Here is a 60,948-nt window from a genome sequence, read left to right as displayed (position 1 = left end):
TCCCAACTGGAACCCAGGAGTTCTACGAGGAGCCAGAGACAGGCATCAGCTGCTTTGCAGAGCCAATCAACTGGACCTGAGCGGCTGGGGGAGGGGGTCAGAGAAGGATGAGGTTGTTTGTGGGAAATTTCCATTTGATGGGGAAACTGGTCCCTTAGTGGTTCCACATCCAAACTGGGTAGGGGGGTGACCTACCCAGCTTGGGGGTGACCCACTGGCTCTGCACACATGGAATTCAAGAAAGATGAAGGAAAAAGACAAAGTCCATTTATTCCAGAGCTCACAGTCTGGATAGGGAAAAAACTGGTTTTTTTCTATCCTGGCCACAGAACTCTGACCAACTGTCCTGGAAATTGAAGCCACCCAGCCAGAATTGTAGTTAGAGCTGGGGTGAGACAGAGACCCCCACCCCTGTCCTGCATGCCCCCAAGGCCCCTGAAGTAGCTTTCTGCAGCACCTTCTACCAGAGGTGTGTCTACTCCTGGGGGCTTGAGCTTGGGGGTGACCCACTGGCTCTGCTGGGAGGCTACTCGAGCAGGGTTGCTCTGATCAGACCTGGGGCCACTCCCCAGCCCCACAGGACCTCTGCAATGCACACAGGTCCCACCTTTCCCTCCCCACTGGGAGCTTTGGGAGCCTGGGAGACATTCCAGCGCTGGCTCTGACATAATTTGCTGCTCAGTGCATCAGGAGATGGGAGCTGACTCCTCTCCCTTTTCCCTCAGAGGTGTTGATAGTAACAGCAGCGACGAGCTGCCAAGTTGGCAGGAGAACAGAGCAGAGAGGCTGTGCACTGCGGATTGAGGGGGGCGGGGAGCAGCGAGCTGGCAGAGGGCTGGGCCAGAATGTCAGTTTGTTTATCCTGAAATTGAAAGGGTCCCTCTGGCCCTAGCAATCAATGTGCTGCATAAGGTGGGTGACTGCAGTGGTGGGGGTGGGGACAGAGCTAATGGTGTGAGGTGAGGCACCTGGGAGGCTCCCAGTTCTGGGTGTTGCTGGAGTCAGTGGGAGGGACCTTCTGGCTGGGGCTGGAGCCACCAGTCAGCCTGGCCCCAAGGGGCAAGCCAAGCCTTTGGGGCAAGATAAAGATCCACCTTTATTTCTGCTGTAGATAAAGAGGCTGTGGAGTTTCCAAACTGCAATGGCCCTGGGGTGGATAGCTATCCATGCTGAAGCTGCTTCCTCCTAAAGAAAGGGACCCTACAGGGCACTTAGGAGGACAATCAAAGGACACAGGAAACTTGGGCAAGTCATTCAGCTTCCTTTGGAGCTTTGTGGAGAATTCCACAAAATATTAATAGCAAAAACTTATCTACTGCTTGCTACATGGAGACACTGTGCTAAAAGCTTCATGTATGTGAATGCACTTGATCTTCAAATTATCAAATGGGTACTATTAGCATTCCCATTTTATTAATTTATTTATTAAGTAACTCACTGAAGGTCACAGAGTTAGTGAATAGCAAAGTTGGGGACTTGAATACAGTTGGGTGTTGCTTAGGCCAATGATCCCAGTCCCTGCATAAATGTCCTTCATAGTATGATCTCTGAGCACAGCGCCTGGCACAGAATGAACATGTAGCAAATTCTAGCTCTACCATGATGCCCCCTGAAGAGTTCTAGACAGGGGACCCAGGCTCCTGACATCTACCCCAGGGACTCTGTGGGACCCCAAGTTGACCCCTTCCTTCTGTGGTCGGTACTACCTTATTCATCCGAGAAGCCCAAGAAGTCCCCCCTCTGGAGGAAGAGCCACTTGTCTCATCCCCTCCTCCCTTAGGCAGAACAGAGGAATTCTCAGCTTCCTCTAGTTACCCTCAGCCTGCAAAGAAAACATAGTCTGCTGTGTCTGCTGCCAGTTCCTCTCTGGTGACAGCCACAACCCATTTGCTCAGCGCCAGCCCTAGCCTGAGCTGCAGGCAGAGCCAGGAACCTGGGGCTGGACCTCAGTGCCCTGCAGGAAAGCGTGGGCTGGTACTTCCAGCCTGGGCCCCTCCCTTTGAACAGCCTGGCCCAGATAATTGCTTGAAGACCCTTTGGGTTGTAAGAGCTGAAAGTAAAGATTCCTGTGGCACATTTGGAGACTTTAATTTTTTTTTTTTAATTTATTTAGGTGTAGTTGGACACAATACCTTTAATTTATTTCTTTATTTTTATGTGGTGCTGAAGATTGAACCTAGGTCCTTGCACGTGCTAGGTGAGCATTCTACTGCTGAGCTACAACCCCAGCCCACATTTGGAGACATTTTTTAGGGTAGGAAATCCATGGTATTGACATGTTTCCCTATTTGGTGGTGGGAGGGGGACTGAGGAAGGATCTGCTAAGGTAGTCTTGCAAATTAGTAACCAGTTTTATAATCCCACTGAATTGTGCTACTGGCCACTCCTGCATCTTGCAAGGTGCCAGGCAGAAAATTCTATGCCACTTTCTGGGAACTGGCCAAATCAGAGACAGGTGCCTGGATTACTGACCACTTCCTAGGCTGAGCCTCCTCTCTGGGACAATTTAAACCTCAATTAGTGCAGGGGGAAAGGAATTGCAGCCCAGGCATCTCAAACAACATGGTTGTGTTGGGCGTGGTGGCGCATGCCTGTAATCCCAGCGGTTCTGGAGGCTGAGGCAGGAGGAACATGAATTCAAAGCCAACCTCAGCAAAAGCGAGGTACTAAGCAATTCAGTGAGACCCTGCCTCTAAATAAAATATAAAATAGAGCTGGGGATGTGGCTCAGTAGTCAAGTGACCCTGAGTTCAATCCCCAGTTCTCAAGAAAAACAAAAATTAAAAAAAAACATGGTTGTGTTTACATGCACTGGGAAGCATTTTAGATGTGCTGGCTACAAATTCATCCTCCTGATCATTTCCTTCAGATGATGGGGCTGATGACAGGAGGTCAGCTGGGATTGAGACACTTGGGTTGAAGCCCTGCCATGGCTAACTCAGAAGGAAATGAAACATTCTAAATATTAGAGAACAGAGAAATTGGGGATATAGTATCTTCTAGTCAGAAACTTTTAATTAAGGGAATGTTCAGTTCAGGGACCAGATGAAGTATGACAATCAACAATTATGAACAAAGATGGCCACCACAGCCCAGCAACTCCTTTCTTTAAGCTTACTGCCAAAGCAGCACTTGAGACTCTGGCCCAGGCAGAGGGTACTCCCATGCCTAGAGTCTCAACTAAGGCACCAAAGAAGAGGAGAGGTCCTGAGGTGTTTCAGGGCACACTCTGAAGACAGTTGTCCATCACCATACAGGGATGACCGCCATCTTGATCTTTGGGGTTCAAAATATTCAACTGGGTTTGTTGGAGATTGACTCTTGTGTTGTAATAGAAGCCACGAGAGGAAGGAATTGCCTTCCAGATGACTTGTTGGCACACAACTTGCTGTTCTGTAAATCACATGGGTCTTTGTCTTTTCACCCAGAAATACATTTTCTCAGTCAGACCTTGGGGAGCTCATTTATAATCAATGACAAGGTATCCTGGAGGAGGCATCGTGGGGAGACTGCAGAGGAGTGGGGAGCCACTGCCTTGTTCCCGCTGTTGATACTCGTGTTTGGTACCAAGCAGTAGTCAGAAGAAAGGCATAAAATTTGGAGAGGAGAGAAGCAAAGGTGGAAGCTGAAAGAAAAGGGCAGAATGTACCAGGAGCAAGAGAATAAAGGGAGGGAATGACAGCCACTCGCCTGCCTGAGGGAGCCCCGGGGGCCTGGGAGAAGGGAGGCTGCCAGGAGAGGGGGTCAGCCGGGGTGGGATGGCAGGAGAAGGCATACTCCCTAGCCCTGGATCTCCTCGGATAGGGCACATGGAGGTCAGCTGAGAGGCAGGGGAATACCCCAGATGACCTGTTAGAGTTCCTTTTCTCTGGCGGCCTCTGAAGAACCAGAATGGGCCGGCAGAAGTGGGTCGAGGTTTGATTTTCTTGAAGAAGCTTGAGCTGGAGACAGATGCATTGACTCTTTACTTATTTATGAGGCTATCGATTATAATGCAGCTTTTCCACAGGATCCTGAGGTCGCTTGAGTTGGGAAAAGAAAGGAAGTTAACATCCTTGCCCTGGAGATGTCAGGCACTCAGATAGACCCCCTGCCTCCCTATTTTCTCTCCTCCTCTCCCTGCCTCTTCTGCAGCCCTTCTGTGCACCCTCGGGGCCAGGGGCTGCGGATAGCTCCTCTAGATCCCCCTCTCAGGTCTGGCTGTTATGGGTTTCTTCCAACATTTAGAGCACATTCTAACATCCCAACCCTGATCCCAGGCAGTGCTTGAGTCCAGATGTCAGGACTCTAAGCTGTAGAAAGGCTCTCCTAGCAAAGCCCTTTCATCTAAGAAGGAAGAAGGCCAAGGGGAAGTGACTGCTCAGATTGTACAAAGTGAGCAGCAAGAACCGGGGCCTGCCGATTCTCCCAGGTGAGGACGCTTTCTGATTCATATCCTGTTCCTTAAAATGACCCCAGACCCTTAAGGCCACTCTTTCTCCTCAACCCAGGGCTGGGAGGTCCCTGAGTCAAGAATCACTCCCTGGACTCTTGCTGTCTTTCTTCTTCTCCCTGCAGGGCCCCTCAGCAGTATTTTTTGTGTTTAATGAAGTCTTTGCTTTTAGTCTGCCCCACTCCCAAATACGACTGAGGAGGTTCTGTCTAAACCCAGAGGAGAACAGAGGGTAATGACAATGACAATAGCCTGATCAGCCTGGGCTGGCCCCACTCTCTACTCCAGTCTCCCTCCCCACCTTTCCTGAGGTCTCTTCCAACCTGTGTGCCCTACCTCCAGCCTTTGGTGGGCAGAGGATGCCATGTCCACTAGTCCTTGAGAAAGGAATTGTCTCTTTTCCTTTGACCTCAGGGCAGGGGCTCAGTCTGTTGGGAGAGTGGGGAACAGGCTTTTCCAGATGGGCAGAATCTTACAACATAAGCCAACACTGCTATAAGCCCCAAGGGCCAGCTCTCCAACTTTGGAGACTCTGAAATTTGGCTTCTGTGTTTGTGGCTGTAAAGATAAGGGCCATACTTGGGGCTAGGTGTGCAGTCTGCTCTTTTAAGATTATCTATATCATTGTACCTCTTCTCAAGTGAATTTTGGCATTCAGTGACCCAAGGTTTAACTCCAACCCAATTTACTGGCCTTATCACCTCCTTCTTCTCTTCTCAGAGGCTCTGGAATAGCCAAAGGGAATTCCACACAAGCACTACATTTTTTTTCTATGCCCAAATTATTAGAATATCCTACCTTTCTGCTCCATACTGGCAGAAAAACTCATGTTATTTGTTATCTTTCCTTGTTATAGCAGGTGGCATTTATTGCACATCTACTATATGCCAGGCACTGCACTTTAATTTCACATTAATGTCAAAATTCTCCCCACTTCTCCCCAGGGTTACCCAGCCAATGAATGGCAAAGTCAGATTTTGAGATAGGGCCTCTCAACTACTATCTTAGCTTCTGTACTATCAAGAAACAACTGCCCTTGTAGACATTGTCTCTTACCTAGGATTTGATTGGCACTTTCCTTATCCTACATCACATTTCCATTTTTACTATAACTTTTAAATCACATCCTTAATTTACTAGAATAAGCTCTTCAAAAGTAGGAGTGGAGTCACATTCAATGTGTCCCCAGCAAGAGGCTAAGGCTAGCACAGGCAGGGGTCCATCCAGTGTTTTGAATGAAGGAATGAACACATGACCAAAGGGATCTGAATCATAGCAAGGCCTAAAGTCTCTCTACAGTGGAACAGGGAGTTGGAACTGGCTTTTCCGAAGAAGCTCAGCCTCATATTTCCTTTTCAAAGTCACCCTGGGAAAGGAAGGGGAGGGAAGCAGTTCACAGATGAGTGAGAACAGGAATGCAAAGCCTGCCCGTGTGAGCCTGCCTGTGCGTAATGGCAGAGCCTCTTCTGCTGGCAGCACCCTGAGGATGGTGTTTGCAGTTCTCCAGGCTGGCAACGGCAGGGACTACTGATTGCTTTGTGTGAGCTGACGTGGCTGTGAAAAGGGAAAAGAAGAGAATAATAAAATCTCTGAGCAGTGCAGGGCCTGGCCCAAGAACAAGGGCCTCCCGTGTGCATCCCGCTTCTGAGACCCATTTTTGGGACTGGAGATTTTGCTCAGTGGTAGTATTTAGCATGAATGGGGCCCTGGATTCAATCCCTAGTATCACCCCCACCATCCCTGCAACTCACTTTTGGTAGAACAGGGGGAATCTCACCACCTTGTCTGTGCTGGACCCTTTTGAGATCAGGGACTCCACTATGGAGCAGTCCATGTCAGGGTGGTCTCTGGCTAGGTTGAAGACAGTGTCTTTTTTGGGGGGAGGGTACTAGAGATTGAACCCAGGGGTACTTTACCACTTAGCTACATCCTCAGTTCTTTTCTAATTTTTTTTTGGAGACAGGGTCTTGCTAAGTTGCTTAGGGCCTTGGTGAGTTGCTGAGGCTGGCCTCAAACTTGCAATCTTCCTGTCTCAGCCTCCTGAGTCAAAGACAGTGTCTATCCACTGGGAGCCTTTCAAGTTGAGAAGGGGTAGTGGGTGCTCCAAGTTCTAAAGTGCAAGGTATTTGGCAGAGGACCTGAGTGTGGACCTCATCTGCAAAGGGTATGTATATGGGGGGATGGGGGTTGGCACTAAGAAGCAGTGGGAGTGGGGCACAAAATAGGACTGTGCTCTTCAGGGTGGGCTCACTTTTTTCAAGGCCTGTTTCAAACAGGCAGATCAGGCTTCTGGGCCAGGGCAGGAGGATGGTTTCTAGCTCTGCCTCCATGTAAACCCATCTTTGTTGAGAAAAGGTAGATTCTCATACCACCACTCCCAGCCTCCTTCCCAAACTGCATGTTCATCTCCTGCCAATCAAAACAGCCTAAAAATGTTTGCTTTCACAGCTGTTTTTACTCTAATACTTGTATTTTCAAAGCCCATTTACATCCTTTATATCCTTCCATTCTTTTTTTTTTTAAAGATAGAGTGAGAGAGGAGAGAGAGAGAGAGAGAATGTTTTAATATTTATTTTTTAGTTCTCGGCGGACACAACATCTTTGTTGGTATGTGGTGCTGAGGATCGAACCCGGGCTGTACGCATGCCAGGCGAGCGCGCTACCTCTTGAGCCACATCCCCAGCCCTATCCTTCCATTCTTAAACAACCCCTTCAGAGATGCAGAAAGCAGAGATCCTCCACACACCCCCACCCCTGGTATGGGGATTGAATTCAGGGGCACTCGACCACTGAGCCACATCTCCAGCCCTATTTTATATTTTATTTAGAGACAGGGTCTCACTGAGTTGCTTAACACTTTGCTGTTGCTGAGGCTGGCTTCAAACTCACGATCCTCCTGCCTCAGCATCCGAAGCCATTGGGATTACAGGTGTGCACCACCGTGCTCGGCTGAGATCCGTTTTGTTATAGATGAGAAACTGAGGCTCAGAGGGGTTAGATGACTTCTTTGGGGTCTTGAAGCAAGTTGGCAATGGTTACTGAGGGACGATCTCTCTGAGAGTTAGAAGTCATCATCTGGTCTAGCCCTATTTTCCTTTTTTTTTTTTTGTATTGGGAATGAAATCCAGATGCACTTAAACACTGAGCCACATCCCCAGCCCTTTTTAATATTTTATTTAGAGACAGGGTCTCCCTGAATTTCTTAGGGCCTCACTTAGTTGCTGAGGCTGGTTTTGAACTTGTGATCCTCCTGCCTCAGCCTCCTGAGCCGCTAGGATTACAGGTATGCACCATCACCCTCAAATGATCCTATTTTTCACCTGAAACTTACTTTGGTTTGTAAGTATCACTCATTGATTTATTCATTTATTCAATAAAAGCTATGGGTGACTATGAGCCAGCCTTTGCTACAGGTGCTACAGGGGACATAACAGTGAACCCAACAGGAAGATTCTCATCAGTCTGGAAGAAGGAGAGTTATTTGGGGGTGAGGTGGGGGTAGGGACAGGGTAGAGAAGTAATGGGGGCTTAGAGAAGTAGGCCTACTGGGGAAGAAACACATGTACGCTTGGAAAAATGAGAAAAACATTAAGCAGGCCAAAAAGGGGAAAGCCTATTCCAGGCATAGGGAATAGCACATAGAGAGGGCCCAGAGACTAAAGACCTCAGGTACATTGAAGGGCCTGAAAAAAGTGTAGTACTCTAGTGTAGAATGCAGGGGCAGGAGAGAGGAGTGGGTGAGAGATGAGGCTGAACTGGTTCATGGAAGGCATGCAAACCACATTGAGCAGAATGAACTTTAACCTAAAAACATAATAAGCCATGAAGGGTTTTAAGAAGATGTGTGATATGATCAGATTTGGGTCTTAGTAAAACATGTTTTTGGGGCTGGGGCTAGGGCTCAGTGGTAGAGTGTTTGCCTCACACATGTGAGGCACTGGCTTTGATCTTCAGCACCACGTAAAAAAATAAATAAATGAATAAATAAATAAAGATACTCTGTCCATCTGCAGCTAAAAAAATTTTTTTGAATTTTTTTAATATTTATTTTTTAGTTATTGGCGGACACAACATCTTTGTTTTGTATGTGGTGCTGAGGATCGAACCCGGGCCGCACCCATGCCAGGCGAGCACGCTACCATTTGAGCCACATCCCCAGCCCCTAAAAAAAATTTATAAAAAAGAAAAACATGTTTTGCTTTGGTGTGGAGTGGTGCTGTTCAATAGAAACATGAGAATCACAAATAGGAGTTATACATGCGTTTAAAAATTTCTAGTAACTTCATAAAAATGACTTAAAACAATTGTTTAACACAATATAAAATATTATTTTAACATATAATCAATATAGGGATAGTAATAAATTATTTTACTTTTTCATATTATCTTTTGAATTCTGGTGTATATTTTACACTTACAGTGCTTTTGTAATTGAATTATCTACCTTTAGAGTGCTCAGCAGCCACATGTGGTTAGGAGCTACCCATATTGAACAACGTGGATGTAAAGAATGCATTTGAGAGAGCAAAATGGAGGTAGGGGCACCAGAGATAAGGCTGTTGTAGTTGATCTGGAGAATGATACTGGATTGAAGAGAGAGACAAAGGGACAGATTTCAAAGAAAACAAGGATAAAAGAGGGTAGAGAGCCAGGCGTGGTGACACACACCTGAAATCCCAGTGGCTCAGGAGGCTGAGGAGGAGGATCACAAGTTCAAAGCCAGCCTCAGCAACTTAATGAGGCCCTAAGCAACTCAGCGAGACCCAGTCTCTAAATAAAATATAAAATAGGGCTGGGGATGTAGCTCAGTGGTTAAGTGCCCTGGGTTCAATCCCAGGTACTAAAACAAAACAAAAAAAGATGGTAGAGAGAAGCATATGAGCCCAAGCAGGAAATGGTAGAAAGCCAGGTCTGGCAGAAACAGTATTCTGTGAAAAGGAGCAGGTATGACAGAAGTAGAATATCTGAGAGATGTATCTACATCTCAGAGAGATGGCCCCTCAGTAACCGTTGCCAACTTGCTTCAAGTTGCCCACACTTCTGTCCTGGGCAACCAGTCAATTGTTTGGACCATTATGAGATGGAGAAGTCACAAAAAGAAGAGGGTGGGGTGAGTGGGTGCCGAAAGGCTGGAAATGATGAGTTTTGTTTTGCATGTCTTGCCTTTGAGTTGCTCATGGGGCATCCATGGAAGAACTGTTTTATATTTTTTCTTCTCTCTAATTGTTTGTACATATGGCCCCTCAGAGTAAAGACCCATACTGGTCAGTCTCCCTTGTGGCCATGTGTGCCCTCTAAGTTCTGGCCAGTAGGTGACTCCTGGGATAAGTCAAGGCATGCTGTCACTGCCTCCTAGCTCCTGTTGAAGTCGGAGCAGCCATTCTAGATCATGTGGTAAAAAGCTTGGGGTTGCGAGTGGCAGAATAACAGAAAGGTCTCAAGACCCTGATCCTATAGCATCATCACACCAGGCTTGGAGTAAACATCTCCTAAACTAAAAAGTTTTTTCTCAGCAAGAGAAACAATAAGAGAGGTAAATAGGGAGCCTACATCCTGGGAACAAATTTTTACTCCTCACACTTCAGATAGAGCCCTAATATCCAGAGTATACAAAGAACTCAAAAAATTAGACAATAAGATAACAAATAACCCAATCAACAAATGGGCCAAGGACCTGAACAGACACTTCTCAGAGGAGGATATACAATCAATCAACAAGTACATGAAAAAATGCTCACCATCTCTAGCAGTCAGAGAAATGCAAATCAAAACCACCCTAAGATACCATCTCACTCCAGTAAGATTGGCAGCCACTATGAAGTCAAACAACAACAAGTGCTGGCGAGGATGTGGAGAAAAGGGTACACTTGTACGTTGCTGGTGGGACTGCAAATTGGTGCGGCCAATTTGGAAAGCAGTCTGGAGATTCCTGGGAAAGATGGGAATGGAACCACCATTTGACCCTGCTATTGCCCTTCTCGGACTATTCCCTGAAGACCTTAAAAGAGCATGCTACAGGGATACTGCCACATCGATGTTCATAGCAGCACAATTCACAATAGCTAGACTGTGGAACCAACCCAGATGCCCTTCAATAGATGAATGGATAAAAAAAAATGTGGTATCTATACACAATGGAGTACTATGCAGCAATAAAAAATGACAAAATCATAGAATTTGCAGGGAAATGGATGGCACTGGAGCAGATTATGCTTAGTGAAGCTAGCCAATCCCTAAAAAACAAATACCAAATGTCTTCTTTGATATAATGAGAGCAACTATGAACAGAGCAGGGAGGAAGAGCAGGAAGAAAAGATTAACATTAAACAGAGACATGAGATGGGAGGGAAAGGGAGAGAAAAGGGAAATTGCATGGAAATGAAGGGAGACCCTCATTGCTATACAAAATTACATATAAGAGGTTGTGAGGGGAATGGGAAAATAAACAAGGAGAGAAATGAATTACAGTAGATGGGGTAGAGAGAGAAGATGGGAGGGGAGGGGAGGGGGGATAGTAGGGGATAGGAAAGGTAGCAGAATACAACAATTACTAATAGGGCATTATGTAAAATTGTGGATGTATAACCAACGTGATTCTGCAATCTGCATTTGGGGTAAAATTGGGGGTTCATAACCCACTTCATTCTAATGTATGAAATATGATATGTCAAGAGCTTTGTAATGTTGTGAACAACCAATAAAAAAAAAAAACAGAAATAAATGTCTTCCTGGTGGGCCTAGTGGTGCACACCTGTAATGCTATTGACTTATGAGGCTGTGGTAGGAGGATCACAAGTTCAAGGTCAGCCTCAGCAACTAAGCAATACACTCAACAACTTAGTGTGACCCTGTCTCAGAGTAAAAAAATAAAAAAGGACTGGGATTTAGCTCAGTGGTAAAGTGCCACTGGGTTCAATCTCTTAATATCCTCTCTTCAACCCCCTCCCCCCACACACAAAAAAGAAAGAAATGTCTTCCTTATTTGAGCCATTGAACATGGGCTTTTCCTTTACTCATAGCTGTACCTAATTCTAATGAATATAGAGATGTCCCATGGGCAGTTAGGTCTTATGGGTCTAAAGCAAAGGAGAGTAGTTGGGGCAGGCTGTGCGAGGATTTGGGAGTAACCTGTTCAGGTGTTGCCATGGCAACACCTGAGTTCTCCAGGGAAGAAGAGATAAGGATCTAGAACAGAACTCTGAGGAGCACCAACATTTAATGGATGGGCAGAGAAAGAGAAGCTGGCAGAAGAGACTGAAAGGAGTAGCCAGAGAGGCAGGAAGGAAGTCAGGGAAGTGCTGTGCCACCAACACATAGGAAGGAGCTTCCCACACAGGCAGTGATCAATGATGGAGAAGGCAGCTATCTCACCATGGAACCTGAAAAATCCAATTTAGGGTTCTGCTCTTGTCCCCAATCCCACTGCATTAGACAGCCCTCTATCGCTATGACCAGGTACCTATAATCAACTTATAAGGAGGAAAAGTTTATTTTGGCTCATGGTTTCAGTCTGTGATCATTTGTCCCCGTTGCTTTGGGCCTGTGGCAGCACAGTCTGTTATGAGCAGGAGCACATGGTGGAGGAGGCCTGTGCACCTAAAGGCACCCAGGAAGCAAAAGAAAGAGGAAGCAATTGGGCTGGGGTTCCAATAGCCCCTTCAAGGGCACATCCCCAAGGATCTCAGTTCCTTCTACATGGTCCCACCTCCTAAAGTCTCTTCCACCTCCCAATAGAACCAAGAGTTAGAGAACAAACCTTCAACACCTGGGTCTTTGGGGGACATTCAAGATCCCAACCATAGCACTAACAAAAGGCCCATCATGTCATTTTCCTATTCAGAGTTCTTCAGTGGATTTTTAGTAGTGGGTCCCTCTAAAATCTAGCTCTAGTTTCTCTGTCATACCTTTTCACAGAATACTGTTTCTGCCAGACCTGGCTTCCTACCATTTCCTGCTTGGGCTCATGTGTGCTTCTCTCTACACTCTTTTTTTTTTTTTTTTTTGGTACCTGGGATTGAACCCAGGGCGCTTAACCACTGAGACATATCCCCAGATCTATTTTACATTTTATTTAGAGACTGGGTCTCACTGGGTTGCTGCTGAGGCTGGCTTTAAACTTGTGATCCTCCTGCCTCAGTCTCCTCAGCCACTGGGATTACAGGAGTGTGCCACCACACCTGGCTCCCTCTACCCTCTTTTATCCTTGTTTTCTCAAAATACTATTCACTCTTCAAGACTTAACTCTTCAGTTCTCTGACACCTCCAGGCAGATTGACTGTCCCCACTCCATGATCCTAGAGCGTTTTGCTCATTCTTAGTTACATCCCTTGATGCAGTCTGACCTGTGTTAAAGTTGGTGTGTCTTTCTAACTACACTATAAGCTTGCAGAGGTCCAAGGCTGTTCTGGCTTAGGGAAGCTACCTTCCCTTGCTACCTTCCACAGGACTTGTGACAGATGTTCAAGACATGTTTGTAGATTTGATGGAAAATCTGTCCCTTTGTAACCACCAAATAATAGTTTGGTCTCTGTTATGTCACATTACTCCAGGGGTACAAGTGATGGGAAGATATGGAAACGGAACCCTGGTGAAGAGGAAAATAGACAAGATGTTGAGCTGGAATCTAGCTGCCCAAAGATATAGTCCCAGTCAGAGAGTCTCCTGATCCAAGCAGACTGCATCATCTGAACACTCAAGGTCACCTTATTAATAGAAAAGCACAGAACAAAAATCAATGAAAATAAAAGTCAGTTCTTTGAAGAGATGAATTAACATGACAAATCTTTAGCTGGCCTGATCAAGAACAAAGAAAGAAGACTCAAGTTACTAATTTTGGATATGGTTTAGTGGGAGACCTCTTGTCTGGCATGTGCAAGACCACGGGTTTGATTCCCAGCACTGAAAAAAAAAATCTGAATATATTTATAACAAGTAAAGAGATTATGTTGATAATTTCTGCCTTCACTACCGAATTTTACTAAATGTTTAGGAATTGGAACTAATCCTTCACACACATACACACACACACACTCACACACAAGAATAGAAAGGAATACTTTCCAATTCATTTCATGAGTCCAGAATTATCCAGATTCATCACAAGAAAATTATACATCAATATTGCTCATGCATATAGATGCAAAAATTCTTAGCAAAATCCAAGAAAACAAACTTAGAAGCACACCAAAAATTATACATCAGATTAATAGAATAAAGGACAACATCCACATGATCATCTCAATAGATGCAGAACAAAACCCAACACCGTTTCATGACAAAACACTCAAACAGTAAGAATAGAGGTGAATTTCCTCAACTTAATAATAGCACCTGCAAATTCCCCACATTTAGCATTGTAATTAATGATGAAAAACTAAAAAAACTTTTCCCCTAATATCAGGAACAAGACAAGAATGATTGTTCTCACCAATGCAACTCAACACTATGACTAAGGTTCTAGCCAATATATTTATACAGGAAAAGAGAAATGAAAGATACCCAGGTTGGAAAGGAAGAAGTAAAACTGTCTTTATTCATTAATGATCTTGTATATAAAAAATCTAAGAAACACACACACAGTGTTAGGAACTAATGAATGCTTTTAGCAAGGTCACAGGTTACAAGTGATAATACAATATGCAGAACTCAACTTCTTCTTTTTGGTTGTTGACCTTTATTTATTTTTATGTGGGTGCTGAGAATCAAACCCAGTGTGTCACTCATGCTAGGCAAGCACTCTACCACTGAGCCACAACTCCAGCCCTCAAATCCATTTTTATGCAGCTTAAACATGAAATTCAATTTACAATAGCACCAAAAAGGATTAAATACTGAGGAATTTATTTACAAAAAATGTAAACCAAGGGTTGGGGATGTGGCTCAAGCGGTAGCGCGCTCGCCTGGCATGCGTGCGGCCCGGGTTCGATCCTCAGCACCACATACCAACAGAGATGTTGTGTCCGCCGAGAACTAAAAAATAAATATTAAAAATTCTCTCTCTCTCTCTCTCTCTCTCTCTCTCTCTCTCTCTCCTCTCTCACTCTCTTTAAAAAAATAAAAAAAATGTAAACCAAAAATTATAACACATTATTGAAAGAAATTAAATAACACCTAAATAAATGGAAAGATATCCATGCTCATGGATTGGAAAATTTAATATTGTTAAGGTGGTAATACTCCCCAAATTGATCTGCAGATTCAAAACAATCCCTATTCAAACCCCAGCTAGATATGTGTGTATGCATGGTAGGGGTACATGGGCATGTGATTGAACAAATTAGAGCCATCAAGGGGAAAGGTAGCCTGACAGACCTTCTGAGATTGAGAGAGGAAAGTCTACCACTGAGCAACATCTCCAGTCCTTTTTATTTTTTATTTTGAGACAGAGTCTTGATAAATTGCTGAGGCTGGTCTCAAACTTGCCATCCTCCTGCCTCAGCTTCGAGAGCCACTGGGATTGTAGGTGTGCATTATCATGCCCAGCTGGGCAAAGAATTCACTGATACATTTCTCTAAAGAAGATCTACAAAGGAAAAATAAGCTCACAATCATAGCTACCAAAGAAAAACAAGTGAAAACAACACGACATACCACTTTACAGCCACTAAAATGTCTATACTCGAAAAGTCAGAAAATAAATGCTGACAAGGTTAGGAAGAAACTGGAACCCTCACACACTACTTGTAGAAATGTAAAATGGTACCGATGCTTTGAATAATGGTGGCCACTTCTCAAAAGGTTTAGCTTAGAGTTATCATAAAACCCAGCAATTCTACACCTTAGGCATACATGCAAGAGAAATATGCTTCCACACAAAAAAATGTTCCCCGTCACATTATCTGTAATAGCTAAAAAGTAAACACAACACAAATGTCCATCAACTGAAAAAAAAATGTGGCATCCCTATACAATAGAATATGAATTGGACATAAGAAACGAAGTATTGATTCATATTATAACAAGTGTAGGTCTTGAAAACATGCCAATGGAATGAGTCAGTCACCAAAGACCACATATCACATGATTCCATTTATATGAAATGTCCAGAATAGGCAAATTCATAGAGACAGAAAGGAGATTAGTGGGGATTGGAAGGAAATGGGAGATTGACTACCAATGGTATGGGGTTTCTTGTTGGGGAGATGAAATGTCTTAACATCTTGGTGATGGTTGCAAAACTTTATGAATATACTAGAAGCCACAGGATTGTATGCATAAAAAGGTGAATTTTATGATGTGTTAATTATAACTCAATAAAGCTATTTTATATATTAAAAAAACCCAGAGCTACCTTATTGTATCAAATCATAAAGTGGGGGCTCCATTTTCCTAGTGAGATACCTAGTTTTTTTCTTGACTTAAATAAACCACAATATGCCCAACAAGGCAAAGCTTTATTTATTTTTTTCCTCTTCTTCTTTTTTCAAAATTATTCTCCAAAAAAACAGCTGGGTACTTTAAGTGCACAGCCTGTAATCCCAGAGACTTAGGAGGCTGAGGCAGGACAGCAAGTTCAAAGCCAACCTAAGCAACTTAGCAAGGACAGGTCTCAAAGCAAAAAATAAATAATTAAAAAGGGCCTGGGATGTAGCTCAGTGGTAAGGCAAGCCTGATTCAATCCCCAGCACAAATAATAAAATAAATAAAATAAAAAACTCAAAAAGGAAGTTGCACGGATCTCATTTTTTTTTTAAGACTCCTTCTCCCACCTTCCACCTTATTCTAAGAGAATGAGGGTAGGAAAGGAGAACATTTATACTGTAAATTTTTATGAAAGTGGGGTCTCCCGCATACAGGACATTGCCTCCTGTTTTGAGGTTTTTAAAGAGTAAATATCTGTGGCTTCTGCCTGCATTTCTCCTTCTCTTGCTGCTTCTCCTCCTCCTCTTCCTTTTTCTTTTTTTTTTTAGAAAATTTGAGACAGGTCTTGCTAAATTGCTTAGGGCCTCAATAAATTAGAGTATAGCCTAGAGCTTTCGATCTTCCTGCCTCAGCCTCCTGAGTTGCTGGGAATTACAGGCAGGCACCCCCATGCAGGCTTCCTCTCTTACTTCTAAGCACATGTGGATTTTCCTTCTGTAATCTTTCCTCTCTCAATCTCAGAAGGTCTGTCAGGCTACCTTTCCCCTTGATGGCTCTAATTTGTTCAATCACATGCCCTTCACTGGGATTTTGAATTGGGACTGATTCCTCAAGGGATCACAGCTTGGGAGAACTATTCTGGTCCTGTTTTTGTTTGTTTGTTTGTTTAATTTTTTATTTTTGTTTTCCTTTTTCTTCAGGTATTTCTTGAATTTAAGAACCCTAACTTGGTCACTTCATATATTCAAGGACTAACAAATTCCATATCATTGTCTTGATTCTCCCATGGCAGGGACAGAATTTGTCAGGGGTGTCTGGACAAGGAAGGAGGAGGACTCTGAAGTTATGAGTAGTCATGATCTGAACACCTGTTCAGTGTTTAATGTTTTAATTGAAGCTCTAAATGATTCATTGACTTTTAACTGGATCAAGGTACGTTGTCTCTTGGGCCAATACAAAGACTCTCAAGAAATTCATTTGGTATGGATTCTGATTGAGCCGAAGAGAAAGAAGGATTAGAAAAAGAGGGCATTTAAACTTGACTAGAGGCAGAAGCTCCCAGCCTGAGATCTTTCTCTGACCCCTAAGAAAAGTATCCTTTGTGGTAAGTGTCGAAGACTTTGGGGCTGACAGGGACATTCTAGACCATCCAGTCCCACATTTTCTAGACAAAGGAATTCACATTCTGGGAGGTGAAATGATAGCGTAAACTGGGGTTGGGTTTGCTCTGAATCCCTGTCCCAGGGCTTATTTCCCTTGTTGGCAGCCACATGGTTGAATTTACTGGCTCTTCCAGGTTTCAGAGTTTGGTGAGAAAGTCAGACAATATTTTGGATTTGGAAAATAGTTGCTGATGGAAACTTGCAAGGCCTCGCAAGAAGTCAGCAAAGAATTGGAGCAGTTTCTAGCAGCTCTAGTCCTCTTGCTTACTTCCTAGGTGTGGGGACTGGCAGCAGGGTTTGCATTGAAATGGGAGTGTTAGTGTAAGCACTTCCCACCCCTCTTCAATTTTCCAGAGCCCTTGAAAACAGGTTAACCACTAAAAGGTTGGCAAAATTACTTCTGTCTCTTTCCTCTGCATGACCCAGTCAGCTGGAACTGGATTGTATTTACCTAGAAGGATTTCAGTCAAATATCCAGAAGAGAGTGTGAGGAGGAGGTCAGTTCAGAAATCAGGGCTGGACTTTCCCCAGGGATGGTAATGATTTATCTGGCAATTTGTTCTGGGCAGGGAGAGCAATAGCATGCCTTGCTGTTTCTGACAGAGGCAGAAGAGTCTGGACACCATTCTCTGAGTGAAGGCAGAGAAGGAAATAGTTGTGTTTTTCAGCTACTAGTGGGCATGACCAGTTGAACTCATGCTTAGAGAACTTCCCAAGTTTCAGGAACTGTTCAAGGTCTGGCAGCCCACTCATAAATAAGATGTGATCCCTGCATGCAAAGAACTGTAGACAGACAGAAGACTGAAAATTTTAACACAAAGTGGGCAGTGATAAGCCCTGGAAGTTACAGAGTACAGAAGAGGAATGTGCAATCTCCTGGGGTTCAGGAAGTTTTCATAGATGACACCCAAACAAAGAAGTAGGCCAAGAAAGAAAGCCACAAGCCTCACAGGGGAAAGAACCACATGAACAAAGGTGTGGAATCTGGGTGCGGGGGAAACATAGGCGGGTGGCCGTGGTGTTACTAGAGCAGGAGGGGTGAGATGGGAAGTGTGGGGAGTTAAGGCAGTAAGGCAGGTGCATGCCGGGGCGGGGAGTAAGTTGTGGGAAAAGCATAGACTTTATTATAACCAGCAAAGAGGAAACTTCCCAAGGAGGTCCATATTTTCAATAGATTGCTGCAGTGTAGACTTGGGGTGGAGGAGACAAGCATGGAGTCAGGGAACAATGTGTAAGAGATGATGGGTGCCTGATACAAGGTGTTCTTAATGAGACTAAAAGGCAAGGATGGGAAAAACAGCCACGGAGTAGATGCTGGCGGAAACTTGGTGCGTAAGAGAGAAAAATCCAGGGAGGCTCTCAGGTTTCTGGCTTGTGCACGGGTGAATCATGGCACCGTAAACTCAGATAAGAAATACCGGAAAGGGGCTGGGGATGTGGCTCAAGCGGTAGCGCGCTCGCCTGGCATGCGTGCGGCCCGGGTTCGAACCTCAGCACCACATACCAACAAAGATGTTGTGTCCGCCGAGAACTAAAAAATAATAAATATTAAAAAATTCTCTCTCTCTCTCTCTCTCCTCTTTCACTCTCTCTTTAAAAAAAAAAAAAAAAAAAAAGAAATACCGGAAAGGGAGAGTGATGTTGATGATGGCTAGCAGTTATTAATCACTTATATGGACCAGGCACTGTACCAAGGGTTTTCATGCATTTTTTCTTAACTCTATGAAGTAGACATGAATAATGAGGATGAGGAAAATGAAACTTTGAGATGTTGAATTAGCTTGGCCAGATCCACACAACTGGTGAGTAGTGGGAAATGTTTAGAATCAAGGCAGCCTGGCTCTACCAACAATGCCGTTAAGCACCAGGCATGCGTGTAAGGGAAGAGCCTGGTGGGACCCGCAGTGGAGCGGTCTGGGCACAAGAGCATCCCTAGGGTCCAGATCATGACAAAACCCAGAAATGTGGGTGAACTTCTGAACAGTGACCAAAGTGCAGTGCACGGGGAACCCTGAAATTGAAGTAGACAGACTGTAAGGGGCACAAATGAGACCAAAACAGGCCTCTCTGAATTTTAAAACCAATCTGCTATCTGGGCAACAGAAAACTGGGCAATCACAAAGAGCCACATCAAATAGAAATGTCCAAGGTAAGCTGACATCACTTATATAGTTACTATGTTGCATAGTATTAATCCTAGTCAGGGAGCATTTTACTTAAATAGTAATAATACTATGGCACAGTTTCCCAAATTATATCTTGTGGATAGTAGTACCTGGAGATGTTAATGTTTGGGTAAAACATGGTTTTGGAATCAGATAAGTTTAATAAGTGCAGGAATGATTTAGATAAAGAGCCAAATCCCTGGTTTTCACTTTTCTATTTGTCAGAGGTGGTACAGTGTCATGACTAAGATTGTAAGCACTGGAAACAAGACATCTTGGGTGTGAATCCTCCACTGGGTCCTAACTGATGTTAGTTTCACTTCAAATGATAGTTTCACTCTATTGCACTGATTTTGAAACACTTAGAATACAGCCTGGCAAAGAGTGAGCTTCCTTAAAGGTTAATTAATATTATCTATAAACCACACTATTATTAACAAATCTCCCTGATATTCTATATAGAGTTTACTTCCCTATATACATACACTGAGAGTCACGTTTCTGAAAAGTCAAGTCTTGGCTCTGACTCCTGTTAGCTGAATTTCTTTGTTCCCTGACTTCTATCCCACTACAAGCCTTACTGGGCATAACTGAGCTCTTTCCCTGCTCTACTCCAGAGAAGGAGAATAGGGAAGAGAAGGATTTATGCCCTGGCAGCCTGGCATCTGAAGGACAATTGCTGGCTCATAATCACCTTTGTCAAAAAAGTCTTTGAAAAAAGTCATCTTCTGGATGGACAACGGCCTGTACCAGAGCATACAGTTTAGCAAGTGGAATGTAGGCTGTATCTTAGTCCTCACTTGCTTCCTTGGTTGAATGCCCTTGTGTAGTGAACAGACTGCATAACCATACACAGCAGTTTTGACCTTCAAGACTTGGAAAGGGCTGGAAGCTAAGGACTACTGGGGAAAGAGGGTACTAGCCCTTTCTCCAAGCAGCCCATAAGATTTGTTCTGCAAAAGCCTACTTAGTATATAAATCATCCTTCCTCCTCTCCTCCCTTCCTTGGTATGCCCCGCCCCCCATTCATTAACACAGAAGCTGACATCAGAATACCCTTCCTGTGAGGGGAGACCACTCACTGGCTTTGCCTGGAATCCCTGATTGAAAGTAGAAGACAGAGCTATAGAAAGCAGAGGCAGGAAGGGATGATCTTCCAGGTTTCCCTTGACCCATAATGAACCCATAATTTACAATGTTCCCAATCAAAGCAGGCCAGGGCCAGAGCAAGTCTGACTTCCTGACAGTGGCTTGGAGCAGGAAGAGAAAAAGATGGGCATGAGAGCTATCCTTGGGAGCTTCCTAATCTCCACTGTCTTCTGGCCAAAATGCCTGGCTCCCAATAAAGACTATCATCCCTTTGGGTTTCCGGTATGAAATGGTCTGGAAAGGAAAAAGCAGACATTTCCTGGGAGTCTTTTCTGGGGGTGAGTGGGGTACAGTGGAGGGCAGAAACACTACCAATATGCATGAACAGCACAAACACGTACACATCTAGGCAGAGGGGCTTCTGCCTAGAATCACCACTTTTTGGTCTACTAGCCAAACTTAGCCTAACTAGCACGGATATGGCAAGGGCTCTACCCTTTCGGAACCTTCTCTAGAAAGTGAAGAATATGGATAGGCTGATAAATTTTAAGACTCCTCAACTGACAGGCTTTGGTCTACACCTCTAGGAGTCTCTGTTCAATTCCCCTCTAGTCCTGTCTAAATGGACCCGTGGGGACAGGCCGACAGGAGCACATGGTTTCCTCTTACCTCTATCCCCAAAGAAACCCAAGGCCACAAACCTGCAAGGACAGCATAGGCCTGTGTACCCAAGACAAAGCGGCCCATTCACAATTTTGCTTAGGGTCTGCCTCCATTGCCTTCAAAGATAAATACGGGCTGAGGCCCCAGCTGGGGAGTTAGGTCTGAAGGCCTTCAGGCTCAAGAACAAAGACTGAGCTGGAGAAGGGAAAGACCTTTTCAGAATGTGAGGAGAGGGAAGCCCCCGCCTGCTTATGCCTTTATTTTTCATAAGGCTGGCTGTTCCTCTCTTACCCACAGGTTTGGAGGGTTTAGGGGGCGGGGGTGTCCTCTCTTTTTGAGGCTGGTGCCTTCATCTCCTCCCCGTCTCTCCTAAGGTTGAGATCTGTGCTCCTTCCCATCTGCTCTCTGGGTCTGAAATCTCCATCCCCCTCTTCCTTTTTTTCTCCTTGGGATTGGGGTCTCTACGCCCCTCCCTTTTCTCCTTTCTTGGGCCTGGCCCCTTCAGCCCTTTTCGGGCCTGGCCTCTCCAGCCCCAGCAGAGGGGTCTGCATTCTTTTTTTCCCCTCTTCCTAAGGCCACAGTTCCCTGCCCCCACTCTCCCCAACTCCCCCTCCCTCCACCCCGAGGCATTGTGGGAGGAAACAAGATGTGGGGCGAGAGCGGCGCGGGGAGAAGCCCGCAGTGCGGGGCCGGGCGGGCGCAGCCAATAGGGATCGCGGACAGCAGCGCGCGCGGCGGGGGGGCGGGGGCGGGGCGCTATTTCAGCGGGGGCCGAGCGTCGGCCTCGCTCAGCGGCAGAGCGAAGCGGAGCGGCGAGGCCCCAGCACGTAGCAGGCGGGCGGGCCGGCGGCGCGAGGCGGAGCGCGGGCGGCCGGTGAAGCTCTAAAGGCGGACGGCGGCGCGAGAGCTCGGCCCCGGGCTGCGGGAGCCGGACATCGCGGCGGCGGCGGCTGCTGCAGGAGGAGCCCAGGGGACATCGCCCGTGCCCGCGCTCTGCCTCAGCCCATCGCTGCTCCCCCGGGGCCCGTGAGGACTCGTCTCGGTGAAGGTGAGGGGTGGGTGGGACCCTGGGCGCCGCGCCCGCGACCGTCGCGTGCGTGTTTTAGCTCGCCAGCCTTGGCCGCCAAGGCCCTGCGGCCTCCTCGCCCCAGGCCTCCTCGCCCTAGCCTGACCCCAAGGCCTGGAGCGCCGTGGCCCCGCCGCCTTCGGTGTACGGCTCAGCAACTCCGCTCACCCCCGGCGCCCTTCCCGGTCTGCGCAGCGCCGGCTTCGCCACTCTGTGCCCTGGCGACCCTCGTGGCACCACTGGAGGCCCCAGGCTGCGGCGTTGCCTCTCCCACACCCCCCGGGAGTGTCCCTGCGCTGCGTTGAGGCCTCTAGTGTCTGGGGCCAGGGAGAGGGCTTCGGCGTGACGCGGCTCCTCCTGCCGCCGCCACCCTCTGGGGCGTCCTTCCTGCAGCGAGGACGCCCAGTCACTCCGGCGCTGCTCCAGGCCGGGCGGGGGAGGGCGACTGACCGGCCGAGGCCTACAGACCTGGCTCGGCCGCGAGGGCCGGAGGTGGGTAGAACCAGTGCCTTCTCATTCCCAGGTGCTGCCCCTCGGGGCCCCGCTCTCTGGGAAACCGGATGGTGGAAGGTACAGCCCCCTTGGAAGATTTGAAGGAAGGAAATAGCGTTTTATGTGTGTTGGCGAGTGGGGAAGGGAAAAGCAATCCATGACGTTCGGACTTAGCCTTTTTTTTTGTTGTTGTTGTTTGTTTTTTGTTGTAAAACCGGGGATAGGATGGGAGCTGTCCAGGAGCGCCCCTTTCCTTTGCAAAGGAGCCCTCGATTCATGACTGAGGCTGCTGGTTTTGGGGCCTCTGGCCATCCCTTTCTCTGGAGGCCCAGGTCTCTCTCATTTTTCCTTCAGGAGAGAGTAGGCTGGGCATCTCCCTATCCTTTTCTCACTGGCACCTTGGACAGGGTTAGTTGGGGCTGGGCCTTACCTCTCAGTTGCCTGAGGGGCCAGGGGTGAAGAATCGAGGCATTGTAGTCACAAGATTAACATTATGTAACCGCAGGCTCTCTCCTGGGGAGTAAAGTGGCTTTTAATTACTGACAGAGTTGTTCCTTTGGACTTTGGGATGAGGCAGTGGAGCTGGTGAGCTTGCTGGCAAAATGGTGCCAGTTTCATACTTGATCTTCTACGTCTCTTAGCAGGCCCCACCCCCACCTCTGGATTTGTAAACAGTGCCCCCTTCTGAGTGGTAACCTGGAATAGGCCACCAGGTGACACTATATTTCTTGTAAGAAAAGCCTTCTAATATCAGAACCTTCTCCCAGTGCTGCTCTCATACTTTTGCTCAAAACCCATTGAGGTTACCCTATTTATCTCATTTTAGTCATTGGCTTTTGAATTGAAAATGTTTGTTTGCCCAAGGTCACTTGGCTAGTCAGGTCTTGAACAGGGTTTTCCTGACCTTTTCTTCAGTCTATGGTACTCACAGACTTCTTAAGGCTCTGACTTTCTCTCTCAAGTGTGGGGGTAGAAGGGGTGATCTACTAACTCTTTGCTCTGCCAGTGTCTGCTGAGGTGGAACCAGCCCTGCTTAGTTTGACTGGCCTAATCTGAGACTGCCACCCAAGTGCCAGACAAGTGTGCCTTGGATGAGGTCAGGGGCTTAAGGGCTTCTTGGCTGGCAGCTGGCATACATGCATTCTGTGCATTCTGTAGGCTGAATAATGGTTGACAGTTCTGTTTTCCCTTTCAGCCCATCCAGCCTACGGACTAGTGTGGACTCAGATCATAGTGGCCTATAATGATAACACAGGGATCTCTTCTTCAGCAGGCAAGCAGGCTGCTTTTGTAGCCTTGTATCATACAGGCCCAGACTGACAGCATTTTTATTCATTTGATTGGGCCAGAGACACTTTTAAGGGTGGGATGAGGGAAATTGTTTCTGTTCTGTGTGATGGGACTGTGGTCAAGGAGGGCAGAATTTTGCAGCTCATCCCTCCCTGTTCCTGCAAAGAACCTGGCATGCTATAGACTGCCATGCAACTCCTGGCCAGCCCTCTTGGGATTTCTCTCGTTCTGTGAAGGGTCTATGCAATGTCTGCCCTGAACTCTGGTTGCTACATGATGAATGTTATGGCCCAGTTAGCAGGGATATGAAACATGTCTGTTAAAATAACAACAGGTCTTCACCTTTCTTAGGTATTTGTTTTTTCCAATCCTCTATCTCCAGGTTTTTCCCAATCCTGTTTTATTTATTTTTTATTTTTTAATTTTTTTATGATCTTAAATGTTTTTTATTTATATATGACAGTGAATGCATTACGATTCTTATTACACATATATAACACAACTTTTCATATCTCTGGCTGTATACACAGTATATTCACACCAATTCATGTCTTCATACCTGTACTTTGGATAATAATGTTCATCACATTCTACCATCATTAATAACCCTATGCCCCCTCCTTCCCCTCCAGTCTCTCTGCCCTATCTAGAGTTTGTCTATTCCTCCCATGCTCGCCCCCTCCCTATCCCACTATGAATAAGCCTCCTTATAACAATGAAAACATTCATCATTTGTTTTTTGGGGGCCAATCCTATGTTTTAAATAGGGGAAAAGTCTCAGTATTCTCTAAGAGAAGATATTCTCTCCCTAACACAATACCTTTTACTTCACTTAGTAGGTAATATTTTTTGCATAAGTGAATAAATTTTACATAAGCAAGCAAAAATCTAAGGAAATGATGGATCATTTTAGAACTGGGTCTAAAATTCAAGGCTTTCAAAAATTGGTTTTTAAAAGAAAAATAACAAACCAGAAGAAAAAAATTGAGCTTTAAAAATTGAACATTACAGGGGAGAAGCAGAGAGAAGGATGGAATGAGTTGACTAGCCTAATCTGAGACTGCCACCCAGCTTCTCTACCTCTTGGTAGGGGGCATGTCAGCCCTAAGTATTTAAAAGATTATTGTTGTCTCTACTGCACTGGGCATTGGTGACCTATAATGTACTCCTTTTCATTTGTATAGAACAGGGGTTGGTATGTAATATATATATTTTGGTGAAGGGTCAGATAATAAATTTTGGGTCTTGCAGACCATACAGTCACTCAGAACTATTCAATTCTGCCATTGTAAGCATGTTCCTGTATCACTTATTATACAAAAACAGGTGGTGACTGAATGGATAGCTCCCTGTATAGACTCCTGTTATCAGATGCTCTTAATAAAACCTTAGTTAATTCTTATAACAGTTCCCACTATAGAGAGCTAACTTAATTGTTGAAATAGAAGTAATGATACAGAAAAGCTTGTCTAAGAATACAAGGGTTTAAAGTCAGGACTGTTGGTTTCTAGTCCATCTTTTTCCTTACTGTCCCCCCCCCCCCCCAGTGCTGGGGATTAACTCAGGGCCTTACATGCTAGGCAGAGGCTATACCCCACTGAGCCATATCCCCAGCCCTAGCCCCTCTTCTTTCTGCTATGATACTAATGATGTAATAATGGTCATTAGATCAAGATCTTATCCAGTGTTATGCCATCTGGCTTATCCTCAGGATAATCTGCAGTTCCCATTTTACAAAAAATGGCAATACAAAGATAAAGTAGCTTGCCAAGACACAGCTAAGTGATGTCAGTTTGGTTGTCAGTACTGTATAGAATACTAGAAATAGATGGCTGTTAGAATTAGAAAAACCTCATTTTATATAAGATAAAAATCATGGGTTGGGACTATGTTTCTGCTGTGTTTTCTGTATTCCCACTTTTGTACTTCTTTCTCACTGAAGCCCTCTACCCAGAAGCTCATGGTCATTGTTCACAGCATGGAGTTAACACCCTTACCTTTGCTGCTTCTTCTGCAGTGTCACGATGTCTGACCGGAAGGCAGTGATCAAGAACGCAGACATGTCTGAGGACATGCAACAAGATGCCGTTGACTGTGCCACACAGGCCATGGAGAAGTACAACATAGAGAAGGACATTGCTGCCTATATCAAGAAGGTATACCAGGAGAGCCAAGGGTTTGAAATGGCAACTGAGCTGGGCTCTACAGAGGGCTAGAGTTGAGGACATAGGAAAATAAGGATATTCAAAGCAAACAAAACCTAGGAACTTGTGAAGCAGACAAATTAGGGAGGGAATTGAATTGACAAAGCATTCACCTTAGGAAGGTTTTTTGTTTTATAAGTTCTTAGGGCCTCATTGTTTCCCAGGCTGCCCTTGAACTTGGGATCTTTTTGCCTTGGCCTCTTTAGTCTCTGGGATTATAGGCATGCACCACTGTGCCTGACTCTTGTTTTAATTAATTAATTAATTAATTTTAAATATTTTTTTTTTAGTTGTAATTGGACACAATACCTTTATTTTGTGTGGTGCTGAGGATCAAACCCAGTGTCTGGCTCATGCTAGGCGAGCACTCTACCGCTGAGCCACAATCCCAGCCCTTGTTTTATTTTTGAGATCAGGTTTTGCTACATATCTGAGCTGGCCTTGAACTTGAGGTCCTTCTGCCTCAGCTTCCCAAGTAGCTGGGATTATAGGCAGCAGCCACCACCATACCCAGCTCACACTAGGGAGTTCTTAACAGAAGCTCTACTAGGCATGTAGAGATAATTAGGTGACTAAGACATTGGGGAAGAATAAAACTATATAGAGAAGCTTCAGAATTAAGCATTACTGCCTTAATTTAGAACTATTCAAAATTAAGATTAAGAATATTTGAATGAATGATCATGAATAAATGTTCAGAGCTCTTCATCACTTAGAGTGGGTATTATAAAGCCAGACATGGTGGCACAAACCTGTAATCCCAGTGACTGAGGCAGGAGGATTAGAACTTTGAGGCCTAGCCTCAGTATCTTAATGAGATCCTAAGCAATCTAGCAGAGACCCTTCGCAAAATGAAAAACAAAGGGCTGCAGATGTGGCTCAGTGGCTAAACACCCTGGGTTCAGTCCCTGGCACACACACAACAAAAAAGTGGGTATTATAATCTCACAATGTAGGGAGTTTTCTTTCTCTCTTATTTTTATGTGTGCTGAGGATTGAACCCAGGTCCTCACATGTGCAAGGCAAGTGCTCTACCACTGAGCTACATCCCCAGCCCCACCCTCTAATAAGAATGGGCTTGATATGTAGTCATCCCTTAGTTTTGGTAGGAAATTTTATCCAGGACCCCTGTCAGATATCAAAATCCACACTTCATATAAAATGGTATAGTATTTGTGTATAATGTACACATATCTTAAATCATCTCTAGGTTACTTTAATAGCTAATATACAAGTAAATGCTATGTAAGTAGTTGTTCTTACTATATTGTTTAGTAGGAGATAATGACAAGAACAAAAACGTATACATGTTCAGGACAGATGTAATTTTTTTTTCTCTGAGTATTTTCCATCTGCGGTTTGTTGAATCCATGGATGCAGAATCCACAAATATGGAGGGATGACTGTATAATTTCTTAAATGGATGATTAGTATTGGAGTGATAGGTTTGGTCCCTGAAAACTTCTTAAATGAATGGGTGAAGGATATGGTTAACTCTGTGAGGAGGCACCAGCATTAAAAATAAGAAATGGCTAACTGGGTTCCCTGATTCCCAGCCAGAACATGTGTCCAGTGAAGGCATAGTCCTAATCTTTGATAATCTTAGCTCTGGCATCCCAAGAAAGTGGTAGCAGTCTGGTTCCTAACAGTAGGATATGGTCGGTCGGTAGGGTTTCCTTGAATTTTACAGAATCTATGGATTTCCTACTGATTTGGGTGGGATGAAAAGAGGAAACTCTGGATTGTGTGTATGGATCCTGAGCGGGTGCAGAACAAGATGGGGTTGCTGGTTCCTCGCTAACTAATGGCCTTTCCAGGGAGAGAAAACAGAATCCTAGAACTTTGTATCCAAAGTAATCCTTAGATTATCTGATCCAGCTTTCTTGTTTTGCTGATGATAAAAATGAGACCCAGAGAAGTAACTGACTTTCCCATATTACAGAGTTCAGGATTGAAGCTGGGTTTGATTTTCTCTTTTCCTTAGTACTTCTTGGAAAGTACCAAATCTATTCCCCAATGCTGATCATCCATTTAAAAAAATTATAGTCAGTCTTCTGTATCTTTGGGTTCTCTCTGTATTTAGTACTTCCTGTATGGTATGGAGGCTATGAAGAAGCCAAACGGGTTATATGTTGAGCACCCTGTGTGATGAAGAGCCCCAAGGTTAGCAGCGTTGATCCTTTCATGATAGAAGGCTACTGCCCTTTCACAGCCATGTCAGGGTACATCTAGGCAGACAGCCGCAGGGTAGAGAGAGGGCTGCTTCTGATTAGCTTAGGGATTTCCTGGGTGGTTTTGTGCTCCTTGATAGAAATGAGGAAATCACCTTGATCTAATGGCTGAGGTCTTTTTTTTGGTGTACAAGCCTGCACGGTTGCTTGGCATACAGGATTGCCTTTAATGTTGATTTTATAAAACTGCTTCCTAGTACTCCTGACCTTCAGTCCGCATTTGCTCTAATATCTTGGTTTATGGCATTTGGAAAGCTGGTTTAGTAACGTGTGAGGCAGTGGGCAGCCAGTCTTCATTTTCCATGCTGTATTTCACTGGAGTGGTCCTTCATTCCACTAGCCTCTGATCATTTTATTGAAGAATCATAGGGTGGGCTTGGAGTGGTGTGAAGGGTGTAGGATAACTAGGAGGAGAGATGATCAGAGTGTAAAGTGCTAGAAGGCTCTATAGGGAGGAATAGTGGAGCCTTTGTGATGTTCCATTATTGATGAGAGGAGGAGTGTCCTGGCCAACCTTAGAACCTGAGCTCCTGAGGTTCAGGAGCTGAGGCTGGGGGTGGGGAGGTGGTAACAACTAAATGTATGGGTACTAGAGTTGCAGGGAGAGACTTCCATTCTGATTTCTCATCGTCCAACTACCTTAATCACCTTTCTTCTCTTCCCCTTTTATTCTTTTTTTTTTTTTTTTTTTTTTTAGGAATTTGACAAGAAATATAATCCTACCTGGCACTGTATCGTGGGCCGAAATTTTGGCAGCTACGTCACACATGAGACAAAGCACTTCATCTATTTTTACTTGGGTCAAGTTGCAATCCTCCTCTTCAAGTCAGGCTAGGTGGCCGTGGTGAAGGTGTCAGTGGCGGCGGCAGCGATGGCAAGCAGGCAGCATTGCTGGGACTGTTTTGCACTGGGGCCAGCATCAGGATGTCCTCTCCAATGGCTGTGCTACTGCATGGACTGTATACTCGATTTCATGTGTATGTCGCAGTAAACAAAACCAAACTTCCTTCTGTTTAGTTGCCTGGGGAAGAAGGCTGCTTTATGTTTATTTTTCAAGACTTTAATTTTTTTTTTTTTTTTTTTTTTTGGTTGTATTGCACTAGGAAATCTCTCCCATCCCTCCTTATTCTCTTTCTCTCCCTATATAAAAATACAAATCCCAAAAGATGAGGAGGGCTGAGGAAAGAAATAGGTCTCTGGAGGTGGAACTAAAACTGTGCAGCTGCCTCTTCCTGGTGGTGGGTACTTCTTTGAGAGGACCAGGGAGGCTGCAGGAAGACAGTGTTAGAATTGGCAAGGAGAAAGGAAAGGGATAGGAAGGAGGGTGGGGGGATTGATCTAGTACCAGGGAGACTATTCCACTGAACTGTGATTTTTTTTTTTTTTTCTGGCTTGGGGCAGAGGGTGGGGTGGGGATGGGTTCTTTTAGGGGCCCTGTGATGTGTCTGTGGTGTGTGGGAGTGGGGAGCAGACTTGTCTTGCTGTCTTTGTCAGGATTTCTAAGTAAGGGCTGTGTCTTTGTGGATTACCTTATTTTATTCTTCTTGCCAGAGATCATACTAGGAGGATGTTGTGGGTAGGATTAGCTTGAATTTCTTTTTTTCTTTATGTTCTTTCCTGTCTGCTCCCTGCGTAGCCCTCAGTTTACTCATTCCTCTGGAGTTCTCTTAGAGCAGCCTGTTAGTTGGCTGGTAAGGGAATTTCTGGTGACTGTAGTTCTTTAGTTAGGTCTTAGCAATCAAACCAAATCAATGTCTCCCTTGATTCTCGTTTGTGTATGTGTGTATGCTTGTATGTATGTATGTGTGTGTGTGTGTGTGTGTATGTATGGGATTGGGGTAGAGGGGAGGGAGGAGGGACAGGACAGATGGAATCTCTAGGGTGTATAAGTAGGAGGCACAGTTCTAAGTGGGCCTTTATGTTAAAAACCTCTGGAGTGTCTGTTGTGGGGTTGAAGACAGGTGTCATCTAGCCCAGAGACTGCTTGCCTTATGGCTGTCTGCTCCTTGAGAAAGAAGGCTTTGGGAGGATCACCTAGGGCAAGATAGCCATACTGCCATCTGCCCTGGAGCTGGGTCTCAGTGGAGGGGGAAAGTGACTTTGTGGATGGTTGCAGCTTCTTGTGGGAGGTGGGAATGAAAGTAATAAAAGGCTGAGAGGGCTTCATTGGAACTTAAAGACTTGCAGTCATGAAGCCCCATATATCAGGAGGTAAACTAAGGCCTGTGAGTAGGAGGAGATTCCAGGAAGGATGTAGGGAAATCTTGTATTGATGACATAGGAGTGGGGTAGGGGTGGGGTGGTCATTGCTGATCAAGCTGCTGATTCTCATGAATCATTCAAAACTCTCATGTGTAGGGTTGACACTGTGGGGGGTTGGGGAAATCCAACTCATTCTTTTTTGTTTGCAGTCAATTCTTGGGGCTAGTGGGGGGCAGACTTCCCTAAGCCCTAGTGTGCCGAGCTTTCTTTTTAATGTTGGCAAGGGAGGGTGGGAACTGGGGTGGTGCCTGAGTTCCCTATATCTCTTCAGTTTTGATATAAAATTGTTTGCTTTTAATTTTTTTTTTTTAAATGAATGTCCAAATCTGTTTTCCCCTGCCCTCCCAGACTTTGTGTGGCCAGTTGGAACTGTCTGGTTTGTGTTCATCTCTCCCTCATTTCTGGAGCAGGGGCTAAAACCCTGCCACATCTCCTATGCTCTGCATCCACGCCTCTTTTGGACATTAAAGGTCGATTGATGCACCTCTGAGCTGTTTGGGTTTCTTTTTCTTTCTTTCTTTCTTTTTTTAATGCTGGGGATCCAGCCCGGGGCCTTGCATCTGCTAGGCAAGCACTCTACCACTGAGCTGCATCTCCAGCCCCTTTGTTTGGGTTTCTTTAGGGGCGGTGGGGTAGGGGTGGGGGGTGTTGACCTGTAGGCAGTGGTACCACATGGGGTAGGGCAGGGTAGAGTACCTAGAGTGTACTGGAATGAAACTGAAGAGAACACAAGCAACAAATTCTGATTGGCTTGAAGCAGGACTTATTTGTTGAGTGGGGAGAACTAGCCAGCAGCACTCACCCATAGAGGTTCCTAGTGCCTAGCTGTGGGTTGGCCAGGGAAGCCACATTGTTCATCCTTGATACAATAGTTGCTGCCTTCCCGTCAGCTGTCCTGCAGCCTGCCTCAGCATGGCTGCTTAGGAATCTTTGGTTTAAGCCCAGTCCTTTAACTCCTAGGTTCCCTGAGCCTGGACACTGCCAACTTATGCTGTTCACTTAAAATGGGAAAGCTGGGGATCCTCAAAAAGAGTCTTGGTGGGACCAGAGTGATTCTCTGAGTTATCCCAGGTGCTCCACCTGGGGTTTCCTGCCTCAATACCTACTCACCTCAATACCTGGAGAAGTGAGTAGTGCCAAGACTTCTGAGTGTACCCACCCTTGATCCTAAGGTATCACTGTAGGCTTACTGGTCACAATCTTTTGGAGTTGTTTGTGAAACCTGATGTATTTTGTACTGTTATTTATTCACTCAAAAGCATTTTCTGAGCTCTTGAACACTTGGCTCTACAATGCTGTTCACTCATGAAAATGAGGAAAGTTCCATGCTTCTTTGGAATGTGCATTCTAGTGAGTAGAACAGACGTACACATTGATAAAACTTTCTGTTAGTGATGTTATCATGGAAATACACTGGGCAATGAACTTTTGAATATTGGAGGTAAGTAGATTGCCTTCAGATAGAAGTTGCTTGACTGGATCCTGGGGAGAATGCTTTATCTCTGAGGCAGTGAGGTCCTAAGGGATTAAGACAAGGGATTATAGAACCCCAACTTTTGTTATTACCTTTGCTAGTATGAGTAATTTGATAGCCAGGACCTTCTGGAGGTTTCATCTGTGATGATTGGTGTCTCTAGGACCAAAACTCATCAATTTCCTGCTGTAATCAAACAGGCAAATCCATGCCATCTGTGGACAGCGTACATTTCTGCACCTGTAGATTCATGGTGCTTGTCTGGAAGGCTAATCCTGCAGGGCTTCCTGGAGGAGACGCCTCCAAACCCATGGGGCCCTGCAGGGGAAATATGCTGTGGAATTCCTGAAGAACACTGCCTGTCAGAATTGTGGTCGTGCAGAGAGAAAGTGAGAGCATCAATATTTCTACTTACTTCATTTTCCAGTTTTTTTGGGGCTTCCATTTGGCTGAACTCTACCAAAAGGCAGATGACAGGGTTGATGCAGGGAAAGTCTGTAAGGATCAGTCTCCCTGTCAGGGAAGAGGATGGAGAATGAAATTTTAAAAAGTAGGGCAAATGGAGACTAATTAGGAGTGGGGAGGGGTTATATGTGTTGTCAGTCTCTGTCCCCTAAACCCTGGTGGCCTCTACCCTAGACCTGAGGTGTGAGGTACCTTAATCCCTCACTTTCTTGAGGTCTTAAGCATGTTTTTATCTGAGGGGCCTTTTGACATCCTGTATGAAACAGTACCTTCCACCATCACCATTAATCTTGCCTGTTTTATTTTGCAGTGCTGTGACTTGAACCCAAGACCTTACACGTGCTAGACAAACACTGTGCCACTAAGCTCCATTCCCAGTTCTTTAAAAATTTTTATTTCTAGATAGGGTCTCTCTAAATTGATCTCAAATTTGTGATCCTCCTACCTCAGCCTCCCAAGTAGCTGAGATTACAGTTGTGCACCACTGTGCCTGGTTAACGTTATCCACTTCAGTTCCTCATAGCACCTGCTGACCATGCTTTTGATGTATCTGTTATTTATTTACTTTGTCTTCTATAACTAGAATATAAGCTCCATGAGATCATTTTTTCTTATCTGCTTTTTCTTAAACCACATACCAGCACTTCTAGGAAGTACTTGTATTGATTGATCAAATGAAAAGAGAAAAGTATAGGTGCAAGCCAGGGCATCATCTCCTTTGCCCTGCGGGTCTCAGCCTTTTCTAGAGACTTCTGCCCTTTGGCTTGGTCCCTCTTGTTGCCAAAGCCCTGGGTGTTTTGTGCTGCTTGGAAAGCAGTGAGAGGGTCACTCCCCAAGTGTGGTCAAGCATCAGCCCCTCTTGTTTGCCAGCTATGGAAGAATGAAATAGTGTGTTCATAAAATGCATTTCAGTTTATGTCACTGAACCCTCAAGAACATCTCGGGTGAACCTGGTCCTGCAGTCATTAGCCACATTTCAGGATAAGCAAATGGGGAAAGAGCTGGGAGTGACTTGCCAAAGTGCACATACCTGGTCCTGTTTCCAGAGCTCAGGACTGTTGTGACCCAGGAGGGTTAGCTGGTGTTGGATGCCAGGGTTCTTATACTCCTTAAGATTTAGGCTTAGCTCTTTGAGTCAAATTCTGAATCCTGGTTCCACTGATGTTCCCTCTTTTGGGGCCCTGCTTTAGCAAGGCTGGAGGGGAAAATCTGTCATCACTTCTCCCCTCTACCAAGGATCAAGGACCTGCTCCTCAGGCCTCATGAGAGGGATGAATCTTCTGGTTTTAGCAGACTTCCTGAATCCTGATCTACGTGAATGCTTATATCCACTCAGCTACTGTGCCAATATAAAGAGGTTCATAAGAAAAAATAAAAAAACAGGAGAACCCCAGGTTCCTGCTTGCCTCTCTTCCCTTACGTTTTTTCAAAGGTGTGCAGCATTTATGGTGAGGCAGCTAGACATTACTGTCTTGGGCTTTCTAGAGAGAGGCCAAACAAAAAATTAGTTTTGTGGGCAGAATATAGGACGTTGGACCTGAATACTTGGGGTTGAGTTCCAGCTCCAACACTTCCTGTTGTATGAACATGAACAAGTAGTTTGGCTTCTCTGAGCTTCCAATTCCATCATCTGTAAAATGGAGATAACACATCTTTCCTAAAAGGGTGGTTATGAGAAATAAATGATGTCATGTATATGAAGGGCTTTGAAATTGGAAAGGGATGAGGATGAGTAAAATGAAGATATTGAGCCAGGATTGGTAGCATATGCCTGTAATCCCAGTGATTTATTTTATATTATTTTTTTAAAGTTGAACTCTTTTTTTTTTAATTATTTTTTTTAATTTTTTTTTAAAGAGAGAGTGAGAGAGAGAGAATTTTTAATATTTATTTTTTAGTTCTCGGCGGACACAACATCTTTGTTGGTATGTGGTACTGAGGATCGAACCCGGGCCGCACGCATGCCAGGCGAGCGCGCTACCGCTTGAGCCACATCCCCAGCCCAATCCCAGTGATTTAGAGGCTGAAGCAGGAGGATTGGAAGTTTGAGGCCAACCTCAGCTATTTAGCAAGACTGTCTCAAAATAATAAAAAAGGGCTAGGGATTGTTTTAGTCTTTTATTTTTATTTTTTTTCCTGCTGTGACCAAAAATCTGGCAAGAACAATTTTAAGAAGGAAAAGTTTATTTGGTGGCTCACGGTTTCAGAGGTCTCAGTCCCTAGACAGCTGTTTTCATTCCTCAAGGCCTGGGGTGAGGTGGATCCCATGGTGGAAGAGTATAGCAGAGGAAAGCAGCTGGGAACATGGCTCCAGGAAGCAGAGAGGAGAGCGCGCTCCACTCTTTGGTGACAAAATATATGCCAAAGGCACATCCCCAAAGACCCACCTCCTCCAGCCCCACCTTACCTTTCAACAGTTGTCAACCAGTTAATCCCTATCACTCGATTAATGTACTGATTAGGTTAAGGCTTTCATAATCGTATCATTTTACCTCAAAACCCTCTTGCATTGTCTTGTACATGAGTGTTTGGGGGACACCTCATATCTAAACCACAATAGGGATGCAGCTTAGTGGTAAAGCAACCCTGGGTTCAATCCCCAGTACCAAATAAATAAATAAAGATGTTATTTATGAGGGTTTTTAATAAAGTTTGGGGAAAGAGTAAAGGATTCTGGGAAGTCAAATACCCTAAATCTCCCCTCGAACCCACTTGGGCCAGCCTTTTCCCTTCCTGCCTAATTGTGCATGTTATAGGAAAGGGAATTAAAGACCAGACATGGAAACAAACTTAAGTTTACATGAATGTTTGGACAACTGGGATGTAGAACTCAGTCTTCTGACTCCCAGGCTAGGGTTCGATTCTGGTTGGAGATGGCAGAAGAGAACTGTCAGTAGGTTCTGTGCTCCCTATTGAACTCTGGAGGACCCTGTCCTTGGTGGTGTTGTACAATTGAGTAGATTCTAGCATACACACCAACTTGTGTAGCCATGCCCACTATCCAGTTCCAGACGTTTTTATTAGTGCTCCCCTCCCAAACAAACAAGAGATTCTGTGCCTATTGGTAGTCATTTCTCAATTCTTCTTTCCCCCTCAGCCTCTGGAAACGGTTAATCTACATTTTGTCTCTGAATTTGCTTATTATGACATTTCCATAAATAGAATCATACAATATGTGACCTTTGGTGTCTGGCTTCTTCTACTTAGCATGATGTTTCCAAGATTAATTTGTTGTAGCATCTATCAGTACTCCATTTTTTTTCTGGCCATTCCATTATATGGCTACAAATACATTTGGTTTATTCATCAGTTGAAGGACATTTTAGGCATTATTGTCAATAATGCTGCTATGAACACGCATGTGCACATTTTTGCGTAGACATATGTTTTCATATCTCGGGGCATCTTTTAAATGTCAATTTACTGCGCTGGGGTTGTAGCTCAGTGGTAGAGTGCTTGCCTAGCATGTGGGAGCCACTAAGTTTGATCCTCAGCACCACATGTAATTAAAATAAATAAATAAAAGTTCATTAACAACAACAACAAAGTGTCAATTTACTTTTAAAAAGTCTACCCTGAGGGGCTGGAGGTGTGGCTCAAGCGGTAGCGCGCTTGCCTGGCCCGGGTTCGATCCTCAGCACCACATACCAACAAAGATGTTGTGTCCCCCGAGAACTAAAAAATAAATATTAAAAAAACTCTCTCTCTCTCTCTCTCTCTCTCTCTCTCTCTCTCTCTCTCTCTCTCTGTCTCCCCACACACACACACTCTCTCTTTAAAAAAAAAAAAAGTCTACACTGAAGGGCTGGGGATGTGGCTCAAGCAGTAGCGCGCTTGCCTGTCATGCGCAGGGCGTTGGGTTCAATCCTCAATACCACATAAAAAATATTTTGTGTCCACTGAAAACTAAAAAATAAATATTAAAAAAATTATCTCTAAAAAAATAAAAATCTACACTGAGATTGGCAAATTTTTTCTATAAAGAGTCAGATAGTAAATATTTTAGGCCTCATGGGCCATATAACATGTATATAGTTCTTGTAACTACTGAACTCTGCTAATGTAGCGAAGAAGCAGCTTTAGATGATAAGTTCCAATAAAACTATTTAAATGGGCAATGGGCCAGGTTTGACTATGGACCATAGTGTGCCAACCGTAATCTAGGAGATAAAACAGTTACATGACTCAATATTCTGAAGGTACAGAAAGTGAATTCTCCCTCCTACCTGTGTCCCTCAGCCACTGGGTTTCCCTTCTTAGAAGCAATTGATGTTAGGAGACTTTGTGTCTTCTTTTAGACAGTTGATAAATGAGCATATTTTAAAGTCACTCTGTAATGTTCCAGTGTGTTACAGATAATTTAACATGAAAGGACCAAATCTGAAAGATGAAACAGTATTTGAGAAATATGACTCTGACCTCCCCATTTTGCCATTTTGCTCTTCCATCAGAAATATCTTTGGAACTCCCAGGATTTGCCCAGTAGTTCTGAGGCCATGAAAATGTCTGATAATCTCTTTTGGCTCAAAAGCAAGCTCTGACTCTTAAAGGCTGCAAGGTTTTCTCTGATGGTTTGTTTATTTGAGTATCAGAGTTCAGTAGTATATATATATATATTTTTTTTTTTTAATTTTTTTTTTTTTTTGCTATTAGGGATTTAACCCAAGTTCCCTGCACACCCTTTTTATTTTTTAAGTTTGAGACAGAGTTTTGCTAAGTTGCTGAGGTTCACTTCCAACTTGTGATCTTTCTATCTCAGCCTTCTGAGTCACTGGGATTATAGCAGGAGATCTGTCTTGTGTATCAATCATCTGTCTAGTTTTTTAAAACATTTAAATTTTTAATTTTTTCATTTTTTTAATGTGGTGCTGAGAATCAAACACAGGGCCTCATGCATGCCAGACAAGTACTCCACCTCTGAGCTACAGTCCCAGCCCCATCTAGTTTTTTTTTTTAATTTTTTAATATTTATTTTTTTTTAGTTTTCGGCGGACACAACATCTTTGTATGTGGTGCTGAGGATCGAACCTGGGCCGAACACATGTCAGGCAAGCGTGCTACCACTTGAGCCACATTCCCAGCCCATCTATCTAGTTTTATTGCAAGGAATTGGACTATGCTACAATAGGGCTGACTAGGCAAGTCTAAAATCCATAGGATAGGCTGTGAAGAAGAGAAGGTTGACAGCTGTCAGGTGGGGAGCCGACACTGCAGTCCACAGCTGGAATTTCTTTTTCAGGGAAACTTCAGACCTTTCTTTTTTCTTTTTTTTTTAATATTAAGACTTTTTTTTTAAGAGAGAGGAGAGAGAGAGAGAGAGAGAGAGAGAGAGAGAGAGAGAGAGAGAGAGAATTTTTTCAATGTATTTTTCAGCTTTCGGCGGACACAACACACAACATCCTTGTTTGTATGTGGTGCAGAGGATCGAACCCGGGCCGCACGCATGCCAGGCGAGCGTGCTACCACTTGAGCCACATCCCCAGCCCGAGCTCATCTTTTTCTTTACCCACTTTTTCCAAAGTAGTTGTTTACCTTTGTGATTGTGTGGCTGACTGGGAGCTGGGACTTGCGATTACAACCCAGCATCAAAAAAGAATCAGAACACACATCATCCCTAGCCCAAGAAAAGATCAAAATTCAAAATTTGAAATATGGCTTATACCGAATGTGTGTTCCTTTTGCACCATTGATAAATTGTAGGTGGAACTATCATAAGTTGGAAATCATCTGCGCTCTGTCCCCCCATCCCTTTCTCTCTCTCTCTCTCTCTCTCTCTCTCTCTCTCTCTGTGGTCCTGGGGATTGAACCCAGGAGTGCTCTACCACTGAATTACATTCTCAGCTCTTTTTATTTTTTTATTTTCAGTCAGGGTCTTGCTAAATTGCTGAGGCTGGCCCCAAACTTGTGATCCTCCTGCCTTAGCCTCCTGAGTAGCTGGGATTATAATCATGTGCTCCTGGCTAGTTCCCTGTCATCTTGATGAGAGTTGATCTGTGTAGCTAAAAGAACATTGCAGATTTGATGGCATGTGACTCTAGGTCACAAAAGACATTTTGGTTTCTATTGTGCTTTCTTTCTTCTTTACAATCTTTATTTTGTTTATTTATTTTTATGTGGTGCTGAGGATTGAACCCAGTGCCTCACATATGCTAGGTAAGCACTCTTCCACTGAGCCACAACTCTAGTCCCTGTACTGTGAGTTCTTTTTCTGAGAGAAGCCAACTACCACATTGTGAGTTATTTAAGCATTCTAGATAGGGATAAACTTGTCAGATAGCACAAGACATCTAGTTACATTTGCATTTCAGAAAACAATGAGTAATTTTTTTCATGTAAGTATGTTCCATGCAATATTTGGGATACACTTATACTAAAATTGTTTGTTGTTTACCTGAAATGCAAGTTTAACTGAGCATTCTGTATTTTTATTTGCATTTTATGACAACCTTAGATGGAGAGAAGCAGACCTGCCATCAGCCAGTGCTGCCTCTTCATGTGAATGAGACATTTGAGAGGCTACATCAAACCTGTGAGACAATAAATGTTTGTGTTTCAACTCGCCAAATTTTGGAATACTTTGTTATATAGCAATAGATAACTAATACATCATGTTTGTAAGGATTTGTTTGAATATGGAAATATACTTGAAACATCTAGCACATAGTAGGACCCTATAATAATGGTAGCAAATATAAGCAGGAACAATATGTCCCAAGTCCAGAGATTGTCTCTGTGGAGACCAGAGATAAAGAGAAGGGAGACTCAGAACATAACCTCAACAAAGAGCCCTCCTTAAGTCCCTCATCCTGGAGAAAGAGGACACAGACATAAATACACACTTTCTTGTCCCCTATTTCTACACTTAACTCCCTTAAGGGTGCTATTTCTCTGTGCACAGCGCGGAGTTACATAAATATTGCTTATATAATATGAAATGAATATGTAACTAATAACTTTATATAACCAAATATGAGTTATATACATACTTCTTAATATGTGTATGCCCTGAGGGCAAAGCCTTTTCTTATTTACTTCTGCACATCTAACTCAGTGCCCTGCACACAGCAGGTGCTCAATGCACATCTGTGAAAAGAACAACAACAAATAATAATAATAATAATGTGGGTAACAGCTATGAAACTTAATAGCCGCATTTGTTGACCTACCTCACTTCTAGAAACCCATCCAGAAAGAGGAGTGGGAGAGAGAACCACATGTCTGAGGAGGTTGAAAACAACCTGACTGCCATCAATAGGGGAGTGAGTAAATTGAGCTGCACCCCTCCTCTGGAATATTATAAAGCTCTTCAAAAAGAACAAGGTGAGGGTCTGTATCCATCAACCTGAAAGGTTAAAATGATTTTAGCTAAGATAGCAAGTAGCAGCACCTGTGTGGGGCATGATCTTCTATCGTCAAAGACCAAATCACCCTGTAAATCCAGAAGAGTGTTTGAATACGGCTGTGTTTGTATGGAACAGGGACGAGGGGACAGCCTATATGGAAAGGTAGGGTGACTAATTATCTCTCAGTATATGGTTGTCTCATTGGATGCAAAGAGCATAAATTACTTTCATGATCTTTTCAAGAGTTTGGTAAAATTCTAAAGAAAACTAGTGGTGAAACCTTGTGTCTAATGTTGTCACCTCCAGTCTCCTGATAGTGGATCCTGGAGGTTCCATCAGTGAGTCAGATGAAAGGAAGGTGGGCCCACTTTACCCTCAGTCTTGAGGACTGCCACCTTCTTGCCTTCCCGATTTACTCAGGTGAGAATCTTCTTCAGGGAATAGTCCCCTGCCTGTGGGGAAGCCTGGGGATGAGAGAAGCCATCACCTTTCTCCTGCTCTGCATCTGTCCCAGGAATGACCCCTTTCTCTAAAGTGTTCTTTAAAGGGAGAGCCCTTTTCCATTCAAAAGAAAAAGTGTCCTTGGTTTCTGCCCCTTCCTCAGGGAAAGGAAATAGGATCAGCATGACTCCAATCTGACTGTGCAATCCTTTTAGAAGGGAAAATTTTCCAGGGACTCCTGTGTTGGTTTTGTTCTGATGTTACTTAGCTGTGTATACACATAAACCAGGTATAAATATATGCATATTGCTCTTATGTGGCTATCAAGTTAGAAGCAAATTTACAAATTAAGTACAAAGAGAATTTCAAAGACGATAAAATTCAAACAAACAACACTAATGAATTTTTTTCCTCATTCTTTCTGTATCTAAGTCACACTCCAGTGAGGAACGAGTGCCTGCCACCAGCCACAGTGCCGCCCCCCCTGGGCATGCAATGCTGGCTGTATCAGATGGATCGCTCATTTTCCCCCCACTTTCCTGTGATTTGAACCCCTCCATATCCTCCCTTCTAATAATGCGTCACAGGGTCCTTTGGTTTACATGCAGTGTGAGGACATCATTTAGGTATCAGGTCTATCTTTTTTTCCCCCTCCTTACCACTGAATAATTAAAGAAGCCAAAGCTAGCGGTAACCACAATGGGGACACTGAAATCAGGAGGCAGTTTTAGTTATGAAGTGACCATTCAGAGCCACTTGAAAAAGTTTATAAAATGAAAACAAAGTAAAGAGTTATTTTAGGGATTCTTGTACACCCAAGAACATCAGAGTTAAAAATAAACTGACATAGGAGAAGAGCCGAGACTCTGAGCTTGTGGCTCTGAATTTCTGCCCTGTCCCTTGGCAGTTAGGATTAAAGGAATGGATGAATGTACATGAAGGGACCTGACAAACCATCAAGAGTAAGAGAAACACAAACAACTGTTCTTAGAAGGCAGGCTACAAGGCACTTTGAATGTGCAGGCTACAGAATGAATGTGTGTTGCTCTTGCACCATGGAGTCTTGGCCAGGTCCTTGGTGACAGGCTCAACTTTCTCACCTGTAAAGTGGGGATAGAAACGACTACTTCAAGGAATGAGGATTTAGACAAAAGCACTTTATTAGTTTAGCAGATGTTTGGAGCATGCCTACCTTCTACAAGGCATATAGTTTTTCTTCCCATTTTCCTCTGGGTCTTATTTTTCATCTAAGAACTGTAGTGTTTAAACTGAGTGATTTCTTTGGTCCTGCCATTGTGGCTTGACCTTTAGGTCTCTATCTGAAGTTGCAATTCTTTTTTTCTTTTGGTACAAGGCATAGAACCCAGGGGCACTTAACCACTGGGCCACATCTCCAGCCCTTTTAATTTTTACTTATTATTATTTAATATTTTATTTTTGAATTGCAGGTGGACACACAATATCTCTATTTCATTCTTTTTTTAAATGTGGTGCTGAGGATCGAACCCAGTGCCTCACATGTGCTAGGTGAGCACTCTACCACTGAGCCACACACCCAACCCTTAATTTTTTATTTTGAGACAGGATTTTACTAAGTTGCTTAGGGCCTCACTAAGTTGCTAAGGCTGGCCTTGAATTTGTGATCCTCCTGCCTCAGCCTCCTGAGTCACTCAGATTACAGGTATGTGTCACAACACCTGGCCTGAAGTTAAAATTTAATCAATAAATCAATACAAATTTATTGATCATCAACCAAGTACCTTGTGCTGGAAAGGCTTCAGAAAGTAGTGGAAATCAACCCAGAGCCAACTTTGTATTTTTATCATCTCTCAGTATTAGAGTGCCTGGTTTATTTTTTTGTGTGTATTTATCTTTACTTGACAAATAAAAATCGTGCATATTTATTGTGTGCATCATGAGCTTCTGATGTGTGTATGCATTATGGAAAGGAGCCCCTGGTTTTGGAAAAGTAGGGCTGTAAAGCAGCTAGCCCAGTGCTGGGCACTTTCCATAATATCTAGTTTCCTCCAAGCAAGGTCCCAATTCCACTCTAATTTGATAGTATCACTTGAGACTACAGGGCAAGGCTCTGAAAAACAAAGTCCATACTGTGTTCCACTTAGTGCTCTCTCTGGGCCTCACCGGTTTTGGGCACAGAAGTCGCTCAAACCGCTTGTTTTGAATGAGTGTAGTTGAACGCACACGGGGATACAGCGCCATCTTCTGGTATAAGTGGGTAATGCTGCCAAGGAATGGAAAGGCATCTCAGAGGGGGCTTGCTGTGTGTGTGTGTGTGTGTGTGTGTGCGCGCGCGCGCGCGCGCGCACGGCTTTTCCAACTTTTACATGCCTCACAATATGAGAAAAATATGATGGTTAAGGTCCTGGGCTCCAAAGTGAGGGTTTGCTTTGAGGAAATCTGATGCCAGTCCCTGGTCCCTGCTCCCAACCACCACCACATTGCAGATGAATGAGTCAGGTGAAGTCTGGCTCAGGGTCACTCTGGCATTGCTTGGCTATTGTCCCTTCAGTCAAACCGAATCGCCAACTCCAATCGCCCCCTGAAGCTGCCTGTGCTCTGGATCTTTCCCAACACTTCTCTACCACCTGTCACTCAAACAGAAGGCCCTGCTTGGGGCCTGTGGGATTGTGGACACTCTGAAGGAGACAGCTGAATTTAGGGAGCTTGCAAGTCCTGAGGTCCCGCCCCCAGCCAGTCTGCTCCTCAGTTGGCCAGTCAGTCCCTTCCTCTGTGTGCCTGGGCTGCTCCAAAAGCTTCCCTGGCTCCACTGCCTCCCTTCCTCATGCCTCCCTCAGCGGGAAGCCAGTTGGACCACCCTCCTGTCATCAGTCTCAGTCTTTCAGTGGTCTCTGATTGTTTTTTCCTGCCACCCAAACTCCCCACTATTTCACCTAACCTACTTTTCCACCTTATTTCTCACCACCCATGCCCCCTGCCTCTGTAATTTAGCCAAGGGCACATGTGGCCTTGCCCCTTCTCCATCTGGCCCCAGACTCTTCCATCTCCCCAGGTGAAATCCAACCCCTCGTGGCCCCTCCCACTTCTGCTCTAGTTTGTGGCTGATGGCTGCTCTTCTACTCAGGCCAAAACTTTCAAAGAACAGATCTTGTCTCATTTGTGTTTGACCAATTACAGAGTGTGCCGTGGTGGCTGGTACCCAACTGGTACTCAGTGGGGAACCCCAGAAAAAGAAAATGTGAGAGACCACCTTATTACACACCCCCACAGCCCTGTGGTACCTGCTGCTGTTGACTACTATGGGGAGCACCTGTGCCTCCAAGAAACACCCCTTTCCTGTCCCAGACTATGTGAAGGAGTTGTCTTACTGGAAATCAAGGGTCTCTTGGTTTGGATAGGATGGGGTGCTTTTGCTCTGCAGCTTGATTGAGTTACAGAATATTTGAGCCTTTAGCACAAGAATGAGCTCCCTCCTCACCCCCCAGTACTGGGGATTGAACCCAGGTCTCGTGCAAGCTCACAGGTGCTCGACCACCAAGCCACACTCCCAGACTTTTCTAGTTCTATTTTTAAAATTTTGAGATGGGGTCTTGCAAAATTGCCCAGGCTGATCTTGAACCTGCAATTGTCCCATCTTAGCCTTCTGATTATCTGGGAATGGCATGCATCACTGAACCCTAAAAGGATAATTTTTAATGGTAGAATCTTCAGGGATTTGAGGCAGTGAAGAAGAGATGCTATCTGGGGATAAGAGTGTCCTTAGGCTACTCCTAACTCACCTACATGAATGGCTGGTTCTGGGGAAGGAGGGACCACCAAGAGGAGGGGAATACAGACAGAGTCCTCAGGAAGCCACCAGCCAGCTCCCCACTTGGCAGATATCTGACTCTTCCTTCAGCTATGCTGTGAGGGGCTTGTCTTTAAGACCATTGAGCACAGCCCTGGTGCCCAATTTGGACCTCATTGTGCCAATGGCAACTGATGCTGAAGGAGAAAGGCCAGGCTCTGGGAGGGAATTGGGGGAACACTCTGTGTGGTCCTTTCACCACAGGGGGGTGCTGGAAGCCTTTCTAGAACCCTCCTGCAATTCCAGCCCAAGACTGATGCCCACCCCCAAAGCAGGTGAAGTTCCAGTGGTTGAATAAAATCCCGTGGACATGGCGGCTATATCAAGTGACCCTCATGACCTTGGAGGAGGGCAAGAGAAGGCAATAATGGTGAAGTGTGCATGTGCCTGTGGGGTGGTAGAGGTGGAGGCAAGCCAGGAAGTGAGGGAGGTCGGGCCAGGGGCCAGTGGGTGGCAGTGCCTCTGGATGGGGTGGTCACCAGTGCCAGTCACCAAGCGTTTCTGTTATTTTCCAGACACACACTGAGGCGGATGAACCATGCCACTTGCTTTGTCTAATGAGATGTGAGTGAGCGTGGCATGTCACTTCCAGGCAAAAGCTTTTAGATCCAGTGCTGAATGGTGATGTCCCTTGCCCTTGAGCTGTGGGGAAAATCACGAAGGCTCATTGACCTGGATTCCTGAGTGATGGTGGGGAGCAGAGCCTCAGCCCATCTGTGCTGAGGGTGAGATCTGGGGCATGTTTGCCACATAACTTACCCATCCTAAAGACACACCCAGTGTGGAGGGCAGGATGTTAGATTTCTAAGGAAGGCGGGAAGATAGGTTTGCTGGTTTTCTGTCACATGTGCCAGACTTAGAGGAGGCCAGGAGGAGAGAGGGAGGGGCTAGGGAGATAGATGACTTTTAGGGGCTGTTCCTCTCTCTAGAGAACCCTGGTTCTCAGGATTTGGGAATGGTGTCACAATGAATAAAAATGCTCCATCTCCACAGAGCTGGCTTTGAATCTCAGCTCGGCCACTCTCTGGCCTTGGGCTTGGGCAATTTGCTTTTACTCTGTGAAGTCTCAGTTCCCTTATCCTAAGAGTAAGTACCTATCTTGAGGAGTAGAGGAAACACATTTTCTGTCTGTGGCAGGCACTCACAACCTGGCTTCTGAATTTTGTTCTTTTTCTTTTCGTCTATCTACTAGCCCTAGTTTTGGTGGGGGTGGAGGAGCAGGTGGACAGCTCTCTCCGACAAGCCTCCCGCTACCCGTCATAGTCCCACTACACTTCACTCAGCTGCCTGTGCTGTTGATGTTGCTGCAAGAACCATAAAACACGGGCCATCCCAAACAGATGCTTTGTGCTACCCCAGAACTCTTTGGGCTGCCTGAGTGTGTGTGGACACTCACATGCATGTACATGGTGACTGAAGTCGGAGGAAGCAATGGCCTAAGGTCAGCAAAAATTGTTTCTGGAAAAACTTGTACCAGCTCAGTGGAAATCTGAAAATAAAGGTAGCTAGAGGTCATTTAAAAGACCAATGAGCCCCAAGCAGGTGGTGATGGTGATAAAGATGTTGGTGATTATGATGGTGATGGTGATGGTCACAATTACATTTGTTGAGCACCAGCAGGAGATGTCATGGTTCAGATCAGGTCTTTGATGTTGAGAAACCCTAGGTTTGAATCCTGTTCTGCTTCTTTCTGTTATATTGGTTAACTTCTCAGTCACTCTTGAGTATATGTGAAAATAGTCTATGCCTTTTAGTGTTGTGAGAATGGAATGAGATAACATGTGAATTCTCAGCACATACTTAAAACATGGTAAACATTATCAGTGTTATTAGTCTCTTAGGCCAGGTACATATATTTTCACATTTGGTCCTGCCCAAAAGGTTGTCACAGTAGTGTTATTAACCACATTCCGCAAGAGGAAACAGAGGCACAGAGAATGAAAAAGCTGGTCCAAAGTCACTTACCTTGTAAATAAACACCAGAGTTTGGACCCTGGTTGATCTTATTCCAATGCCTTGGCCCTGTGTGTAAAGGCTTGTGGTAGGTTTTTCATTACAGCAGAAGATTGAAAATAGGACTGTCCACCAGCAGGGACAGCTTTAACAAGTTACAGGACATCCTCACAACATCCACAGATGTAAAAAAAGTATTTAGGAAGATTTTTGAGATATGCTGAGAGAAAAGGACATGGCATAAAATAGTGTATATTTCCATATATATTAGAGAAAATTAGTGAGCACATAGGTATAATTGTAATGTTTGTTTATTAATTTATTCATTCGACAAAGTTATTGAGTGCCTATTATATGATATAATGCCAGGGGGAATTTCCTAAGCTTGACTTGGAGGAAGACCTTGGATTTGACCTACAAGGTGCCCTCTGCCAGCCTTGACTGGCTTTCTTGGAGGGACCCAAAGGCTGAGGTTTGGGCAGAGCTGGTTTGGGCAGCCCTGATCACTGTCCATGGTCCTTAATCACCACCATCCCGCTTTTGGAGAATTCACTTCCATTAAGAAAGAAACCACTCTAAAGCTGGACCATGGCCCAGATACTGAATAGCTGAAGAATATGGAGAATTTTATGCACCAAGCTAAGCAAAGGTGATGATTCAAGTAAAATTTTTTAGTTAAAATACCAAATAGCAGCTGGACACAGTGGCGCACACCTGTAATCCCAGAGGCTCGGGAGGCTGAGGCAGGAGGATCGTGAGTTCAAAGCCAGCCTCAGCAATAGTGAGGCACTAAGCAACTCAGTGAGACCCTTTCTCTAAATAAAATACAAAATAGGGCTGGGGGTGTGGCTCAGTGGTCGAGTGCCCCTGAGTTCAATCCCTGGTAGCCCGCCCCTCCAAAAATCCAGTTTATACCATCTAGAAAAGTTTTCACTCATTAATATGTATATTTATAATTTATTATATATAATTACATATTCATTATACAATATATTTCTACTTTACATAAATTATATATTTTATGTCATATATAATAGATCACAGATTACATACGATTATAATATTCCTTTAAACATATTCATTATAAAAGTAAGCTTTATGGAAAAGTTTGAAGAGGAAAGCAAGAATATTCCAGTTCTATCACTCATAGCACAGTATTTCATCAATTCTAGATTTGGATTATAATTCAAATTGTTTGTTTTTCCCCTGGTGCTGGGCATTGAACCCAGGGCTCCTGTATGCTAAGGAGGTGTTCTCCCACTGAGTCACACCTCCCAGCCCCCACATCTTTTTTTTTTTCTCCAGTACTGGGGATCAAATCCAGGGCCTAGGGCATGCTAAGCAAGTGCTTTACAACTGAGCTACATCCCCAGACCTTTTCAAAACCTTTATTTTGAGACAGGGTTTTGCTACATTACTGAGACTGGACTCTAAGTTGTGATCCTCCTGCCTCAGCCTCCCAAGTAGATGAGATTATAGGCATGTGCCATTGTGCTTGGATCCAAATAATTTTTTTTTGTATCACTAAAGGAATTCTTCCAATTAGACCATGTTGCAATGATTTTATCACTTAGAATCTTTATTGAAATATCTAATTTAGACTTATTTAAATATATATTTTAAAACCTATTTCTCATACATGAACATAAAAAAGAAACTGGTCAATACATTTTTAAAATATCTTTACATTTAGAGTTCAACTCTTCTGAAACACTTTTTGAGTCAGTCATCTGTGCGTATGAGTGTATGTGTGTGAATACAATATTATCTTTTGTTCATCAAGAGTGTTGATGATAAAACATTTCTTGAAAGAATGAATATTCAGCTATTGCTTCTGGATTTATCTTCCAAGGTACTGATACACAGTTGAATTTTGATGTTGGCACTTTCTTTATCTTACCAGAAGGTGTCAGCAATAACATGTGAAAGAAAGAAATCTGCATTTTTAGAATGGATGAAACTGTAAATTTGGTAAACATTATTTCCAATATCTCTTTATGCTTGTATACAAAAAGAATGGATTGCTAAAAAGTTTTAGGTAAGTTTACACAGAAATAATTTTGTAAAAATTAACTCCTACTCTATATGTTTTATGAAAATGCAAATTAAACTTAATTTTACATCAAATTCATGAGAAGAAAAAGAGATTGAAGTAGATATGAAGGAACTATTGTACTTTAAATAATTTTTCCACCCCAGGAGACATTAATTACCAAAAGATCCCCATAACCTCAAGAAAAATCAATTTTGAAAGCCATAAAATCATAGAGTTTAGAGTCATTGATTTTTCAAAGCTCAAGTTTTGATTTCAGATAATATTTTAAAAAACATTTTTATTGGAGTAAATCTGTACACAATTGGCTGAGTATTGACAAATGTATCCAGTGATGTACCCATCTCCATTATTCTGATGTAGAATATTCCCAAACATCTATCCCTTTTATGCTGTTGCAGATTTGCTACCTTCTATCTTCTGGCAATGGACTGACCTTTACTCTGTCTCTAGAACTTTGCCTCTCTTAGTATTAAAACATGTTGTTTAAATTTTATTTTTAATTGACAAATAACATTTGTATGTATTTATGGAATACCACATGATTTTATTTTTTTTATTTGTTGCTTTTATAGAGTTGGAAATTGAACCCAAGGCCTTGCACATGGTAGGCAAGTGTTCTATTACTGAGTTAATCTTCAGCTCCAGTGTGATATTTTAATATATGAATGCATTGTGGAATAATCAAATCAAGCATATCCATCACTTCAAATAGTTATCATTTAATTGTGGTGAGAACATTTAAAATCCTCTTTTAGTTATTTGGAGATATACATTAACTATAGTCATCATACTGTGCAATAAAGAACCAGAATTTATTTTTCCTATTGAACTGAAAATCTATATTCTCTCTTGAATTTGATTTATGATTCCACATATAAGTGAGTAATAACATAATATCATATTCTCTAGGTTCATCCATGTTGTTGCAAATGGCATAATTTCCCAGTTTTTGGTTTTTATAAAAGGCTGAATAGTATTCCGTTGTGTATACAGAGCACATTAAAAAAAAAAAAATCTGTTCAGCTGGGCATGATGGTGTGTGCTTGTAATCCCAGTACTCAGGAAAATCAAAAGTTTGAGGCCAAACTCAGCAACTTGGCAAGACCCTGTCTCAAAATAAAAAGTAAAAGAGGGGCTGGGGCTGTAGCTCATTGGTAGAGCACTTGCCTAGCACATGTGAGGCACTGGGTTTGATCCCAGCACCACTGAAAAAGAAAGAAAGAAAGAAAGAAAGAAAGAAAGAAAGAAAGAAAGAAAGAAAGAAAGAAAGAAAGAGAGGTATTTTGTCTATCTACAAGTAAAAATATTGTAGGGACAGACGAGGCAAGGCACTGAAGATAGCAGGAAACAGTTTTATTTGGCTGCAGCCAGGTTCAGAGGGCACAGCTTCTGCTGTAATCAATCAATCCCCTGAACCCTGAGTTCAGAGAGTTTCAGATTTTTATACCCAGCATGTAAGGGGAGGGGCTCAGAAGTTCACAGTCTGCAGAAGTTCACATAAAAGCAGCTTTTTCTTTCACTGTTCTGGGCAAGTTAACCCTTGTAGGACAACACCTGAGAAAGGGAGAGCTTCTTCTCCCCTTTCTTTCCTCCCCTGCCAGCTGTTACCATGGAGCCCAACTGGTAACTTCTCTTATCTTAGAAATGTAGACATCTCTGTGAAGCCCAGCTCAAGGCCAGAGGCCTTGTTTACACATTTTTACAAACTACTGGATACATGTTTGTGAAAAACTAGTAAGGGGGCATCTAGCACATGGAGTGCTGATTTCTTCCCAGCCAGTGGCCAAGTAAAACAGGGTAACACGGAAAATAGGAAGTTTATCTACATTGAACTCTTTTGTAGAGACTCTTTTGCTGACAGTCCTAAAATCAGCCATGGTGAAGATTTCTGGAGAAGCCCAGTTAACACTTTTCTGTGGAGAAAGGGAGTGTCACTACAAAAAAATAAAAAGTAAAAGAAGTGGTGAGGGGAAACTCAGTGGTAAAGTGTCCCTTCGTTTCAATCCTCAGGACAAAATAAATAAATACATAAAATCCGTTTATTTGTTGATGGGCACTGAGGTCAGTTCCATATCGTGGCTATTGTGAACAATTCTGCACAGAACACGAGCATGCAGATGTCTCTTTGACTTGCTGACTTTGATGGCTTTAGAGATATACCCAGGATTAGTAGGTAATATGGTAATTTTTTTCCTTTTTTTTTCTTTTTAGGAACTACATACAGTTTTTCAAAATGGCTATACTAATCTGCAATCCCATTAATAAGGCATAAAGCTTCCCTTTTCTCTACATACTCACAACACTTATGTTTGTTTTTTAAAATAATAGCCAATCGATCAGGTATGAGATGAGATCTCATGGTTTTGATTTGCATTGCTCTTATGATTGGAGATATTGGGCTTTTTTTCCATTTATCTGTTGGCCATTCATATGTTTTCTTCTGAGAAATAACTATTTAAGTCCTTTGCCCATATTGTAATGGAGTTGTTTGTGTTCTTGCTATTTATTTATTTATTCGAGACAGGGTCTTGCTAAGTAGCTCAGGCTGGTCTCAAATTTGCAGTCCTCCTGCCGAAGCCTATGGAGTAGCTAAGATTAGAGGTGTGCACCACCATGACCTGCTTGAATCCTTATTATTAAGAAATTTGAGTTCCTTATACATTTGGGATATTAGCCCCTTAGCTGATATATGATTTGCAAATATTTATCCCTCCCCCACTCTTTTTTTAATATTTATTTTTTAGTTGTAGTTGGACACAATACCTTTATTTTACTTATTTATTTTTATGTGGTGCTGAGGATCGAACCCAGGGCCTCATACCCAGGGCCTTGTACTCAGGGCCTCATTCGTGCTAGGCCAGTGCTCTACCGCTAAGCCACAACTCCAGCCCCTCCCCCCATTCTTAGTAGGTTGTTTCTTCATTTTTTTTAATCACCAAAATATTTCTATTTTTGTTATTGTTAACACGTACAACACTGAATTTATATGATTTCATTTGATTTCCTAAATGTTACTCAAGTATGCATTAAAAATGTATGTTTAAAACCAGGATCAGGAGGGCTGGGGATGTGGCTCAAGCGGTAGCGCGCTCGCCTGGCATGCGTGCGGCCCAGGTTTGATCCTTAGCACCACATACAAACAAAGATGTTGTGTCCACCAAGAACTAAAAAATAAATATTAAAAAAATTCTCTCTCTCTCTCTCTGTTTAAAATAAAAAATTTAAAAACCAGGATCAGGCAGAATTAATATTATTAAAATGACCATATTACCAAAAGCACTATACAGATTCAATGCAATTTCGATCAAAATCCCAATGGCATTCCTCATAGAAATAGAAAAAGCAATTATGAAATTCATCTGGAAAAATAAGAGACCCAGAATAGCTAAAGCAATTCTAAGCAGGAAGAGTGAAACAGGTGGTATCGCTATACTAGATCTTAAACTATACTACAGAGCAATAGTAACAAAAACAGCATGGTCCTGGCACTAAAACAGGCTGGTGGACCAATGGTACAGGATAGAGGACACAGAAACTAACTCACAAAACTACAACTACCTTATATTGGACAAAGGTGCTAAAAGCACGAACTGGAAAAAGGATAGCATCTTCAACAAGTGGTGCTGGGAAAACTAGAAATCCATATGCAACCAAATGAAATTGAATCCCTATCTCTCACCATGCACAAAAGTTAACTCAAAATGGATCAAGGATCTAGGAATTAATTCAGAGACTCTGCGTCTAATAGAAGAAAAAGTAGGCCCTAATCTCCATCACGTGGGGTTAGGCCCCAGTTTCCTTAATAAGACAACTATAGCACAAGAATTAAAATCAAGAATCAACAAATGGGATGAATTCAAACTAAAAAGTCTTTTCTCAGCAAGAGAAATAATCTGTGAGGCGAATAGGGAGCCTACATCCTAGGAACAAATTTTTATCCCTCACACATCAGATAGCGCTCTAATCTCTAGGGTATACAAAGAACTCAAAAAGCTATACACCAAAAAGACAACCCAATCAACAAATGGGCCAAGGACCTGAACAGACACTCCTCAGAAGAGAATATACAATCAATCAACAAATATACGAAAAAATGCTCATCATCTCTAGCAATCAGAGAAATGCAAATCAAAACTCCTCTAAGATACCATCTCACCTCAGTAAGAATGGCAGCCATGATGAAGACAAACAAAAACAAGTGCTAGCAAGGATGGGGGGGGGGAAGGTACACTCACACTGCTTGTGGGACTGCAAATTGGTGCAGCCAATTTGGAAAGCAGTATGGAGATTCTTTGGAAAACTGAGAATGGAACCACCATTTGACCCAGCTATTCCTCTTCTTGGACTATACCCAAAGGACCTAAAAACAGCATACTACAGAGACACAGCCACATCAATGTTTATAGCAGCACAATTAACAATAGCTAGACTGTGGAGCCAACCTAGATGCCCTTCAATGGATGAATGGATTAAAAATGTGGCATATATACACAATGGAATATTACTCAGCACTAGAAAATAATAAGATCATGGCATTTGCAGGGAAATGGATGGCGTTAGAGCAGATTATGCTAAGTAAAGTTAGCCAATCCCCAAAAAACAAATGCCGAATCTCTTCTCTGATATAAGGGGGGTGACTCAAAATGGGGAAGAGAGGAAGAGCATGGGAAGAAGATTACCTCTATATAGGGAAGAGGGATGGGAAGGAAAGGGAGGGAGAAGGGGATTTGTATGGATGGTGGAAGGAGACCCCCATCGTTATACAGAATACAGGTATGAAGATGTGAAAAAAAAAAAGAATAGTGTTACCCTAGATTAGGTAGAGAGAAGTATGGGACGGGAGGGGAGGGGAGGGGATGGGGAGACAGGAAAGATAGTAGAATGAAACAGACATTATTATTACTGTGTGTATATATGTGACTGCATGACCAATGTGATTCTGCAACCTGTACACTCAGAAAAATGAGAAATTATATCCCATCAGATTCAAATGTATGATATGTCAAGGTCATTGTACTGTCATGTGTAACTAATTAAAACAAATAAAACAAAACAAAAAACAACAATAACCAGGATCAGTGGCACATACCTGTAATCCCTGCTACCCAGAGGATGAGGCAAGAGGAAGACAAGTTCAAGAAAACTCTGGGTAGTCAGGCATGGTGGCACACACCTGTAATCCCAGAGGCTTGGGAGGCTAACGCAGTTGCTTCTCTAAAGCAACTCAGTGAGACCCTGTCTCTAAATAAAATATAAAAAGGGCTGGGGATGTGGCTCAGTGGTTAAGCATCCCTGGGTTCAGTTCCCAGTACAAAAAAAAAAAAAAAAAAGGAAAGAAACCAAGACCACTCTGGGCAACCTACCCAGATCTGGTCTCTAAATAAATAAATAGGGCTAGAGATGTGGCTCAGAGGAGCACCTCTGGTTTCAATACCGAATATTGCCAAAAAATTTGAAGAAATATGACACATTGAGAAATTCTCTATAAACATAATCCTTTCTCAATATATTTTCTACTTTGTTTCATTCATAAATCATTTATTCTATAAAACTATCAATTCTCATGGTCTAGAAGCACATAGAATTTTTGGAGTTTGAGAAAATATTCTCTTTGATTTTATAAAAAACAGATAAAATTTGCAGTGTTTAGTATCATTCATAGGCTTATCACAAATTCTTATTTTCTCCCAACTTGTTCTGCTAATAATAGACCTTTCAGTTTACTTGGTGAAGATGCCATGCATTTATAAAGTCAAAATGGTCAAAAGTTGAGATTAAAAAAAAACAGCATTGAAAGTGGCCATCTTAGTATCACTAAAACTTATTAAAACCCCTTCAAGTCAGAATGGTGGTGCATGCCTATAATCCTAGTGGCTCAAGAGGTTGAGGCAGGAGAATCACAAGTTCAAAGCCAGCCTCAACAACTTAGTGAGGCCCTAAGCAACTTAGCAAGATCCTGTCTTAAACTAAAAAATAAAAAGGGCTGAGGATGTGGCTTAGTGGTTAAGCTCCTCTGGGTTTAATCCACAGTTTTAAAAAATTAAAAATAAAAAGCAAAAATTTTCTACATTGCTGCATGCAGTAATTTCACTGAACATTCTTGACTATAACGAAATCTTCAAATCCTCTCAAGAAGCTTGACATATCTCATCAGAATTTCTCAGAAAGTCAGCTTGTCATAGTCTTGTGTACTTCCTTATTAACTGATGATAAAGCTTCTAGGTTAATTCCTTCTTCATAAAGCTGTTCACAAATAGACCATTTCCATATCTCACCCACAATTTAAAATTCTTGAAACCTCAAGCAGAACTTTCTTGTGTAGCGTGCTCTTGTTCTTTCATGAGATGATGTAGCAAGAAATGCAAGCCCCTCAACCTTGCACTTTCTAGCCTCCAGAACTGGTGAGAATTCCATAGGATTGTCTTCCTCCAGAATTGGAGGCTGATGTAGATAACCCATCCAGGGTCACCCTCACTGCATTCAGATTCACTGCCACAGGGAAGATGCCTGGGAGTGGCTGCCATCTGCCACTGTAGTGGCCTAGGGAGGTGGGAGAAGGGCCTGACTCTAGACAAGAGCTTATTTCTTTACTCTTGGTTGTTTTCTTTCCTGTGCTGAAACTGTTTAATTTGAGGTAATCCCGTTTTTCTATTTTTGCTTTCATTGTCTGTGCCTTTGGGGTTATATCCAAGAAATCATTCACTGCCAGGCCAATATTGCAGGGATTTCCCCCTATGTTTTCTTTTTCCAGTCTCCCCAGCATCATTTCTGGAAGGGACTGTTCTTTCTCTATTGTGTGTTCTTGGCACATTTGTCCAAGATCAACAGGCTATAGATGTATGGGCTATTTTAGACTCTGTGTCTTAAGTCTATTGGTCAGTATGTCTGTTTGTTGTTGTTGTTGTTGTTGTTTTTTTTTTTTTTTTTTAAAGAGAGAGTGAGAGAGGAGAGAGAGTGAGAGAGAGAGAGAGAATTTTTAATATTTATTTTTAGTTCTCGGCAGACACAACATCTTTGTTGGTATGTGGTGCTGAGGATCGAACCCGGGCCGCACGCATGCGAGGCCAGCGCGCTACCGCTTGAGCCACATCCCCAGCCCCATTTGTTGTTGTTTTAAATTTTTTTTTTTAGTTGTAGATGGACACAATGCCTTTATTTTATTTATTTTTATATGGTGCTGAGGATTGAACCCAGTGCCTCACATGTGCTAGATGAGTGTTCTACCACTGAGCCACAACCCCAGACCAGTATGTCTGTTTTTATGCCAGCACCATAGCTTTGTGATATATTTTGAAATATGGTAGGATGATGCTTCCAGATTTATTCTTTTATTTTGTCAAAATTGCTTTGACTATTTGGGATCTATTTGGGATCCATACAGATTTTGGAATTTTTTCCTCTTTCTGTAAAAAAATGACATTGAAGTTTTGATAGAAATTGCATTTAATTTGTAGATCTCTCTAGGTGGTATGAACATCTAATTAATAATTCATTAATTAAATCTATCAGTTTAATCAATAATCAAATTTATTAAGTTGATTAATTTAATTAATATTGTTAAAATACAATATTAATTTTAGCAATCCAAGAACATGGGGTATCTTTCCATTTATTTGTGTTAACTTCAATTTCATCAATGTCCTATAGTTTTCAGTAAAAAGATCTTTCACTTCCTTGTGTAAATTTACTCCCATGTATTTTATTATTATTATTTGTTATTATAAGTGGGATTATGTTCTTTTTAAAAAATTATGTATGTTTTAATTTCTTTTTCAGACAGTTGGTTGTTAGTGGATAGAAATGTTAATGTTTTTTAAAAAATTTTTTTTAGTTGTTGGTGGACACAATACCTTTTTATTTTATTTAGGTGGTGCTGAGGATCGAACCTAGGGCCTCACACATTCGAGGATGCATTTTCTATTGCTTAACCACAGCCCCAGCAGGTTAATGATTTTTAAAAGTTGATTTTGTATCCCGAAACTTTACTAAATTTTGTTTATCAGCTCTGAGAGTTTTTTGGGGTAAGTCTTTAGGATTTTCTACAGATAAAATAATTTCATCAGTAAACAGACAGTTTCACCTCAGCCTTTCTTATTTGCAAGCCTCTTATTTCTCTCTCTTGCCTAATTGCTCTGCCTAAGCAGTGGGAGAGGGCATCCTTGTCTTGTTCCTGATCTTAAAGGAGAAGCCTTCAACTTTTCACCACTCAGTATGTTGGATGTTAATGGGTCTGCCATCTCTAGCCTTTAGTGTATTGAGGAACATTCCTTCTATACCTAATTTGTTGAGAGCTTTTATCATAAAAGGATATTGAATTTTGTTAAATGTTTTTTTCTACATCTATTGAGATCATCCTAAGGTTTTTGTCCTTCCTTTTGTTAATATGGTGACTCATCTTTATTGATTTGCATTTGTTGAACCAACCCTGTATCCCAGGGATAACTTCCACCTGATCATCGTGGATGATCCTTTTAATGTACTGTTGAATACAGTTTGGTAGTATTTTGTGAAGAGTTTTGCACCATGCTCATCAGTGATATTTGCCTGTAGTTTTCTTTTTGTGTATTTGGTGTTGATATTGGGGTGATGCCGGCCTTCTAGAATGAGTTTGAAAGTATTTCCTCCTATTCAATTTCTTGGAAGAGTTTCAGAAAGACTGATATTATTTATTTGTTAAATGTTTGGTAGAAGAAATATCTAGTGAAATATCTGAATCTGGACTTTTCTTTGATGGAAAACTATTACTGATTTCACCTCTTTACTCATTATTGGTTAGTTTATAGTTTGTATTTCTTCATGATTCCATTTTAGTAGGTTGTATGTAGTTAGGAATTTATCCATTTCTTCTAGGTGATTTAATTTGTTGGCATATAATTATTTATGGTAGTCTCTTAAGACCCTTCGTATTGCTATGGTACTATTTAAAATGTTTTTCATTTCTGATTTTACTTTATGCTCTTTTCTCTTTTTTATTGTTCTAGAAATTTTGTTTATCTTTCTACAAAAACAACGCTTAATTTCCTGGATCTTTTCAATTGTATTTTATAGTTTCCATGTCGTTTATTTCTGCTCTTTTTTTATTATTGTTGGTTGTTCAAAACATTACATAGTTCTTGACATATCATATTTCACATTTTGATTCAAGTGGGTTATGAACTCCCATTTTTACCCCGTATACAGATTGCAGAATCACATCAGTTACACTTCCATTGATTTACATATTGCCATACTAGTGTCTGTTGTATTCTTCTGCCTTTCCTATCCTCTACTATCCCCCCTCCCCTCCCCTCCCTTCCCCTCTTCTCTCTCTACCCCCTCTACTGTAATTCATTTCTCCCCCTTGTATTATTTTTCCCTTTCCCCTCACTTCCTCTTGTATGTAATTTTGTATAACCCTGAGGGTCTCCTTCCATTTCCATGCAATTTCCCTTCCCTCTCGCTTTCCCTCCCACCTCTCATCCCTGTTTAATGTTAATCTTCTTCTCATGCTCTTAGTCCCTACTCTGTTCTTAGTTACTCTCCTTATATCAAAGAAGACATTTGGCGTTTGTTTTTTAGGGATTGGCTGGCTTCACTTAGCATAATCTGCTCTAATGCCATCCATTTCCCTCCAAATTCTATGATTTTGTCATTTTTTAATGCAGAGTAATACTCCATTGTGTATAGATGCCACATTTTTTTCCATTCATCTATTGAAGGGCATCTAGGTTGGTTCCACAGTCTTGCTATTGTGAATTGTGCTGCTATGAACATCGATGTAGCAGTGTCCCTGTAGCATGCTCTTTTTAGGTCTTTAGGGAATAGACCGAGAAGGGGAATAGCTGGGTCAAATGGTGGTTCCATTCCCAGCTTTCCAAGAAATCTCCATACTGCTTTCCAAATTGGCTGCACCAATTTGCAGTCCCAACAACAATGAGCAAGTGTACCCTTTTCCCCACATCCTCGCCAGCACTTGTTGTTGTTTGACTTCCTAATGGCTGCCAATTATTTCTGCTCTTTGTTATTTCCTTCTTTTAGCTAACTTTTGACTTAGTTTGGTCTTCTTTTTCTAGTTCCTTGAGGAGTGACATTAAACTATTTATTTGAGATCTTTCTTCTTTTTTGATATAGGCATTTCTTACTATTAATTTCCCTCTTAGAACTTTTTTTTTTTGTTGCAGTTTTGGTATGTGGTGATTCCATTTTTGTTTGTTTCAAGATATATATATATTTTTTAATACCAAGAATTGAACTTAGGGGCACTTAAGCACTGAGCCACATCCACAGCCCTTTTTATTTTTTATTTTGAGACAGAGTCTTGCTAAGTTGCTTAGGGCCTTACTAAATTGCCGAGACTGGCCTTGAACTTGTGAGCCTCCTGCGTCAGACTCCCAAATTGTTGGGATTACAGGTATGTGCCCCTACACCTGGCTACTTCAGAAATTATTTATAAATTGGACAAACAATGACTTTAGGGGAGGAAGGAATATTTGTTTTGGGGAAAAGAATATTTTATCATTGACATTATTTAGAATGCTAGTGCACAGTGATTGGGAAAACCAGACTGCTTTTTTTTTTTTAAATAAGTTTTCTTATTGTTTTTAAACTATCTGTGGTAATGTAACCCTTTTTTCCTGCACTCAACTGAATGCTGTCACACCCGGTTTTTGGAATGTTCCTGTTTTTCTCTTTTGCTGATTCTCATTTAGGAATCCACATTTTCCTCTTATTTATTCCCTTCATTATGACATCATGAAAGCATATCTTTCAGTATCTTTTGGAGAAACAGTGTGTAGGAGGTAAACTTCTAAACATGACATATCCAAAAATATCTTCATTATCCCAGTTTTTTTATTTTTAAATTTTAGATTAATAGAGTAAAATTAACTTTAACACAGTAAGGTTGACTTTTTCCTTGTCCTTTGCCCAGTTCTAGGGATTGAACCCAGGGTCTTGCACAGGCTAGGCAAGTGCTCTTCCACCGAATTCCGTCTCCAGCCCTAAAGTTGACTTCTTCGTCATACAGTTTGTGAATTTTAACACATCTTTCCTCATGTAATCTCCATAGAATACGGAACAGTTTCACCACTTCAAGAATTTCCCTCATTTTACTCCTTTGTGGACACTCTCCTCCCCATCCCTAAGCCCTGGAAAGCACCAATTGGTTATGGATCACTACAGAATGTCAATATGCAACTTTTTGAAACTTGCTTCTTTTGTTCAGAAGATGCCTTTGAGATTCATCCAAGTGGTTGCAGGTGTGAACAGTCCATTGATTTATAGCACTGAGTAGGATTGCATTTCACAGATGTCCCATGGTATGTTCATCCATTCACCCAAGAACAAGGAGCTGTTTTCCAGTTTTTTTTTTTAAATTAGAAACTTACTATAAGTATTCATGTATAAGTTGTTGTGTGAATGTACGTTTTAATTTTTCTAGGGTTAATACCAAGGAATTAACTACGAAAGGCTGCCTCACTGTTTTCCAGAGTGGCAATATCATCTGGTATTCCCACCTGCAATGTCTGGGAGTTCCAGTTGCTCCACATCACTTGTCAGTGTTTTGCTTTGTTTTATTCTAATTTTAGCCTTTTTGATAGGTGTGTGGTACTATCTCATTGTGATTTAATTTATATTTCCCTAATGCCTAATGTACATGGACACAATACTCATTTTGTTCTTTTCAGAATTGTTTTGGTTCTAGTTCTTTTGCCTTTTCACATACATCTTAAAATAACCTTGTCAGTATTTACCAAAAAACTTGCTGTGATTTTTTGACCGACAGTGTATTGTATCCATACATATATTAACGGGGGATAAATCACATCTTAACAATATTGAATCTTCTGTCCAGAAACAGGGTATGCTTTCTCATTTATTAAGTTCTTATTTTATTTCTTTGATCAACATTTTGTAGTTTTCAGCATATACATCCTGTACATACTTTGTTAGCTATATACTATGTTCTTCCTTTTTTTTTTTTTAAATACTTAATTTGTTGGCTTGGTGTAAATTGCAAAGTCTTACACTTTATTTATTTTTTTTAAAGAGAGAGAGAGAGAGAGAAAATTTTTTAATATTTATTTTTTAGTTATTGGCGGGCACAACATCTTTGTTTGTATGTGGTGCTGAGGATCCAACCCAGGCTGCACGCACGCCAGGCGAGCGCGCTACCGCTTGAGCCACATCCCCAGCCCCTATGTTCTTCCTTTTAAAAGTGATATTCAATCTGGGAAATTTCTTGTGTAAGCTCTTTGGTAGTTAATTCACCTCTGTAGTTGCCATTCTTTTGAAAATTCTTACTGAAATAATTTCTAAGCCTCCCATATATTATCTTCAGTTTTTTTTTCATTTAAAAATTTTTTATTCTGTGGTCAGAAGAAATTTCCTCAACTTGATCTTCCAATACTTTGGTTGAAGTTAAAGTTTCTGTAAATATATTTTAATTCCCAAGAAAACAGAGGGTTTTTTTTCTAGTTTTTTCCATACAATCATGTACTTATATTATAGACATTGTAACTTCTTACTTTCCTCTGAAAAAACTAATTATGAACTTTTTTAAAAAATAGGCATCTTGGGGCTGGGGTTGTGGCTCAGCAGTAGAGCGCTCACCTAGCATGGGTGGGGCCTGGGTTCGATCCTCAGCACCACATAAAAATGAAGGCATTGTGTTGTGTCCATCTACACCTAAAAATAAATATTAAAAAAAGAAACACAGTCAAAAACAAATAAACCACAATTAAAAAAATAAGCATCTTATATTCCTTTCATTAT

The 60,948-nt window shown here is 42.7% G+C and overlaps 1 protein-coding gene and 1 long non-coding RNA gene across 2 annotated transcripts; one reads left to right on the top strand and one right to left on the bottom strand.

The window, feature by feature from the left end:
* Positions 1–2,434: 2,434 nt before the first annotated feature.
* Positions 2,435–24,336, bottom strand: LOC308636773. Its single transcript, XR_014019475.1, has 3 exons — positions 22,265–24,336; positions 4,769–4,860; positions 2,435–4,022 (listed from the first exon to the last, which is right to left on the bottom strand). It is a non-coding gene; the product is annotated as an uncharacterized lncRNA (long non-coding RNA).
* Positions 21,874–31,127, top strand: DYNLL2 (dynein light chain LC8-type 2). The gene is made up of 3 exons (XM_081272476.1): positions 21,874–22,140; positions 25,958–26,096; positions 29,073–31,127. Exons 2-3 carry the CDS (start codon positions 25,965–25,967, stop codon positions 29,208–29,210), a joined length of 270 nt encoding a protein of 89 aa, XP_081128602.1. The 5' UTR covers positions 21,874–22,140; positions 25,958–25,964; the 3' UTR covers positions 29,211–31,127.
* The last annotated feature ends 29,821 nt before the right edge of the window (positions 31,128–60,948 follow it).

The sequence above is a fragment of the Spermophilus citellus genome (assembly GCF_964194105.1).
Source record: "Spermophilus citellus genome assembly, chromosome: 17".
NCBI classification, from domain to species: domain Eukaryota; kingdom Metazoa; phylum Chordata; class Mammalia; order Rodentia; family Sciuridae; genus Spermophilus; species Spermophilus citellus.
Note: the sequence above shows the minus strand (reverse complement) of the source record. Positions and strands in the feature narration are given on the sequence as shown.

Coding starts and splice junctions, on each gene's coding strand:
- DYNLL2 (XM_081272476.1), top strand. CDS start 25,965: ATGTCTGACCGGAAGGCAGTGATCAAGAACGCAGACATGTCTGAGGAC. Junction 26,097..29,072: donor TTGCTGCCTATATCAAGAAG/GTATACCAGGAG, acceptor TTTTTTTTTTAG/GAATTTGACAAGAAATATAA.